Here is a 72,089-nt window from a genome sequence, read left to right as displayed (position 1 = left end):
GTCGTGAAGTGGCGAGCTTATTTGAGGTATCTTTTCCAAACTGTTGGGTTCCTCGCAATGCAAGGATTGGCTTTTAGGGGCGATTCCGAAACAAGAGAAAAGTTGACGGAATCTAATGAAGACAATCGAGGAAACTTCTTGGAGCTTTTGCCCCTGCGTTCACACGATAATCATATTCTCAAAGATAAACTGGAGGCTGAAGTCAAAAAATTTGGTTCAGCTGGGGCAGGTTTTGCCAAATGGACTTTACCTGACATCCAAAATGAGCTGATAAAGATTATAGCATCCAAAGTGGCGGAAAATATAACTGAATATGTCAGGACTTGTGCCGGCGATGATGACTACTGGTTCTCTGTGTTTGTTGATGACACATCAGATATGTCAACCACGGAGCAGTTCAGTCTGTCACTGGGATATCTGACGAGTGAAGGCATCAAGAAAGAGAGCTTCCTCAAGTTTGTAAAAGTTACCCAGACTGACGGCAAATATTTGTTTGAGAAGCTTCACGAGGCAGTCAAGGATCTCGGCCTTAACCCCGCCTGCACTGTCTCCCTGGCTGTGGATGGTGCCTCCAACATATCCGGCATCAAGAAGGGTCTTGCCGCCAGGTGGAAGGAAGCAGCCCCACTGTGTGTCTTCATCCACTGCTACGACCATGTCCTTAATCTTGTAGTCAAGGATCTTTTCTCAGATATAACCCTGTTGAGAAATACAATGGGGACAGTACAAATTTTATACAACTTCATTGAAGGGTCACCAAAGGTCAGCAATCTACAAGTCGGTGAAGATAACAAGTAAAGATGAGGAGCATGCCAAGGTGATGACTCTGAAGAACCAGTCTGCTACCCACTGGAGTCTCCGCTACGATGCTGTACACGCTGTATCTCTAGGGATGGTCAGAATCATGAAGACCCTCATAATAATGAGAAAAGATAAAGATACATTGTCGAGTTCAACAGCAACTTCTCTACTCAACAGCATCTTTAGTCACGTATTTTTTTTCCGGCATTGAACTGTTGAAGACACTCCTCAGACACACATCTAGCTTGTCAGATGAACTTCAAGGCAGAAAGGTTGACCTAACAAAGGCCCGGAAACACGTCAACCTAGTGATTAGGACTCTTGAAGATCTTAAGAATGACAAAATCTTTGAATCAATCTGGAAACTTGCTGAGTTGAAGTCGTCTGAGATGAAATCAGTATTTGACCAGGAGGACTCAATGATTTGGAATTCAAGGAGGCGAAGATTCCAAGGAGAATAAAGTGGAAAGGAACAACTGAATCCTACTTCTGTGAAACACATTTCGATGTTACAATCAATAAGATTGTATTAGAGATTGAGAGCAGATTTTCCACCGACGATACAAACATCACAATGGATCTCATTTCAATGACAGTGAAGTGGAGACCTGTGTCATTGAGCGTGTCTCCAAGCACTACAGACTTGAACTCGAGCAGCTCCAGTCAGACCATGCAATCTTCCAACAATTCAAGGTTAATATTATAATGTTTCATTTTGCATTATATGTTTAATATTTATGTTTCTCTAGGCAGATATTGACACAGAAGACATGGTTTCATCACAAATTGCTGCGGAGTTAATAAGCTCGGGAGTGTTCCGCCTGATGCCGGAGCTATACAAGGTGATCGTTATCCTGCCTCAATGCCCATCAGCAGCTGTGAGGCGGAGCGGTCATTCTCCTGTCTCAGAAGTCTCAAGAACCACATGAGGACCACCATGGACCAGGACAGGCTCTCCTCCCTCACCCTCTTGAACATGGACAGGGTGATGGTGGACAAGGTGCTCCATGAAGACATGGACAGTTTGATTGACACCTTTGCGTCAAGGAAAGAAAGGAAAAACTTCTTCTTCTAATCATGATAAAGAACACATGCATTTTTTTCTTCATTTTTTTCAAACACATCCCCACGTATACATGCGAGTTAAGAACATCAAGACTTGTGAACATAATTTATTTTCTGTCGATGTAACCGTTTCATGGTATATTATAATCTCGTTCATTTTCTTCATCCGTTATTATTTTAAAAATATTTAAGGAGGTTTAAATTGTTTTACTTAATTGTATAGTTCCAAAATTTTTCTCTCATTCTTGCACCGTACATTTTATACTCCATTATACTCCTTCCTTTATGAATAGGTCGGCATTGACTTTCCGTCTAGAGTTTTTCCTTTTCATTTTATTTTTCCCGATGTTTGCCTGAAGAAAATAATGGTCAGACAGTCCATTGGACGATATTCTTGCAAGATTTAATCTATGCTGTAGCATTTGCCCTGTTTAAATATCCCACGTTCACCACTGAAAATCAACCGTTCACCCTTGTAAAGGGGACCGAAAAATCTTCCTGACATACGGCACTGGTCATAAGTTACATATATATAATAGATTTTAATAATTAATTATGACTTAATTCATCTATATTTACATACCTATATGATTGGTGGACGGTTGAGTAAGGTTTTTTTTTTTTGGTCCGCTGAAGCGGGCATAGCGCAATACTGGCGTATGGCCCTGCTCTAAAGTGTAGGGTCTTAGAGATGTATGGCAGTGCTAGTGAGAATTTCAAGATGTTTCGCCAACAATACAAGATTTATGTGGTTGCCACAGGATTGGACAAGGGGTCCAAAGAAAGAAGAAGTGATATCCTCTTAAACCTAGTAGGTGAGGAGGCTCTTCGGATTTATAATGGATTTGTGTATGCATCCGCGGCAGGAACTGTAGGAGAGGCAGGACATGTCCCAGAGAAGGACAAGAACGACCCAGAGATTATTCTAGTAAAATTTCAAGAATTCTGCACTCCAAAGACGAATGTAACGTATGAGAGATATAAGTTCAATCATTGCATACAAGAGAAGGGAGAAAATTTTGATAATTTTCTATCCAATATTAATACACTTGTGAATACATGTTCTTATGGAGATATGAGGGACGAGTTTATCAAAGATAAAATTGTACTTGGAATAAAGAGCGACAAGGTGAGATCAAGGCTCTTAAGGGATGGTGATCTTACACTGGAAAAGGCCGTTCATGAATGCAGAGCGGAAGAATGTTTAAGGAGATGGGCTCTTGAAATTAAAAATGAGTCAAAGGTTCAGGTTCAGGCGATTGGAACCCGAAGATTTAAGAAAGATAAAAGACATCAGGATAAAGTGAAGCACCAGAACTTCAAACCTCAAGGATCAATGAGAAGGTCTTGCCAGTGGTGTGGAAAAGAGGTACACCCAAGAGACAAATGTCCAGTAAATGGCAGTAAATGCAACAAATGTAAGGGAACTGAACACTGGGGTAAAGTCTGCAGAAATCAGCAAAGGATGGTTCAAGAGGTTGTGGAGGAATTACCTGGTTCACCGGACTATTTCATGCGAAAGTTTTAAGATAAAGCAATAGCAAACAAGAATAGTAATTGCGCTTGGAGTACTGAAGTGTTTGTGTGAGGCAAACGCCTTTATTTCAATATAGATACTTGGGCCGATGTAACGGTCGTACCCAAAAGCGTTTAAGATCTTCATTTCAATAAATATATATTAAAAAACCCTACAAAATTACTGAATGGACCGGATGATAAGAAGTTACCTGTGATTTGTGTGTTCATAGGAGAGATTAAAAAAAAAAGACAGGAAGATTGAGGAAGAAATATATGTTCTTTCTTCTGGTTCTCTTTTACTTGGAAGAGAGGCCAGTAGTGCCTAAGGAGTGGTCAAGTTTATCCAGTAAGTAACAACGGATCCGATTTGTTCTCCGGAATTCAAATCTATTCTTCATGGACTTGGGAGGTTGGAAGGTGAATACAAAATCAAAATGGAATCGAATGTGGAGCCTTACAGTGTCATGACTCCAAGGAGGATATCAATTCCACTTCTACCTCTAGTAAAACAAGAATTGGAAAAGCTCGTAAAATTAGATGTCATTGAGGCTTGTTTGGAGCCATGGGACTGGTGTTCTCCTATGGTAGTGGTTCAGCGTCAGAATTTGTGTAGATCTAACCAAATTGAATTTAGTAGTGAAAAGGAACGACTTATGCTTCCTACAGTGGATTATACTATTTCTTTAATGGGAGGAGCCAACATTTTTTCAAAATTGGATGCCAATGCAGGATTTCATTAGGTGGGTTTGGAAGAAGAATCCAGGAAGCTTACTACTTTTATAACTCTGTTCGGGAGGTTCGGGTACAAAAGGATACCCTTCGGAATAAAATCAGGCCCTGAGAAGTTTCAGAGTGAAATCTATAGGATTTTGGGAAGTCAGCAAGGAGCCGTTTGTCTTATGGAGGACATTGTTGTGTTCAGGAAGACAAAAGTGGAGCACGATGAACGACTGGTACAACCCTTAAGGAAGTTGAAAGATGCTGGAGTCACTTTAAATAAGGAAAAGTGTCACTTTGCTCAAAGCCAAATAGATTTCTTGGGTCAAATTGTCGGAGCAAATGGTGTGGAAAGCTCAAAAGAGAAAGTTGAGGCGATCATGAAGATGAGAGCTCCAGAAAATGTTAGTGAGGTTAGAGGGTTTATGGGAACTGTCAATCAGCTCATGAAATTCTTGCCAGACTTAGCTACCAGGACACAACCCATACGTGGACTTCTGAAATCTACTAGTGGATGGTATTGGGGCCCAGAGCAGGAGAAGACCTTGGAGGATATAAAGAATGAGGATGAAGCTAATGCAATATTCTTTTACGCCAATACATGTTCCTGGTAAAAATTTGAATACAGCTGATACACTTTCACGATCCCCAATGGATAACAAGGAAGAATATACTTTTTACGAAGAATTGGAATTATATCCAAATCATACACTAGAGGAAATACCTATTACCAATAGCAAGTTGGAAGAAATTATACATCATCAGCAAGAAGATGAAGTTTGTAGACAAATTATGATCTATGCATCAGAAGGATGGCCTGATAAGCATCTTGTTAAAGGACTTGTTGGACTATATTACGCTTATCGAGCAGAAATGACAGTTGTAGGAGGGTTGTTAATGATGGGAACTAGGGTAGTGATTCCCTCTGCAATGAAATTGGATGTGTTAGATCAAATACATGAAGGACATCAAGGTATTGTGAAATGTAAAGCTTTGGCTCGGAACACGGTATGGTGGCCGGGATTAATGAAAAATATTGAAGAACTTATTGAAAATTGCCGGAGATGTCAAGCCAACAGGAAAAATCATCCGGAGCCGTTAATGCCAACAAAGCTTCCTCAAAAGCCGTGGCAATATATCGCTACGGATGTTTATGAAGTAAATGGGAAACAGTATATTGTTCTTGTGGACTATTATTCAAGATGGATTGAGGTGGCTACTTTACAAACGACAACATCGAATGAAGTCATTGATAGGATGAAATGTGTATTTTCTAGATTTGGAATCCCAGATCAAGTTAGGTCTGATAACGCCAGTTATTATAAATCAAAAGAGTTCAAACTATTTACCAATGAATATGGTTTCCGTCATCTTACAAGCGGTCCTGGACATTCATCAGGAAATGGAGAAGCAGAGAGAGCAGTCCAAACTGTTAAAATACTTTTATCAGGCAGCAAGGACCCTTATTTAGTTTTATAAAATTATAGAGCTACGACTCTCTCCAATGGATATTCTCCAGCTGAGCTAATGAGGGGAAGAAGGTTAAACACAAAAGTTCCTGTAGCTGCATGCTAGTTTTCTCCCATAGTAGTACCTAGTCAGGCTCTTCATCAGTTAGAGGAAAATAAAAAGACGGCACAGAAGATTAATTTTGATCGAAGACACGCAGCAAAACCTTTGATTACTCTTCAGAAAGGAGATGAAGTTGTAATACCAGATAGAAGACAGTGTGGGATTGTTATAGGAAATTCCACACCACTTTCCTATATCATTGAAACGGATACTGGCTTGTATATAAGAAATCGGGTCCATTTAAATAAGATGCCATCTCCTCGCCTAGAAAATTCTAAATCTACAGAAATTAATCAGGACGCAAAAGATCTAGGTCCATCAGTTCTAAAAGAAACTGTTACTAAGTCGGGACGGGTGTCTAAGCCCCCAGCGATCTGCAATGATTATATTTAAGGTTGAATTCATTCATAGAAAGGGAGATGTGGAATTTGCCATGTTTATTAGCCTCATTATATATTATATGTTATGTATGTATTTATTTATGTCTGTTTATGTTCTTGTTATTTGTTTATCGGCGTCTCTAATGTTTGTAATACACGTGTAAATGATAGAATAAAGTTAGTTAGTATTAAGTAATACAAGACTTCACAGTGATACAATTGTATCTTAGTTCCAAATAGCTAAAGGCTTCCTATGGATATAGAAAAGTTGTTTTAGGCATCAGAAGGTGGGGTAGATTTTGGATCTAGGTCCACTTCTAAGTTTGGGTTTCCCAAACTTTATTATACCGTGGACCCCGTACACTAATACCTTTTTAACTGACGTATCCTTTATAAGAATCATAGCCGCTATGGATGTGTAGATTGAAAGCAATCCTTAATTATCCATCTTCCTGCGACACCCCCCTCTATTCTCCGCCCGTGGCCCCAAATTTGAAAACCATTGTCTTAAGTAACCTTTATTTTTGGGGCCTCTTCTGGAACTTGGGGGAATACACACTCTGCGTAAAAGGTAGGTAAAGCCCTGTTTGTATCTAATATCATTTCTGGGGCCCAAATGTTCTAGCGATGGCCCTTTTATAAGTGTCTTTTACCAAACTGAGCCTGTATAAAAAGAACCAAGACTAATCAGGCTGAACCGAGACCGAAAACATGGAAATGAAAGAGCCAATACCAGGAGCGGTAGAACCGCTGAATCAGGCACAACCTTACAAACCTCAATGTATTTCATTATTTTGCAATCCCTGTAAGGATTGTATAAAATTTTCGAACTGTTGTGCATGCTTTTGTCGAGTGCCTTGGGTTTCCTTTTTCTTAATGTGGAGGGGGGAAACGTTAATTCCTTCCAAGTAAACATATTGTTCTACTTGCCGAAAAAGCAAAAGACGAAAAAGCTCTGAAAATTGGGTAACAGATTTCTCTGTTATGAGTCCCAAAACTTTTATTGGCAATAAATTGAAATGTGGAGATCCAATTCTAGAGAAAACTAGAGAGCAATAGTTTTGTCTTCTGCAGCTATATATGGTGTTTTTTCTTTAAAAAATACCAAGAATGGATGGTGATTCCTGGGATCATGCTATGGGCATTGTCAAATACAAACTGTCATATTCAGCTAGATACATGACTAGTTTAAAAAAAGTTGTTCGGAGATATGAAAGCTTTAATCATCGAGGGAGACCAATGGATGGATTACTATGTTTTAATCCATTTAATGTTTGATTATTTTATATAATTTTGTCCTTGTTGGAATATTTGATTGTTTTTAGGTGTTGGTCTTGTCTAGGAGATCTAATTTTAAGCTCAAATGCTTATTCATGTTAATGTAACGCAATACTTCCAAGAATTTTTTTATTATTTTGCTTTGTATATATATTCGAATGCGGTCTGAAAAGTTTCCGACCTCAACATGAAGATGGCAGCACTTGTAAATAAAAACAAGTTTTGACGTAACAAATTTTCAGCCATTTTGCACTTACAGTTGTTATATAACTATCGTTTAAGTGAGTTGATGTCTATGTTTTTAAAAATATGGACAAAATCGAGTATTGCGCTGTTAATATTTTTTTTTTTTTGAAAATGTAACCTTTCAATAGATTAAAACAATAGCAGACATAAAAAGCCTTGTTGTGCTCAAATTTGACGCGTCTAAGCCGATCCAACTCGGAGTAATTGAGTCAATAAAAAAAAGAGTATTTTTCTATATTGCAGAGAAAAACGCCGAGTAAGGAGACTATGTTAAAAAATGTCTTGTATATTTGTTAGGTTTGAAACTTTTCAGACAACCCACATATACCATAAATCTACATGTATGTATGCTCATGAAAAACTAAATCTAATTAACTTAAATCATTTATTTATCTTGATAACGCCCTGTTTAAAATATATTCGTATATTTAGCAAACTTTCAATCGAGGTCAAGTGAATTTAATAAACTTTTTTTCTAATAGGTTTGTTTTTCATTTTGACCTCTTGGATTTTACTTCTTTTTTTTTCAATGTGAAGACTGAGGCGTACAACTGTAGCTACAAATATATAATATTTTATCTGGGTCATACTAATTGAATTCTCAATGTTCACAAAAAGTTAATAATATATTTTATAGAATTGTTTTTGTTTTTAAATGCTTATCCATAATATCTCTTTCAAATATTGTCTATCATTTTATAATTATAAAGGATTGAACCTTTGAATATACGATTTGATTCGTTTATTTTTCATAAAAATGAATAGTTGTTTTTTTTAAAACTAAACTCCGACATGTAGGTGACATGAAAATAATAGATTGCAGCCAGGATTATTAGAAATACTTTTAACATTGATTCCATCCAGTAACGTTAAACATAATATCTAACTCAAATATCCACTCAATGTAAAGTACTTTAAATCCATACGAAAAATGATGTGTGTGTCTTTGTTTTTTATTTTTGGCTGTAATGTACATACTTTTGAAATCATTAAGAGTGTGATAATGTGTTTCAATGAATAAAAGATTAATTAAATTATTACTGCTTAAAAGAGACATAAATAATAGTCAAGTACATTTTAGAGTGGATTATTGCAGCAAATAGGGATTTAAAAAGTAATTTATTATCAGAAATAAGATAATCAAAACTTGAGAATATAATCCTCTATCTTTACTGTCGATGTAACCTTTTCATAGTCTATTATAATCTCGTTCATTAACTTCATCCCTTAATATTATTTTTCAAATATTTAAGGAGGTTTAAATTGTTTGACTTGATTTTATAATTCAGAACGTTTGCTTTCATTCTCGCCCCGTGCATTTTATACTCCGTTATACTCCCTCCTGTCTTTATAAATCTCCATTGACTTTCATTTTAGAGTGTTTCCTTTTGATTTGATTTTTCTCAATGTTTGCCTGAAGAAAATAATGGTCAGACAGTCCTTTGTAGGATATTCTTGCAAGATATCTTTTATCCTGTTTAAATATCCTACGTTCACCTTTGTGAAGCAGACCACAAAATCCTCCTGACATACGGCACTGGCGATGCTTAATTACTCCGGATTTCCTATAACACGGAATTTTCTTTTTCCTAGAAACCTCAATCAGCGGGAATCCCCGGTAAATTTACAATATTTTTGGAGTAGGTGGGGAGTGGCTTGACTGGAAATTCAAAATTATTTTTTCTAGATTCCTAAGAATATGCTCTAAAATTAGGGCTAAAATTGAAATTGAATTTAACAACCCACTACCCCCAACACACGGAGCAATCAATGGTTCACTTCATAAGCATATCAAGTTTAAATGAAGCCATCCTTCAAGCACGCAAGTTTTTGTTCATAAGGACTGTATCATAGATGTCCCTGATTTCTGCACAAACTATGAATAAAACGCTTTTAAGTAACGTCCATTTAAAAATTTAACTCAAGAGTATCTTCAATTATACTACCTGTTATACTTTTCTTTAGTATTCATTGAAGTTGAGATTACTGCGAATGTATTTTACCACAGAAAACAAATTAAGAAGATATTGTCAATCTTAATAAAATTATATCCATCATAGAAGAGGAAAAGTTGTATTGTATTGTATTGTTTCTGGCTATGAGCTAAATCGCAGTCATAGAGACTGAAATGCACTTGCGCTAGGAGTATTATGTGCCTACAAAAGGTGTTTTCTCTACAACTAAAAAGAAAACTATTCAAGGATTAAACTACGTCGTGTCACCTTTATTACATCTCACGACCTCTCCTCCAAAAATAAATGGAATAATTCCCCAAAATTAGTTGATAATACTTAACTTTCGTGTTCTAGTCGCGAGTCTATCATTGTTTGCTAATTATGAGTCACAAGTCTATAAAATATGCACTCGATTGCAAGTAAAGTCGTAAGTCTCGAGTTCCAGTCATCATCCATACCTGTTAGCACGCATCAATGTACAATAATAACTCTATCCCTTACTAATTCATCAGCATCAGAGAATCAATAAGAAGTCAGATGCTTCTGGCCTGTCAAAAAGCGATAGATTAAAAATTGTTGACCCGCTTTGTCTAGAGAGGATCTATGAAATTATTTAATGACTATACCTTATCTGTATCTAAATATAAAATAGAGTTTGTGTGTGTATGTCTCACTATCTAGATACATTTTTATTTTTCATTTCATTTTCTACAAATTATAATATTCCATTTTTTTTAGTTATGTTTTTAATACTTCGGGAAGTTATATTATAATGAATATTTAATCAAACCTATTTATAAGGATGTCAGATTTATATACATATTTGATTTAGTATATATTCATGGGCCATGTCAAATTTAGGTATGTATATATACTAACATATACAGATATATAAGAGGTAAAACATTCCGCTAGCCCACCTAAAAAAATCCCCTATATGAGATATCATCATATATTAGTTCACTTAGGATGATAACTCTTCCTTGAAAACCTCAGCTTGCTTGATTATTAAGATATCGTAGATATGTTGTAGTGACTTGCATATTCTTTAGTCATCTCTCATAGTATGTAAGCTAAGAAGACCCGTGTCCTAATTATGTTGGAATCAAAAAATCCCATTCCAATTAATGAGGGACCAGTTCGATGTTTTCCATCTTCCTCTCATGAAAGAGGGGGGTATTTTCCTCCATTACAAGGAAATACACTTTTCAGTGCACAATTCGACATTTTGAATCCAATATGACAACAATGACGTAGATACTTATCTGCTTCGTGAATGGCATTTTTAAAAGTGCAAAGCATCACAACAGTATAAATATTTACCTTTTATTAACTAAATAAAAAATGTGAGTTACAGAGGTTTTGTAGATAGTAATCATCCATATACTATAGTAATTTGTCCTCCATTTTGGGAATAGCTCTAAGCTAAAATACAAAACAAATTCACCTTTTTGTTAAAAAACAAATAGGATATTATGCAGTTAAATTTAAGTAATTTATTAATTAATGTGGGATTAATTTTGAGCAGTAATATAACTAAATTACTTTTCTAGTAGATTTAATTTTTTAACTAAGTATTAATTATATTGCAGTATTATATTTTATAGGTACTGTATTTTTTTAGATATGTTAAATCTTGAGATCCAGGGGATCCTAGCTCCACCAAATCAAGAACCTCCGACTTTGCTGTAAGGATGCTTTAAGGGTCAAACAAATATATAAATATATTCTCGGACTTAAAACTAAGTGTTATGTTGTTATATTATGTAATTAATGACTGTTGTTACCAGTTATATGGCTAAAGTTGTTTAAAATATGTGTGACCTTAATGTGTGTGAGAGTTGATAATCTGAGCAGTATTTCTTATATTTTTCGAAGCTGGTCTCATTATTCTTTAATTTTGGCTGCAACACTCTTCAGATGGACAATAAGGTTGGGTGATAACATAGGGTTTTTTTAAATCTTGAGTGTCATCTATATTTCTGGCCTACTCCTGAACAGGATACTAAGCAGGGAACTCATCACAAAGGATGTAGTCTCTTCTTTATCTTTCCAGAACAATCCTCATCTCTGGCATAAGGAAAATGCATAGAGAAAGGTATTCACTCATATATTGTGATGCCATGTTAACTACAGCTTGGATTACTTGCTCTGAATAATTTTTCTTTACTTCAGAGAAACCAGGGCTCCTTGAAGTTGAAGAAATCAACAGTGATAGGTTTTGTCATCTGATAATGCATGTTTCTATAAAAAAAAAAACTTTTAGTTTTGAGTGTGTGGTTTCTTTTGATATTGTTACAGCATAAAGTGGATCAACCAGGCGAACTCCAAAGGCTGGCTTTAAGTATTCTAGATCCTGAAATCCTCGTACAATGCAAGCCAGTCTATTTGTAATATTTTAATTGACGTTTAAAAAATCTTCTAGCCAAGGGAAAAGATAAATTATCACTGCAGCCCCCCTCGACAAACAACCAAAGCGATGGTCTTTATTTGAAAAAAGCACTTGTTCAAGACCATTATTTTTCAGATACAGAAGGAATTCATTATAATAGCTCCAATGTTTGTGATTATATTTTGGAGCCACTAAACGAAGTATACAGTCCAATGCTTATCCTGCAACAGTTCCATGCATGGAATCAAAATCCAGATCTACCATAAAGTTCTTACAGAGATCGCTTCTAAATCCATGTCTCTCTCAATCATGGAGAGTCTTATATTCATGGCTGAACTGAATCCCAGTGTGGTGTGAGTACTGGAGAATAATTGACCAGCTTGAGTTTGAATATCAAACATGTCTGACAGTATAGCGGCAAAACCTTTAGTGTGAAGTGTTGAATCGGTCATGTGGGCATCAACCATTTTATATGCATACTTCCTTCGTATCTTCACCTATAACAGTGCCTAAAATTTGAAAAAATCAACTTGCACTGGTCAGCTATACCCTCCTTTGATTCTCCTTCTACTCTTATCAAAGCAACGGAAAAGGAACATTTTGACCAATGTGTATGCCTGCAACAGAAAACTTCCCAACACCCCCTTCTTTGTTGTACTGTCTGTGGCATGAGTTATCATTGAACCAGATTCAGACGCAAATTGTATTCTCTATGCTATCAAGGCAAGACTCTATCAATTCATTGACATGTCTCAGATTCCTAGGATTAGGTAGTGTATCAGGATCAAAACTTTGTTCATTTTCTTCAAGTAATTTACATTTTCTATTAAATAAAGAGTTATTCACTTTCACAAGAGCTTGAGAAGCTTCAGATATAGAGAAACCTTGTCCTTTCAAATCAGCCAAAGACTCATATATCTTATCTGTTACTTTTCTTTCTGACACTCGCGCACGCTGCATGGAAAGTAGAATAATATCTTGGGATGATTTACTATTATTAGTGTGTCTTCTTCTTAGCTGTTAAAAGTATTTTTACATTGGTTTGTTGTACGTTTTCATCATTGAACTGAGTTTCAATGACTCATTTATTCTGTCAGGATCAGTTGCAGCTATATCAAATATCTTATCTCTCTTCTCTCTAAGCCCTGTATAATGTTCTATTGCCTTTCCAGATTTTCTTCCTGCTTGCCACCTTTTCTTGCCTTCCAATAAAAAAACAATCTTTGCCAATCTTCTTCCAAATACCAGCGGAAGTTATGCAGTATGTAGTGTCATGAAACCATTTACAATAGACCAGATTTTTTACATCATTTACAGCCTTTTTGTTAGGTTGGTTGGCCTTTCCACTTTCAATCAGATGCCTCGAAACACTTATGATATCAGCATTTTTTTCTAATTCACAACCTTAGACACACTCAACAACTGAGTCTAGATGGGAGATATTTATAATTATTAGTTAAATTTATTAACTAGTTAATAATTAAGTACTCCCTACTAGGGAAGCAATTTTAATGGATTTATATCAAAACATTTAGTCTATTATTTGTGAAGTAGCTTGGTAGTGGGAAATTTTTTTTTCAATGACTATGTAAAATACATTTTTGGAAATGTTTTTGGAGTAGTACAGGATGGCATTGGAACAAGCTTGTTTTTTACAAGTTGAATTTTATCATCCCATGCTATGGACAACTAGAATAAAATCTAACACGCGTTAAGGTCACTCATATTTTACATGAATTTGACATTTTGATACAAAGTTCAAATTTAAATCGTAAATTTAGTTCAATTAAATCAGGAATAAGAACTAAACCTAGCGTTAGGTTACCCATGAATAGAGTATCTGGTTCACTGTAACATGAATATGGTAAAAAGGTTATGGTCAAAAATGTTGGTGTTATATCGTTGCGTACATTATCATTCTGAGACGATATGGGTAGTATCATCGTGAAGCAATATCATTTTAGACAATACGATAATGATTAATTTCATTGCAAGACAATATTATCATATGCAATTTTGTTGTAATTTATATTCTATTCGGAGGATAAAACTATTGAATGATGAAGAAACATACCAGGACAGAAACCCTTTCTGGGATGCTAAAATACACCCTGGCCTCTAAGCTGTGTAGGTGAACTGCTGGTCCCAAGAAAGCTAAATTTATCTGCCACCGCTTCCTTGAGCATCAAGGACCCCTTCTAGTATCCCCTAATACCCCCCGCCCCTCAGTGCTAGACCCAAGGTAGTTTAAACTCCACTGCCCCTGTATCTCTAAGAAACAAGGAACAAGTAAACTATAATGTACCTCAGCCCACAGCTCACCTACATAACCTGTGGGCCAGGGTGTACTTGAAGATATTACAAGGGTGCCGGATCATGGAAGCCCTCTTTCAGGATACCGATCTCCCTTTTTTTATTACCTAGATTGGGCATCCCATCTATTTCCCCATGGTGGAAGCACACCCTACTATGAGTATGCATTGCTTTTGACGCTCAAATTCTAACTGTTTACATATTATTCAAGCGTTGAACATACATTGTAGAATAAACAATATACCTATATATATTCTTTAAAATATTTCTTTTTCTATTTATTATTGAGAAAAATTAATCTTTTCTCAAGAAAAACAAGTGGAGAGGACTTATAAATACAAATATATATTATAAAACAACAAGCAAGTCAAAATGCTCTAAAACATCATCTGAAGATGATGTGGAAAATGCAGAAACATTAATGATAGGTGATGAATGAAAAGATAATACCTACGCCAACATACCTATTACTTTTGTAGTTGTAGAGAATGAAAATGAAAACAAGGTTTGTTACGATTTTAACAGAAGTATCCATCTTATTCATTAAGACTCTTACAACAACCATCCATTTTAAGCTCCGTGTCTCCGGCTATTGATAATTTAGTAACTCTGAATACCTGGAGCTAAACATTTTTTTTCAAAAATATTCGAATCCAATTCCACACCTCTGACTAAGTCATCTAGCATTTTTGATTTTTTTTTTTCGGATCATAAAACGTGTTATAATTAGGCGGTTTTGTAACAGGATTGTAGTACAAACTAATAAAAAAAGCATTTAAAAATCAAATTATTTTATTAATAAACAAAACTGCATTCGAGTACAAAAAAGTAAATAAAAATCCATAACATACGACAAAAAAATGCAAAAATCAATACAATTTCCGAATAGGAGTCCAATGTAAACGATTCATTCTGTTGAATTCCTATAATTCAATCACATTTTTTTCAAACAATGTAATCGATTACAATCCCGTATATATTTATTTGTTATAATATCATCAGCTAATTAATTAGAAATGAGTGCATATGTTTGAATGTGAATATTTTCGAACTTTTAAAAAATGACAACCTTAAGTCTGAGATTTATAAAAAGGGAAACTTACTACAGAATTTGACATTACTCAATGTATCTAAAATAGTGTGTGTCAGTTGTCGATGTCTATCTCACAGTAGAGATTAAAAATCTAGTAGAATCGTTGATTCTCCTAATAGAAATTATAATCCTAGTCTCTCCTGGGACAAATTACAATTTTACTTAAGGAGATTGAATATTTGAAGAGGTTGCGTGTTTTCGAAAATATGACGTCAATTCATAACTAGAAGAAAACTTAAAGATGCTATATCATTAATGATTATTTATGGGATATGGAATATTTAAGGAATGTTGAACTGAGGTCAACTAAAGTCAGCTTGTATTCCTTAATACCAATTTGGATTAAAATTAATTTGATCCAAATGAATGCAGCAATGTAATAATAAATGATTCACCATATTTTTTAAATGTATATTTTATATATATTAAATAAATTTATATCTAATACGTTACAATTTAATCTTTAAGAATCGGTTATTTGATTTAATACAGGTTTTTTTAAATATCAGTTTGAATCATGCCTCTTTCTGGATATTGAGAATTGAATAAAAAATCAAGTAGAATCAATAAATGATTCTGAACCATGCCCCAAGTTTTATATTTTATATAGTTGTTTATATTGAACGATTAACTTCTAATGATTTCATACAGCTTCTTTTAATAGAAGTAAAGGTTAAATATATCACAATTTACTGTATTATAAAATAGAAGGGGGTTTCTGACAGCCTATCCTTGTATTTATATAATGCACCTACACAAATACTTATTTGATTCGATTTGGAGCTCAGTACAGTGTTTGTGATGGCTTATGGATCTGAAATAGTTCTTTGTGCAACAATTTGTTTTTTCTCAAAATGGAAATTGAGGATTATATTTTCTCTACGACTTACGGAAGGAACTTTAATGAAACTTTTAAAATTCAGCATTATAACTTTAAAATTAAAACATCCCAATCCCTTAACTAATAGTATAGTCAATTTGACAAATATCATTTTCAAATGGCTAGATAGGTCACAGAAATGGTTTTTGAAGACTTAAATTTTTCAAGCATCTTTTTTTTTTTTCATCTATACACAACAGATCATTCAAAATATGTAATAACCTAGTAAACATGTTATGATAATTATAGTTCATATAAAATCTTGACTTTAAGTATATTTTTTTCATTTATATTTACAAAAACAAGAATTAATATAATCAATTTCGATTTGCTCTTTAAGAAGGAAGTTCCTTATAATTTCATAGTTCACGATGTCCAATGTTCTATCCTAGGCATGGACTTTCTGAGTTTGAAATTTAATGTTAAATAAAAATTATAGTTATTATTATCTTAGTATATGATATTTAAACCTTAACCCGGAAACTGAAGATCTTATCCTATTCAATCCTCAAAGCTCGACAACTCAACAGATCCATCGGCTTTTTGTATTTATCAACCATATGTTTTATTTCAGAAGTGTCTTGAAACCATGTTTTTACTTCCATTCGTTAGGATCCAAAATCATCTGAGTAATATGAAGATGGTTAATTGCTACAAAGAATTGACTTGTTTCTTAAGGCACAGTGAGGGAAGCACATGTAAAGGTCGAAGAGAGCACAGCACAATCTATGATTGTGATAAGTTAATGATATATTTAGATTTATTTAATATGATATATCATATTCAGAGATCTATACAGACTTTTATAGACGAGGTCTCTATCTGGATCTAGTTCTATAACTCTAGTACAATCCTCTCCATGGCCTCTTGATGAAAAAATGGACTGCGTATGAATGTCAATGATTCTTCGTAACGGACCATAGTAGTAGTATGCCGTGATTCCTTCAAAATACTTTAAACCCCACGTATTGAAGTTTGAACAGTTGTGATTAGATGTGAAGTAGATGGATTATATATTCTAGAAATCTATTATGAATTCCAGCATGATCCTATGAATGATGATGATTGTTGTAACTTGTAGGATTCTATCCATAGTTGTGCTTAAAGCAGGGGAGAGTAAGTGATCCTAGAGAAGAAATTAGGGCCCCGAGAAATTTTCTTATAATTATTGTTTACGTCTGAGATCTAATAAAGAGGGATGAAACACGCCTCACACTCTAAAATTGCTGTGGGGAAAGAAGAAATTATTTTGTTCTTTGATTTTTCCTTATTTGAATAATAATACTTAATAGAATATCCCTCCAAAGAGAAGGTGAGTTTTACTTTTAGGATTTATAAGCTGTTATTATAAAAATAAATGTATAATTTAAGATAAATGGTCAATTATTGACAGAGGTGGGAACTTGGACACGAAACTTGCGACTCGAGTTGGACGTGAGTCCAAAGTTTGAAGACGACCTCACAATCAAAGACTCGAGACTTGACTTGTACCCGATAGCTAAGTCCTTTGACTAGTCTTGGACTCCAAAGCTAGTATTTTGCAGACTCAGGAGAAGTGTTGACACTATGGACCCTATATTATAGTAATGGACTTGAAATGAGCTTGAATGACATCTGAGGACTTAACGAAAATATTGAAGGACATTGCCATAGCTTAAGATTCGACGTGGACTTGCAGTATGAGGGTTTCCCTACTCAGATTAAGGATTTATCGTTAGCTGCAGGAATGGAACCGACACTCTTAAATCTTTGGAGGCTATAGATTAAAGATATCTGTAGAAAGGATTAGATACCTACTATAATTCAGTGTGGAATCATTAGATTTTTAAATTAGGACTTTGAAGACGACCTTTCGGAAAACAAACCCTTCCGTTCTACATGCCATGGCCTATTAAAAAGAAGCAAACTAAAAAATAGAGTTCCACCTATTTTTGTAGTTAAAACACACTCTTTAATCTTACACAAGGTGAAATACGAATTTGGCATCTTCTGAAGCAAGGTGCAATAAATAAATGGAATTATTAAATGAAAAAACAGACACGTTCACTCCTCCACTTTTTTGACAGAGCATTTAAAAAAATCATATGTATATTGTTATTGTTCCCTAGCTTGTCTCCAAATCATGCCAAATATCAAAGATTTATTTATTGAAGGTTTCCCCTCAGCAAAAACAAGGTTGTGTGATTTCAATCTCTGTGCTTCATCCCTCTTCATTATATCCCAGTTTACGTAGATTAGAATTGAAAAAGTGGAAGGGAAGGGAAAGAGGATAATGAAATGGATGACTGTCGATGGATGGTAAAGAGTAGAAGACGATGAAGAAGAGGAAGAGCAATTACGGGAATACCTTGTATCTCCTAAGAAGAAAAAAAATATCAACGGATTGGGATTCAAATTTCTATTCACTATCAAAGTTAATAGAAATACAAGGTATACCATAACGAATCTACGACATATGTTTGACTTCCACCACGCTTTTAAGATTGACGTCATAGTAGATGAGTGCTTGGGTGTTTTGTCAATATCTGTTTTTCCTGCCCAGCAGCCGATACAATAGATTAAATTGAAAATTCTAGCAATAGTGACTTCATAGACTATAAGTGGTTGCAATTTTTGGCAAAATCTGCCTGTCTTGCCCTTTGTCGGTACAATACATCAGATTGAAAATTCTAGCAAGCCCGATTATATGATGGTCTAATCCAGGGTTAATAGAAATTGTATTTCTATTAACCTTGCTCACTATTAAAGATTTATCATGACGTCATTTCTAGTCCTTGAACACAATAAATCATTCGTATACGTCGCCCATCCATCACTCATCTCCAGTGCCGACTGCCCACTGTCAAGCCTTCCCCCTACAGCCCTACACAAAAACTACTAAATAGTGTTGAAACATAAACCGTATTACGTCACTATATATCCTTCTTCAAAATGGGAATGAAATGTACGGGAATGAATTTACTAGGAATGAAATTACTTGCCACGGTACCATATCGGGTATGACTTGGCGTCATATTTTCGAAAACACGCAACCTCTTTAAATATTCATGCTACTTTCTCCCTCAGTAAAATTGTAATTCGTCCTAGGAGGGAATAGGATTGTAATTTCTAATAGTAGAATTATTGATTCAAATACAGACTACTTAAAATGGCTGTTTGAAGCAAACAACTAACTCATAAAGGATTATAATGTAGTTCAAAACCTTAATAATATGCCTTGTAATAGTTTAGTGCCGCATAGAGACTACTCCTAGATAGATACTATCAAAAGAGTAGGTGTTCAATTTTTTAGCGATTTAACCTGTACAGTTTTATAAGAAACACATCAAAGATAATTGATCTTGATACGATCATTCACCAAAGTGTGTTGCATTAATTTATTTTTCTAAAAGTGGGTTTCATAGAAGAGCTCCAATGAAAAGTACCTCCAAAATTACGTCCTTTTTTAAACGAAAAAAGAAAACAATTAAGATTTCATAATTACAATTAAGATTGTTAAAGGGCTGATGAAGACAAATTCGAAGTGAGTTTCATTCACAAAAGTAATTATGATTCAACCTTATCTTCTCGATGTAAAGCTCCTAATATCAAACCCCATCGTTTAATCAACCTTGCAGAGGATAAATAAAGTATTTTGAATATACTTGATTTTAAAAGTGATGACCATGAAGATAACAATTCTAAGAACACAAATTTACTTTCATTTTACCATTCAAAAGGTTCTGTACCTGTAGAATTGATTGAAGAATCTTTTACACAATTTTTTAGATGTAGCAAATTATTTACGGGAAACCTTAAATGATAATAGTAGGGAATTATTATTGAAAAATGACATTACGCCAAAATCTTCCTACATATTTTCCACGCATGAAATGGATCTCAAAATAGGAGATTCAATTTCAACTGGCTCATAGAGTTTCATTGGCTTGTTTATTCTTAAACAACGAATAGAGGATTTTTTCTACCATCCTTTCTATTTGCAAATGAAAACCTCATAATATCTGGAAAGATAATCAGAAGTTTTGGACAATTAGTTGAGAGCCCATTTGTTGATATCAAGTAAAAGAAGGTTTACATGGAAATCATGAGCGAACTGATTATCATTAAAGCTGAATACTATATCTTTCTTTATTTCAGCAACCAGGAGCAAGAATTGATATAACCTTGCAAAATATAAAGGATGAACAATTCAAAAAGAGTAAAAAATTGTTCCAAAGTTTTTAGCCACAATCTTCTTCCGTTGTAGACAAGGCATCCGTGGTCTTTTAAGTTGTTACAATTCCAAAGAATATTTTTCTAATTTGGGAAATTTTAAAGATTTTCTGTAGTTTCGATTGGAAAATGATGTAAAACAACAAAATTGTATTAAAAGTTGTCTAATGAATGCAAACTACACCAGTGCTCAACTACAAAATGAATTGATCGATATCATTGGGGACTAAGGTCAACCATGAATGAAACCAGACTAACATCTTTGCCACTCATGAATATCCATAAGGAACCTTTTGAGGTGGTTTGTAAATTCACTACGCAATACTCAAGAAGACTATTTTCGTAGATTTATGAATCTGATTAAATAATTTTAAGCATTGTAACTTGTGATTGTTCCATTTATGTGTATTTACAAGGAATTGGAAAATAAAATATTATTTAAAAGGAAACAAATAGACAAGTATTCAAATATAGGATACAATGGATGACACTGAACTTTAAAAAAATATTTTGATCAATCCCCTTCCACCCCACAAAAAAAACCTAGAGGTGCCCCTGCTACATAGACAGAAGCATTTAAAAATATAACTAATTATAAGTAATAATCCTAGTATACGACTGAGTCTCTTCAATAAAAAAATAGAGAGTGCATCACTGACTCCAAATCGAATATTATTTTTATAATTAGTATAAACTATCCATTCATAAGTTATAATATATGTAAAATTTAATCATACTCAAATGTTTGAAATAATTATATGTAATCCTTTCAAACTTTTATATATAAATTAAAAAGTTATCAATTAGTTGATTTCGTATTATATGTACCTATATAATACTCATTCTAAGAAGTGAACATATATTTAAGAACCAAACATCCAACGTCATTTCCCTAAATACCAAAGAAAACTTCAGACATTTACCCGTTTGATAAAACAGAAATGAATCAACAACTTGAACTTCCTGAGCCCGAAGCGAAAAAGCGCAAAGTCCAAAAGAGAAGTCAATCTCAGTCAAAAGGTCGTGGAAAAGGTAACACTGCTGCTTCAAAAGGTAGAGGTAGAGGCAAAGGAGCTTCTGCATCAAGAGGAAGATCGGCTTCAAAAAGTAGAGGTAGAGGCAAAGGAGCTTCTACGTCAAGAGGAAGATCAGCTTCCAAAGGAAGGGGTCGCGGTAGAGGAGCTTCAAGAGGAAGAGGTCGTGGACGAGGTGGTAGAGGCAAGGCCACCACCTCTACTAAATCCCGTACTTCTACAACTAATCGCGGCACAAAAAGCAAAATAGGCGGAAGAGGCAAAAAATCTTAACATCTTAATCGGAGATTTCAACTCTTGAATCAATCAATATTTTGAATAAAATAATTTATAGTAAAAAATGTAATTGGCAAGTTGGCCAATGGTCAATGATTAAGCTAAATTAGAATATGACACAGTTATCTGAAGAATCAAAAATTATTTAATAAATGTACAATTCAATTGTTAAAAAATAATAATTTTATTGTTAGTATGTATTTAGGTTGTGTCCCAAGGTATATAAAATAAAATACTATTTCTTCAAAATCTGACATGAAAATATGTTTCCCTCTGTTTTATTTCCATTTGTTCCGTTTTTTATCTCAGCTACACAAATATGAAACATAGGTTTCCAACTTATTTGATGAGACATAAATATTATTTCAAGGAATTGATTACTTACTACAATATCACTTATAATTTGCATCAGATATTGTCAGAAGTATAATGTAATGGCTTCCCTTATAATAAAAAAGTTAAACCAGGAATAGTAAGTTCTTGGATCACAGTTTGCTTGTCGTCTATTTAAATCAATGCATACAAAATTAATTTTTCTTTAAATGAATAGACTTAAGTATCAAGGAAATTAGGAAAATTCGAATGCTGGTAAAAATCTGGGATAATTTGGAATCATTCTTCCTCAGGCGATGTTTCGCATATCTAATCATGTTAATTAGTATAATTAACATGATTAATCCTACAACTGGATCTCCCAAAGCGCATCACATGTCACATTTGATTAAAAAAAAATTGCAGTAGTTCTGTATATTCAAAAGTTGAAGGACCTAGATGAATTTGTGATACCGACAAAAAATTATTCATATAGTGAATCCACTTTTTAAGATTACAGTTTTGATGACGTCATTGAAACGACTTTTGGTCATAAATACTACATAAAAAATAATTTGACATTACATTTAAAAAATATCGCTTATGAAATATCGAGCAACCAATTTTATGATAAAGATAACTTTTATTTAAATATTTACTTTTTAAAATTAACTGACAACAAAAATACCAAAGTGACTATATATAAGGCATGCCGATAAGAAATGTACAGCAGAGTCTGGTTGAGGTTAGCTGACAACTTTTTTTGATGACATCACAATGGAGCCAAGTTCAGTGTTAATGACTAGTGTTAGATATTAAATCATATTATCCCAGGAATTATGTATTCTTCTATGTGTATTTGCGCTGTGGTAGCCTGTACAAATCCATCAGATGTCCTCTATTCGGTATATTTATTTGAAAATTTATGTTCTGACCTATTTTAGGGTTTAATAGTTATCCATTCTGATTAGCTTAAAATTAGAAGCTGCTACATGTTCCTCCAGCTAGGCACACAGCCAGTGGGGGAGGGGGAGTGAAGGAGTGAGTCCCCTTCATAATGAAAAGAAAAGAATAAGGGCTACTACGTCAGGATATGTTTCGAACGTAGTCTTCCTTGTTTTTAGATTTAGGTTTTTCCCCCCTTGACCGCTCTTTCCCTCGAGTCCTTTAGATATTATGGATTAAAATTTGTATTAATTTCCCTCTTTCCCTTCGTTATTTGTAGGTAATCTTATAAAACGGCATGACGGCAAAAATGTTCTTCTTCCACAAAAATTATCCAAATTGTCGTGATTAATTGACAAAAATTATTGATTTTTTTCTAGATTAATATTTATTATGGTATACAATTACTAGGATGTACCCAAATTATCTATTTTATTTGGAATTATTTTATTAATACATACTAAGACGACTCACTAATCATCTTCCTAATTTCTTTTTTTAATTCTTATTTAATATTTGTACGTTCTATCTTTTTTTTTTTTTTTTTTTTGATTTTTAATTTTTTTGATCATTTTCCAATCTACAACCTATACTTTTAAAAAAAAACTTTGAAACAAGGAGAATAGATCTTGTTTTATCACAAAAAGAACCAAATTATTAGCGAAAAAAACTTGCACTCGAAAGCCCAGGAATCTGGTCTGATCAGAATAAAAAATAGTAATAGGTACGTAACTTAGAATTCTGAAGAACTTATATTTTATGTCTAAAGTCTGTATTTGTCGCTGTTTTTGAAATAAATACACTATGTTTTTTATCGGCAGACAAACGTGCATCTACTAAATATAATATTATATTATAGTAGGTGTTGGTATGTCCGCGGATTAGTAAGTTTGTCTTCGTATTCTTAGTGTGTGTATAATAAAATAATTCGTAATAAAATGAAAGAAGAGGATTAGCAAGTTTGTTTTAGTATTTTGAGTATGTGCATTATAAAATAATTTGTAATAAAATATATAATTTTTGTACCTCCTCGTCTACTATAATATTATATTATAGTAGACTAGGATGTACCTGTATAATATATTTTATTACGAACTTTTATTTTCTTGTCCAATAGGCGTATCTATATTTCAAATTTTAAAATTAAAACATCACAAACTGTTTGTATCTGATTGTTTTTCCTCAGTGCAGAAGCAGTCATAGATGTTAATTGAAATCGATAAGGCACCGCAGGGCTCGGAACCTTTACGAACTTACCAAAAATTACTCCGAAACATTTAAAAGCAATTTTTTTTAATTTGGCTAGTTGAGCCATAAGTTTCGGCAGCAAAATCGACAATAATGTTCGCAACTCCAATGTCGTAAATGGAATCTCTGGTTGGAAATTCCGACTTAAGAGACTTTTCATGTAATTTAAGTATTTTCCAAACACTCTGTGAGAGTACTTGAATCCTATCTGAAAAAGGAAGACTGACGATGGGTCTCCTTAGCGAATACCTCTTATGTTGTGGAACTTAGCACTTTGACTTCCATAGCCTTTTTGATACAATGTTTGGATTATAAATTTGTTGGATAGCGTGTCATATGCTTTGGTAAAATAAACTGTCTGACGCCTGTAGGACTTGCACCTTAAGTCCTCCTTCACACAAGCCCTCACGGTCCACTCGGCCACACCCATGTCCCTCACCATGGCTCCCATGGAACGCTGGGGGTCCTCGTCGATGATGTCCCTGACCTTGTTGATAAAGGTGACGTCCTGGACAATCCTGGTTCTCTTCTCCTCTTTCTTCTTCATGTCAATAACGTCCATCGGGTCTGATGACTCCTCCGACTGCTTCCTGAGACTTCTGACCGTTCTAACTGGCATTGACAGAAGGCCAAAGATGTCAGCATTGCTTAATTTCATGTGATCACTACGCATAATCTGAATAGCAGCGCACCTACGATCTCTCTCATTGAACATAATGACTTTTCTTGGGCACTTAAAATGATGCTATAACTACAAGTGGTAAACAATAAGTGAAGCCTATAACCGGGGGAAAAAAACAGACGGATCAGACATCAGCTGATGGAGTAATGTCGTCTTTAAAATGCTGTAGATTTTGTCCACACACCTTGTATCAAATCAACAAAAGGTTTTCCAATCGTCAGGGTTTTAGAATGTCAGTATCATAGTTATATTTGAAAAAGTTACAGAAAAATGTGGCTGGATTTGGCCTACTGAGGCCAAAGTATAACAATTGCTAAAACTTGAGGAAAAAAGATTTAAAAAGTTCATAGTTAATAATTGCAAGCCCCGATTATTTTGAATTCCATCAATTTTCAATCTGATGTATTGTACCGACTGATGGGCATGACATGTATATTTTGACAAACTAGGTAACCACTCTTAGTCTATGACGTCACTAATGATAGAATTTTCAATTTAATGTATCGTACCAACTTCGGGGCAAGAAAGACAGATTTCGACAAAACACGCCACCATTCATGTACTATGACCTCAATATTAAGTGTGGTGGAAGTCAAAAGTCAAACATCAGTGGTACACACGTTATGGTATAACCTTGGATTTCTATTAACCTTGATGTTAAGTAATCCATGACTCATACTTAGTATTGATTTGACTATTATTTTTTTCTTTATAGAATGTGATTATTTAATACATATATGATAGCATCCAAATGGTTTTTTTAAATTTATTTTTCTATATTGACATCCGTTTTGACTTATTGATTTAGCTTATATCTTTTTCATTAAGTTAGAGTTGTAATTATTTATTTTAGAATCCATGGATTGTGGCTAATTTCAAATTTATTCAATCACTTGTTTGAATATTATCTAAGTTGGGGGAGAATGATATCGACGTTACTTTTGATTTCCATACTATGCATACAGTTTCATAATTAAGGAAGATGAAGTGCATCAGAAAATTGATGGTGAGGATTACAACAGTTTTTCCACTATTTTATTAGAAATAGATAGGGCCATTTTCGGAACTAAAATTGAGAGTGACAATGATAATTTAAATGATAACAATCTTTAAATGATTATCAATATTATTTTCCTAAGTCAAAAATACAACTTTTCTTCGTTCATCTGTATATATGCATATGATATATAGGTATAAATACTAATAACGTGTCCGCTCATTTGAGCAACATTAATTACAGTGAGTGTCATCTTAGCACCATTCATTTGAGCAAGTATTTATTTTGGGAAGCTTCATTTCAGCGTTGGTCATTTCAGTGGCATTTGTCATTTTTCGCATAAATTACGTAATTATTAAAAGTCATCAGTCATCGACCATCAGAGCGGTGTTCAAGATCAAATGAGAGAAGTCTGGAATCTCTGAGTCTCTTATCCGATTTCGTCCCAACTCCGTAAGTTAAATGGAGGAATGATTTTATGAGGGGTATGGAATTCAAACACTACTCCTTTTGGAGTTGGATCCCTTAAAAAAGGATGTGCATTGACCGATCATTTTCGTTGACCAATATAATGACAGTAAGTCTTTGACTCATGAGCCATTTTTGACTTGATTCAAAACTATATGTGTTGTATATTGTTTGATTTAGGAGAATGATTCACGGGAGTTGGGACAGACTCTTTAGTCACTCTGGTAGCTCCATTGAATTAAGAAATATTCACCATTCTTAAAGGAATAAATAAACTACAATAAGACATTAAGTAATCCATGCCTAGAAGTTGAAATAAACAAATAAATAGTTTTTATCATTTTGTTACAAAATGTACTTTGCCCTTATGTTGTGATTTTATGTCTCAAGTGTCTGCAACATGGAATACTAGATAGCAGAGGTTGAAGTCATCATACTACATGTCCAAGTTGAGTCTTAAGTCCAAATAATGTTAGGGTCCTTGAATATTTCCTTCGAATCCAGTTCAAGTTCTCAAATTTCATTTCAAGCCCATAAAAATCCATCTCGAATTGAGTTTTCCCCTATAAAAAATACTTGAAGGAGTACTTTAAAAAAAAAATTGAAACAAAATACGAGGAAATTTGTTAAGAATGTTATGAAATCCAATAAGGTATCATGTCTAAGTTAAGTCAAGTTTTAAAACTTCAAAATATGTCATCTAGTCCAAGTTTCTGCCACATAGTAGATTCATGGAAGTATCTCCTTTTTTATTTAAAATATTACAGTACATATTTATAAGTAATAATAGATTAATTTAAGAATATAGTATATAACTTCTAAATAAAGTATATCGAAGAAAGTTATATATCGATGAGTTAATAATTAGCCCTCCCCCCCTTGCCAAAAACAAAACAAAAAAAATCCAGCTTAAAAATTAAGGAGCATCACTTTTCACATTTATTAATATCTTTTTTTTTTCATTACACTTTAACAACTATATTTTTTAATTTTAAAAATTATTGAAAATTGAAATTTGTTCCATATTATGTTCCTATATTATGTTTAGAGATCTGGAAAAAAAATCCTTACCTGTGAAAGTGGATCACTCCAAAATCATGTTATGCTTAAAAAAAAAAAAACTTCAAGCTTATTTTATAATATTTATTAATAAAATAAAAACGAAAATCTTTATTAGGATATAGAGCAGCTATCTATTCAATGTAGCCGCCGACTGCGGTCAAACCCCGCACAATGCGGCTACGTAAACTGAGTACAGGCATTTTGGATCTGCGCTGCTTCTATACAACTGAATTTCTCCTTGATGCAGGTGATGAGAGACTGCTTGGTGTTATGGGAGGAACGGTTGGTCATGTTCTCCATGTAGGACCAGACAAAGTAGTCCAACGGGTTCAAATCCGGTGATGAGGGAGGCTAAGAGGAGAAGGGTACGAACGCAAAAGCATTGCTTTTCAGTCATTCTTGCGTCCGCTTAGCTTTGTGGGCCGGAGCCGAGTCCTGCTGCCACATCCACGGCCTGTCGCTGACAAAAGACTTGCCATGGCTCTCATGGAACGCTGAGGGTCCTCGTCAATTATGTCCCTGACCTTGTTGATGAAGGTGACGTCCATGACAATCCTGATGCTCTTCTCCTCCTTCTTCTTCCTGCCAACAACGTACATCGGGTCCAATGACTCCTCCAGCTGCTTCCTGAGACTTCTGACTGTTCTAACTGGCATTGATAAAAGGCCAAGCATTGCTAAATTTCATGTGATCACTACGCATAATCTGAATAGCAGCGCACCTACGATCTCTCTCATTGAATATAATGACTTTTCTTGGGCACTTAAAATGATGTCATCGCTACAACTACTAAACATTAACTGAAGCCTATGACCCGGGAAAATTTTTAACATAAAAACAGACGGATCAGACATCAGCTGATGGAGTAATGTTGTCTTTAAAATTTTTGTTCACGCACCCTGTATATTACTTTATTTTTTTATAGCTGTGGTAGCTTTTTCTTAATTTTCATAGAAAATACATGATGTATTTTATAAATATGTTTTATAATCACAAATTAGTTAAAATATTGCCTAAAACTATATTCTTTGCGTTGAAAAAATGACGCATATATCAACGGGTAGAACAATAAACTCAAACAAATTTCTTCTATAGACCAAGTACAACTCGTGAATGAGCTATGACAAAATCTCCTGCATCGTTCCCTGCTCAAATGGACTGCAACCTTCTTGAATATGGGGTCTGGGGTACCATTGAGAGGAAAGCCTGTGCCACCTCCCATGTGAATGTGGATGATCTTAGCTGAGATGACGGAGAAATACGCAAAGAAGACATGCAGGGCCTTAGGATCGAGGCCATGGTGGAAGCCAATGGTGGCCTATTTGATATTTAATTGCTTACATCAATTCTCATTGTCTTCCTACTTGTACTTTTTGAGAATCTTGATAAAGTTGGGTTCGCAAAAATTTGTTCACAATTTGCAGTAACACACTTTTCTTTTCTTTTTAGAGAATTTTCTGAGAATTAAGTATGCACACTCGTTACTACACAGGGTTTTTTTTGCAGGAAAAGCTAGAAAATCTCCCTAAAATCTGTTTGTATTGATTAAATCTACATAGTCTCAGGCAAGGTATATAGAATATGATTGATCTGGAACCCGAGAAAAACGAGTCAAGGATTGATTAGGAAGAATGTGAGGATGTTTCTTTATTAGCAAATGAATTAGCTTTGCACCCAGATTACATTGTCGGATATTTGACTAAGAAATTCACGTTTAAATATCCTGAATTTAGATGCAAGACATTGGAGTACCGATGTAAAGATTACGCTAATACTCCATGGATATCAACCTTTTCAAGAGGAGGCCTAACTAAGCCAACAGAGTCCTTTATAAAACAAATTAGAAAGTTTGAGATGATTCTTGAGGCCTTTCATTGTCCGGAAATATCACGCCAGCCTCAAATTATTAAATCCTTGATATCTGTACTTCAAACATCAGCTCCCCACTTTCCTTTTGAGGTCATTAAAAAGTATTGTCGATTAAGGACATTCATAAGAATTAAGGAGTTAAATGTACAAATTGATTTTCTTTTTAAATACAGAAATCGCAAGAAAATTCAAAAAGTTGTCACATAATTTATAGTTTTTCGAAAATGTTTATTAATTTATTAAAAATCATATTAAGCCTTCTGAAAAAGAATTTCTTTAGTTACTGTATAAAATTTATTATATAAAAATATGACATTAATAATAATTATTATAATTTGAATGTTATTAGGTAAGTTTTAATAAAGATTTATTCTGTAAAGACATTGAGCAAAACAATTAGGCTATTGAAATCAAATCCAACAATCTGTACACAGCTAATGAAGAAAGTTTGGGAAAAGAAATAATTTATTTTACCCTTTTTTCTCAATGGTCAATCGCAATTCCACATTACAAAGATGTCATAAGTCGTACTGGGCAGCGAACTCTCTTGACACGCTTGGACAGTCCTGAAGCACATACCTTCTATTCTATGTAGCTTGGCTGGGCCCATAGCAGTCTTGCGGTTCTATCGGTTCCAGTTCTTGAACCGCTTGAACCGGAACCGACAAAGTTGATCCCATATCGCTATATATTGCTTATCGGCCTCGGTTCGTGTGCTTTTGTCCCTATACAGAATATATGAAGAAAAGAAAATATATATTATAAAAAATAAATTGGCCTTAAGCAATAACTCAATTACAATTACAGCGTCTTCCAATGATATTTTTACGTTGCCAGGGCCATACAGATTTATCTGAGTTCCAAATAGCTAAGGACTTTTTATGGATCTGGAAAGGTAGTTTTAGGCACCAGACAGTGTAAATACAAGAGGGAAGGGGTGGGGTAGATTATGGATCCAGGTCCGTTACTAAGCTTGTCGGGGCTCCGTAATATGGTATTTATCATATTTCTTAACCCAGGTTTCCCAAACTTCACTATGCCCAACTCCCCCTACACTTATACATTTTAAACTGAGGCCCTCTTTATACGAGTTTTGAGGTCCCGGCTAGAACATGGAGCACTACACGCTCTGTGTATAAGGTAGATTTGGCCCTGTTTGTATCTAATATCCTTTCCTGGGTCCGAATTTTCTTACGACGCCCCTTGTTTTAAGTGCCTGTTACCAAACTGAGCCTGTATAAAAAGAACCGAGACCAGAACCAAAACTGATAAAGATGAACCGAGACCCAACCCGTTGAAATGAAAGAACTGAAACCGGGACTGATATAACTGCTGGACCTGAACCGGGCACAACCTTGGACTGAAAAGATTTGAATATACTTTCCCCAGTTGGGATAACAGATAGTATATCGATGAAGTTCGATTTCTGTATTTGTTCATAAAAGATAGTTTTAGACTTTTACTAAATGGTAAAATATTGTGCTGCTTACGTGTCCTCCAATTTGGACAAAGGTTCTTCAATTTGACTTAGTTTCTATAGATTTACTAGGGATCTAGGTAGAGCTTAGATTGTATAATAATGCTTAATTCAATTTTAAGTTTTGTTTTCTCGTATAATAATAATCAATAGAGATTCGGTATAAATGGATAAAAGCTATCCTTCGAAAGGGCTTCCTGTCGTCCTTTTAATCTATAAAATGCTCTGATTACATACACTGAAGACTATTTAAGCACCCGAAAATTCAGTGAGAATAGTAAAAAAAAATTATAATTCAACGCTGTTCCTAGCAAATTTAATTTAATCTCTCACAAAATTTAGCAAAATGCAAGTCAAAGCAATCAAATTGATGCAGTACAATTTGACCAAAACAAATAATAGATATGAAATCCCTAAAAAAGAAGCACCAATCCTAATGTGCTCTTTGACATATCATACTTAGAGTCCAGGTCTATGATAAAATGACTCCAGTACCACTATTCTGGTAGTATTCAACTTCATAGAAATACATGGACACGATACTATCCTATAACAATATAGTCATAACATCAATTTCAAAACACAAAACAGAGGCCATAATTATCTCCTTATTCACTTAATATATATACGAATTGACCTCTTACAATGCATGTAACACTTCATTCTTGTCATCGTAGTCCCAAAGAAATCCTTAAATATCCATAACATATACTTTTTCTGAGTCCAAATCATCATGCTCCGAGTCCGAGATGAGTCCAAGTCATGATGTCTCTAAACTAAGACGCCGCCGAATCCGATATAATTTCAAGCCCTCATGCTTCGAGACAAGTCCATTAAATATATAAAATTATGAATAAAGTGGGACGTTATTTCTTTTAACGTACCCCTTTTGTCAGCTGCAGTGATTATATATAGTCACCTTGACCTTTTGCACACCTTGTTGCCTCCAAAGCCCTATAAGAAGAGTTACGACACAAAGCAAGATGCTTGAAATCAGCTGACAATCATCTGAAATAAATTTGTGGCCTTATTCAAATATTATTAACTGTGAAGACAAAGTAATTTTTCCAATAAACCGACCTGAAATCCCAAAATTAGAGTAGAAATGCCTTCGTGTAGGGCTGTGAAATGCTCGAGCAAATCTGGAGCCAAAGATGCCACGCTTTTTTCCTTTCCAAATGATAAGAGTATATCAAAGAAATGGCTACTACGAATGGAGAGGGTCAATTTGAAGCCTTCCTCTCATTCTTTGTTCTGCTCAAAGCACTTCGAAAGAAGTCAATTCCAAAGATTAGACCACTCCAAACGGATAAGGAAGCTTTGTTTTGGGCCTACTCCAACCCTATTTAGCCACGTGAACCCTATTGTGCAAAGATAAATACGGAGTTCTAAAAAATCAGAAAAGGAAGGAGAAGGAAAATTAACATAAGAAAAATTGTATTTGTAATACTTTTTTGGGTTATTAGAGATAGGCAACATAAAATTGGGTTCCCATGATCGTACATATGGTGATGATCCTCATTTGGAAGACTCTGCAGTAGATAATTACAAAGGATATTATCTCTCTAGAAAATTTATCAACTATTGAACTATTGAGGAGGAACATTTTGATCTTGAACAACATCAAAGTAGGATTTCTTATTACTTAAAAAATGTAAATAGGATCGTTTTTCTGTACTTAGGACTAAATAATTTGGAATGATCAAGATCATCTATATAGTACTGATCATCCCTTAGAAAGCTCTCCATTGGAGAATATAATGGATTTTTCTTTGGGTACAAAATCTGATGAAAGTTTTCCACTATATTCTCAGGAATATATTGATATTAAAAAATATAAAGGTAGGTAGGATTATATATTTCTTGACTACGTTATCTATTAGACTATTGGTAAAGATTATTTTATTACATCTATTATAGAGCTTTTGCAAAAATTGAAAAAGGTAAAAGACATGAATTACTCTCTTCAAATTCAACCAGAAGTTCGAAAGGAGAAGATTGTTGAGCTGAAGAAAAAAATTCATCAAAGAGATACTAAGGTCCGTAATTACGAAGATAAATATGTTTATCAGAAAAATTCCCTCATAAATATTTTCAACTCAGACCAGATAAATCTATTGAGTCAGATCTCAAAAGTGAGGGCATGGTCAGACAAGACGATTAAGAAATCTCTCCAATTGAGGTTAGTTTGTGGGACAAGTGGCTATCAAATGTTAACTAGTCATGGGTATCTACTTCCAAGCAATCGGACAGCGAAACTTGAAGTGCATTGATTTTCAACCAGGAATCCTCCATACTGTAATGAGCCTGCTCCAACTGAAGACCCACACCATGGAAGATAGCAACAAGTATTGTGGTATTGTGATGGACGAAATGTCGATTAAAGCAACTCTCGAATATGATGTCGGTGACCAATTAGTAAGAGGTTACAATACCCTTAAGCCGTCAAGTGATGGGCTGGCCACACATGCTCTAATATTTGCATTAGTTGGAGTCAAAACTCGTTGGAAGCAGGTCGTTGCCTACCATTTTACTGGATCGAGTTGCAATAAAAAGATGTCGCCTGGGCTTTAAAGGAAATTCCAAATGCTGCTCATAAGTCCGAGTTGAATTTTAATCAATAGGAAAAACTCATGAATAAAATTCCTAATCCCGTCTCTTCCTTGAAGAATCTTTTCATTTTTACTGATGTTCCTCATCTCTTTAAAAAAAAATGCGTAACCATCTTACTAATGGCCAAGATATCACACTGGCAGCAGACATAGTCTCTACGTATAGACTCCCCTCATCTACGATATCATTACAGCCCTTCCAAGATTTAATACTATTCCAAAGAGATCGGGAACTCAAACTCCAGGCTCGTCTTCCTCCCAAAAGTATTAATCTTGGAAATTTTGGAAAGATGAAAGTTTTATTTGCTTCAGACCTTCTTAGTCATGCAACTGGAAGTGTAATAAATTTTTTGGTAGATAAATCTGATTATCCAGAATCTTATTTAACGGCTACTTGGTTTTGTGAGCAAGTTGGTCACTAGTTTGATTTAATGACATCAAGAAACTTGGGAACGGGCTAAGTAAGATTAACATAAAAAAGGTTGATTCCGCAGGGATTGTTGCAACTCTTATTATACGACTCAAGTTGCCTGTATGTATTTCTTTCTCTATACGTAATACATATGTTATACAATCAAAGTTGTGTCCAGGTTCAGCGGCTCTTTCATTTTAACGGTTTCGGTCTCGGTTCAGCTTTATCGGTATTGGTTCTTTTTATGCAGGCTCAGTTTGGTAACATGCACATAGTGGGCATCACTAGAAAATTCAGGCCCAGGAAATTATATATTACAGATAAACAGAGCCTCAGCTACCTTATACGCAGAGTGCATAGTGCCCCAAGTTCCAGCAGGGTCTTGAAAACTAAGGTTGCTTAAGACAATGGTTTTCAAAGTGGGACCTGAGGGGAGGCGAGGAAGGGGGCGCAGGAAGATGGAGAATTGAGGATTGCTTTCAGTCTACACATAAATAGTATACAATATATATATAACAATGGATATTGGTTATGAGTATTATATCAGTTTAAAAGAATCTAGTCATTTTTTCCACTTATACACGTTTCCTTTTTTTCTTTGACGTTTTTTCCATTGTCATTTTTCCCTATCACCACAATATATACATAATTTTTATTCATTATTTATGTGTGATGTATGGTTAGGTTTATTGTGTTAAGTCCCTTGTACAATTTCTCCATTCTCGAAGTTTTAAAGATTTTGGACTCTACGATGGCATTTTTTTCTTCAACTTTCATATTCGATTCCCTCGCTTAAAACATCCACTCCCATTGCCCGAATTTTTTTTCTAAATTACCCCATTTGGAGTAACTTACCCATGTTCCCCGGCCACTGCTTTATATTTATGTCGTCGTTGATTTTTTGTCTATCCGTTCTTTCTCTTTAGTCCTTTACTAACTACAAGCTAGAGAAGGGATTGAGACTAAATTGAGTTACCCATTAACTAAAGTCCTTTGATTTCATTATTCATTATTTGAGACGCTATGAAAGGGATATAATTCAGTTATAATTAATATTAAAATTTAAAAGTGTTCCTTAACGTAAAGACGAGTTGGACAACGGAAGAAGTTAATTTCAAGAATCTAGTCTTTTCTTTTTCTAAATGATCTATTCTATTTTATTCTCTCTTAATCGTAATTTACATGTTGAATCAAAAAATTTTAGTTTGTGAGGCAGATCTGTTTCGTAAGCTGTCATTTGGGAATGGCTGGTATATACAATTTTTTGTAAAAATTAAAAATATATACTTCATTATAACACCGAGTTGGTTAACTATATATTTTTTTTAAATATACATGGAAAAGTGAAATGCAAAAAAAAAAAAAAATGTACCTCATTAATAAATATATATTTTAATAAGAATAATTAAACAGGCACTCAGTCACAATATCATGATTGGATATGCAAAGTAATTAAATAACAAATGAGTAACATAGAATGTAGCATAGAAAATTTTTATAAAGTGTGCATGGTTTTTTAAGCACATAACAATGGCATCCTAATAAGTATTAAATAACAACTGGTAAAGAATATATAAATATTATGAAATAAAAAATGTTCAAAAAGAATGGAACATCAATTTTCAGGAAGATGACAAGTAGATCATATTGACAAAATATTATAAACTTTAATATGCATAAATACTAGAGAAGACAACAAGTTGAGCATTCAACATAGTTTCTTGGTTGTCTTGCATTATTTCAGTGATTGTAAAAGTTGTAAATAGTCTCTTAAACCAAAAAATAATGCAATTTGCAATATGATCAAGGAACCATGACAAAAAAGAAATTATATATTTAAAGAGTATTGGTTCAGTTTTGAACTGAGTAACAATAATTTAGCACTTAGGATCTAGCGATAGAGACTCTAACTTATCGACAGTCGAATCAGGAGTAAAGTAGAATGATGTGTCGTTATTAGAACTGGATTTAGTATCTAAAATATCAACAGTTTGGAGTGTGTCAGATAATTCTGACTTTTCTAAGAGGTTTTCTTCGTCCTCTACTTCTTCAATCTCCTCACATTCTTCTTCTTCCTCGTCAAGATCAACAATTTCTAAATTTATATCTGACATGAAAGTTTTCTGCATTTGAGCATTAGGATTATTTTCTATTTGTAATGAAGAGTCATAAGATACTCCGGAGAAGAAATTTAGTCTTGGCTCAGCGTTTGGAAGATTTAGGACACGTTTGACCTCTAGTTCTTGAACTTGCTTTTCGTAGCTTTTTTGAAGTCTCGCTGAAAAAAAAAATATATATATTGATTTTTAAAATTATAAGAAGACCCTAAATATATAATGAAAAGCAGGTCCCTCACTCGATAAGTCATTGTATTCAGTCTGACGTCGCTCTTGATAAATGGCAATTTGAAACCTTTGATCCAATTGTTTTTCTTGTAGTTTTCTTGTTTCAATAGTATCTTCCAGGGCGAATAAGGCCACTTCAACATCGGTAAAAGATGATTCTAGATTTCCCAAACTGTCCATAATGACACGGATTTCCTTATTGATGGCAGGTATGTGGCTCACAAGACCTTGGAGAAGGGAAATGTTGTTCCACTGGGAATGGAAAGACTCTTTTAATTTAAGGATGAATGTGTCAGTCTCTAAGGCAAGGCGAATGTTTTTTTCATTGGCCTCATGGATATCGGCCCAATCATCCTGGTAACGGGCCAATAAATTACAACCAGCTTCTAGATCCACTCCATTTGGTATATATTTGGGATCATCATTCACAGGGCCTTGGGATAAACTTTTCACAATTTCCTCTTGGAGGGATGCAAGACGGACCTTGAGGTGTCCCAACATTTGATAAGAATTATTTTGATTATTTAGGTAACTATATCTTATATTTTTATACCAAGTTTATAGTTTTTATTGTGAATTAAATGGGAAAGAAGCTTCAAATTGAAAATGATCACGGAATTTAAGTCAATGAAAGCTGATATGAGTGTAAGAGAAAAAATATAGAGACGTGACAAGGTATGAAAAACACTGTTCCATTTTGTTCAGCTGGTAACTTTGGTATGCTTAATAGATATTAATATGCCAAAACAGCCATAATAGGCTGATTTTTTCCTCTGGATTTCAATAGCCACATAATATAAAACTACAAATAGACCCAAGATAACAGCTGCTTTTAAACTTCTCAATATCAGAATATTTCTTGTGTCTATGCCTAACTAAGCCAAGCACCTAAGTTAAAGTCCTTGTCACTTCTATATTTTCCTTTCTATATTTATATATATGGGTGAGAGCAAGAAAAGTAAAGAAAGAGAGAAAAGAGGTTTCGTTGGCTATAAAACTTGCGTGAAAACGCATCGACTTCATGCATTACACAATTAATTTATATTTACTACTACTTCTAAAGTTGTATATTACTATTACAACCTTTTCCTCTTCTCTCTACTCAAGTCATTCACTTTTTTGTATACAGCCAAACTTTCTTCTACTTTCCAAGTCACGTAGCTAGGCATACGATTCGACGAACCTTCTTTTAGTTTCTATTTTGATAATCAACTATGGCTTAAATAAAACTTCAACTATTTCATCTCTGATTCATTTTTCGTAATGTAAGTTTCAAATAAGTTATTAAATATATAAAAATACACCAATTGCATTGCTGTTGTTTTTTGCCAAGTATTAAAATTTAAACTCAGTCTCAAATGTAAAGGAATTACAACTAGAAGAAGTGTCTTGAGATACGGACAAAAAGAAAGGAATAATTCCAAATCCGTTTCAATCAATGAATCACATAGATTGATTCAATTTATGATATAAATCAATAATACGTATCATTACATTTTTTTTTTTTTTGTGATCGAATTTTTCTCTAAAAATATTGTTTTATGCTTAAATAAGTAATGAATGTTGTTCAAAATAGCGAAACCTTGGTTACCTTAGTTAGTTTTGTAAATATCCCTAGTCGCAATAGGTTTGTAACAAATCTTTGATATTTTTAATCTTTTTATTATTATTTTTTGGATGTAACTTAAATCTTTAATTCAGTTATACATTGTATCATGCGGTCAATTATTCCATAAGCTATATATGAAATCATCTTTTGAGGCAGCAATGTTTTTTTGTATTTCTCCTGAACGATTAATAAATATTAAAATCAAATTATGATACTTTAAAAAATATTTCTTAATTTCCACTTGTGGTTATATGGTTTTATTTAACATATTTTGATACGTTTAACCTAGAAGAAAAATATATATTGTTTTATGATTGATGAACCCTAAGGATTCAAGGATTTTTATATATTTATTTAAGGAATCAAAACTCTAAACAAAAGAATGCGCTTGAAGGTTTATGGATAACAAGTTCCAATTACCTAAACTCATGGTTCATATTCGATTTTTCAAGATGATGTATTGAGAGAAAAAATATTTGGGTAAACGAATTCCGAGGAGAACTTTTATATGTATGTATGTATTTTTCTTGTAGTCCCAATATGAGTGTGTTTTCAACTTTCCGTCAGCCTCTGCCTTGGAATATTAAGACAAGATAATTCCATTCATTTTTTAAAAATATGTACATATATTATAAAATACTCTGGGTAGGATATCAATTTATGTAGTCTATGAAAAGTATATTCCATAATGTATATCGGATACATTACGTAATTAGTAAATTATTACTCTTTTAGAATTTTAAGAATGGTTTGGTGTTATCCCTTATGGAATTCAAAATGGTCCAACAGATCAGTCTGAAATTGAGCAAATAGATATATAACATAATCAAGCATGCTCCTATGATATTTTTTGGGCCTCTGAGATCTTTAAAATCCTGTTTTAGACCGAAAAATTACTTCCTTTTCCCTCTCTCTGTAATGTATCTTTCTACGGCCTTCCCTCAATCTCTTTTCTTGTACCTTCGTTCTTTGTTTCCATTCCCCTATATTCAGGCAATCAACGTAGGCGCATTCTGCTAGAATATACGAGGCTGGTTTCAAAAGCTTACCAGCTCAACGTGAAGATAGCAAAACTCTTAAATAAAAGCTAGTCACAATTATCTAGCATCTGTTGACAGTTACTGTGCAAAGTTTCAGCCATTTCAAAGACAGCTCGGTACTCGATTTTGTCCATTTTCACAAAAACACTCATATCAACTCACTCAAAAGACTTTTACATAGCAACTGGACGTTCAAAATAACTGTTACTTTTGTGAGTAACTGTATACAGATGCAAAATAATTGTCACTAGTTTATACTTACGAGTGCTACCATCTTCACGTTTAGGTCGGAAACTTTTCAGACCGCCCTCGTATATGAATGAACCTATTTATTTTACATAAGGAAAACTAATAACTATAAAACAGTTTTATCTTTCATTCAATACAAGAATTCAGTATTTGTGTGTGGAAGTTTGTATCTTCATATCTACTCCTTTAATGGTTAAATGCGTTTATCCATTTGCGTTAGATACTCAATTATTTTTTTTTTCTTTCAAGGATTTATAGGCGGAGTATTTTTTTAAAATAAGGTAACGTCCTCAACAACACACACACTCCAAGGGAACAAAGAATTTTTTTAAACTACCCTGAGTTTTTCGGATCGTTGACCTTAAAGCTTAGGGTCCATTTTGTTGGCTGTGGGATTGTTTTGTTTTGTTTTGATGAGTTTGTGTCTATTCCTCGTTTGAGTATTCAACAGCCAGCCTTTCGATATATTAACTTTTCTTGGTGTAAATATCTATGTCAATGTACTTTTTACAGACATTGTTTTGTTTTTTTCATTTTTTTTTTCATACACTTGATAATAAATTTAAATCTTTGGCAGTTATATGCATATGTTAACGATTAGCAGTAAGAGTGGAGATTGAAAATCGGATTTAAATTTGTTTTTTCTAAATTATTAGAACGTAGAAACTCCGTCAAATAGATTTATTTTTAAACGAAAACTTTTTACGTGATTTGCTTGCAATTTTAAGGCCTATGAAGATATTTACAAGGCTTATAAAATTGCATCTTCAGTTTTCAAAATGGTCTAAATAAGTTCATACTTCCTAATCAAAAATAGATTTAAGATTGATCTTTAAATATGAAGAGAGCTGAGGTGTGCGATCGAGTCAAGGTTGCAAATCGAGTGAAGCAATTTGATTGTGGTGACTCAAGTCATCTCGAGTCAAATAAACAATTACAATTTTCTAGTCACTCAGAATTGATTTGTGTTATGCAATCAAAAATTATTTTGCCTTGAGTTTCACATCTCTGCAGAATAGTCAAAAAGTATCAAACAGAGATGCAAATTATATTGCTGAAGGGACATAAATATTATAGAACTTAACTTTTTCATCTTAAAAAGGGCATACATTATTGATTTAGTACTATTGGATGGGCTTATGATCCCTCTTCCTTAGTTTATATTTTATTATCCTTAATATGTTTCTACATATGTGTATTGAGCATTTTCATATGATCTCACAATTTGGATGTCGTCCGTTTTGGGCCCCTAAACAACTAAGTTTGATTACAATAACCCTTTTTTATTAATATTAAGGAAAGTAGCTAACTATTGGATGTCAAAATGTGACCATCAAATAGAAGGACATAAACCTAAAAAAATGATATGCCTTTATTGCCTAGTTTTATAATATATATAACCCTAAAATTTATTAAAAATATAAAATTACAATACAATCTTATTTTCGTGTTCTAGATAAAAATTAACTATTATAATGGAAATAAATATATATTTTTTCCCCCTAAACTATTTATATTGTTATAACTGTGGGCATTTGAAATTGATAACGTGCAACATAATAATTATATTACAGTGATTTGTATTCAAATAGTCAAAAATGACATAATTAATGTATGGAATATTCAAGTATTGCGTTATCCTCACTCCAAGTATTGGAAATCCTTCACTTAAAATTATTCATCTCATTTTTTGGTTGCAACTTGTACATTTGTTTTTACAAGTTCCACCATGTTGTGTCAGTCCTTATTTATTCAGTCCAGTCCATTCTTAGGACCAGCCCTATTAGTCCTTCGGACCCGTACTTCGGACTGTCTGTTCTAGAACTAATTAAAAAAGAAAAAAGATAGTTGAGTGACATTAAAAAGGACCGAACTTTAAAATTGTTAGTAATGATACGCAGTACTATACCAGGGAAGTCCGCAGGATGACATATATATATTTTATTTTTTTTTGGTGGGGGGGAGCTTGGTTTTTAGAATTTTGTTTAAAAAAAATCCAAAAATTATTTTTTTTTGAAAAAATTTGCTAAAATCCCCAGTGGTTTACAAAAAATTAGAAAATTAAAATTTTTTTCAAAAAAATTTCAAAAATTCACAGTCATTTATTAAAAATTAATTTTTTTGGAAAAAAAATTTAAATAAATTTTTGGAGAAATATTTTAAAAATTTATAACTATTTGCAGAAAATTAATTTTTTTTCAAAAATTAAGGTAAATTTTTTGGAAAACAAATATATAAAATCCCCAGCTGTTAACAAAAAAATTAAATATTTTTGTGGAAAAATTCAAATATTAAATTTTCTAGTAAAAAGCAAAAAATATTTTATTTGGGAGGGGGCTAAAGTCCTCTAGCCCACCGCCTGCAGACGCCCCTGTATACTGGACTGGGCAGAGACTGAACTAGACAGGACTTGAGTGCTAAATAAGGACACACTAGTACATAATCTTATTATATTCGTTGTTTGTATTAGCATATTCCTAAATTGTTACACGTATGTTGATATGACACATTATATCAATATTCACAAGTTTATATATAACTTGTTTTGGACTTTATTCCAGTTTATTTTCCCATTAGAATTTCTAAAAACATTGTTTTGTTTTGTACATATCTTTAGCTTAGTTAATTAACATACTAAAGTATATATAGTCCCTATTTTTTATAAGGCTTCTTTTCATTACTTGCTTTATAAATCAATTTGAGCATACCAATTTATAAGCATTCTCCTAATGAAATAATGATTTAATAATAAAAAATAAAGTTTTAACAATTATTCTTTGAAATCTTATCTCTGACTTATATTGACAATCATATTCATAATTCCTATTTTATATGTCAAAATTAATCCTGTGTGTGTATGTTTGTTTATTCATTTATCTTTCATTTCTCAATAAATACATTTCTTAATCTTAACTAATATAGCTTTGTTTAAATTATTATCTAGGGAAATTTATAATTTTTTTAATCCTTTTTTATATTTTATGAATAAAAAGTGACCATAAATCAATGATTTGTTGGAGTATTCATAATAAATCGATATTATCATTTTTAATTTGCAAAATAATAATTATTAAAGATTACGCTGATTACGATGACGTTGTAAATTATATCACTCCCATATTGCACCATGAATATTATGTAGAGAGATTTTATTGACGTCACAAATTAGTTGATATTTTTACTAGATAAAATGGACAAATTTCCATTAAATCGTGATGACACTTCATCAAATGGGTTTAAGAATTTAAAAAAAAAGGATTTATTACTTTAATTTAATACAAATGTCATAGGCATAAGTAGTATTCAATGCAAGTATTAATTATTATGTACTGAAGATCCCTATGAAAATTGTGACGTCACGTGAAAACGCTTTATAGAGTGATATATTCTTTATAGACATTAAAGTTTAAATCATTTTATTTCTCTGTCTCATTTTAATATCCAATGGTTCTCTATGTAAAAAATTTTTATTCCTTAAAATTTGGTCTTTTAGGGCCCAAAATGGCCAACAGCAATAATACTGACGTCACATCAAAACACTTCGTAGAGACATAGTTTATTATTTTTTTTAAAACAAACTCCACATGAATTGATTATTTTTTGTACATAGTTTCCAAAGTTTCAGTCTCTAAGAGCAATCCAATTTATTTTATGCATTTGAAGGAGTGATAATTTCATAGTATTCTGTGCTCGGAAGTATTTTTTTCTCTCCTAATACTTTTTATTATAATGTTTCAGGAAAAAGATACTCAAAACTTGTTTTTGTACTTATAAATAGAAGGTACGACTTTGATTTGAATTAATTTGATTTTGACATAGTTATGAATATAAGTACGTTCGAATATATGCTACTACTACATACTTATTCCACGTTTATTTTGTTGCAATATTTAATTCCTCAGAATGTCAAGTTATCTGTTCATCAAAAAAATAATTATCAATGTAATCAGTACCGGTGAAAGGATTATTATATATTTATTTATATATATATATTTATTTTTTTTGTGTGAGGGGTGTGATGAAATATTTTTTTCAAATTTTTCGATTGGCATCTCATTTTTTCCCTCGACTCTAATATGAGAAGACTTTAAAAATATGTAATTAGGGTTTTCTTTTATTTGTTTATGACCTTTTTTGAGTCCTTTTTCCTATACAGTGTCAATATATTTAGTTTCATGACCTTTTTTTTAGAAAGTGATGTTATTTTTATCTCTTTCTAAAAAAGTCCTTGTTATAGAAAAATATTTCATTTTTTCAAAGGGCCTTCGTTTCAATTTTTTTATAGTCAAATAATCAAAAATTTCCGACTGCCATCCCATTTGCTCCGACTCCAATACTCCATGGGGGTGTCACACACCTCATGTTATTGACTTATACATATATACACTAATAGCAATTCAAGTATAGTTTAATTTATTATATTTTATTTGTGATGCGATTTGTAGATTGAAAGGGAATTTTGTGCTCTGAAATTAAATGGATTAAATTTGTGTGTATTTATTTTTTGTAACTTTTTTATAATTCATTTTTTGAGAGACACGCAGCAACTTCTTTTTGATATTTGATCCATTTTTAAAGATACATTCGAGTGAAAAAAAAACCCCTCAATGTTTGACCATCAAATGAGTCTTGTTCACGATCACTATTTCATAAATCATATCATATATTTTTAAGCAATTTCTTGCACGATTGTAATGCGTTACTAGGAACCTTCTAATATAATTAATGCCCGCGTTTCTTTACATTCATATATTGAGGTGTTTTTTTTTGGTGGATATGCACTCTTGAGTGCAGTTTTCTAATAGAACAAGGAAGTAAATTCACTTATTAGTTCACAAATTATGCAGTGCCTTTAAATTTGGTAGGGAATATCAGTATATACCTACAATGGTCATATCGTGGGTGTGAAAACTAGGTTATCGTTAAAGATTCACGTCGGATTCGATATTTAACATATTATCGCTAATATGTTAAATAACTATGTACATATGAATTGGCGACGACACAAGGGAGTAGAGATAATGATGAGAATGATCTTCAAGACTTTTTATATTGATCGATGGCAAATGAGTGTGCTGATATGTAGATCTATGTGCATACAAGACGGATTTGATATTTATGCTGCTACGAAGGAACACTTATAAAAAGTGATTCTCTTCTACTTACATAGTGTACAGTTTTATAATCATCCTTCAAGCAAACTTAAGAGCTATTATACACCCTTTAACAACGTCTTTTGCATTACGGGCACATCTCCCTCTAATAACTGGCATATAAAACAAATTATAATAGATTTTGGTCGGATGATTAGATTATGATTAGTTATGTTTCCCCCACATTTTTATTTAAATGAATTCATATTCTTAAAAGGTTATTTTCTTTCCTTGTATGTACTACCATATAAGAGATTTTGGATTTAAAATAAATCAATTTTGGTGTGTGACACTAACAATAAGTGGAATTGATACTTTTGACATCATGTTTTTGTCTTAACTGATAAACCTACATGACAAATATAGACTTAACTGAGAGGGCGGAAAAGTTTCCTTCCATGTACCTTTTCATATTAATAATATGATATTATATGTAATATAGATACCTCAGTCTATGATATTTTACCTTCGAAGTCATGTTGAATGATGCAGGCCTGCTTTATATCAATAGCGCTTTATCCAATACGTATTTTAGAGTAATCATAATTGTTAGTATTGTCAGTTCAAAAGTACATCTCATAGACTCAAGTCCAATTGCTTTCATCACTTCTCTTTTAAGTTGTAAGGTTAGTGTTGGTATTGTTTTGATCCAATTATTTTCTTTGTATGTTATTTTGAATATCCTATGTGTATTTATTTTTCTTCAATTTGTACCTGAACCTTAAAGATAAAGTTCCCTCTACTATGTTTTTTGTTCATATTCATGTGTTAAAAAGTTATTGTTATTTGAAGAGTATCAGTTGTGGAAAAAATTAAAAATAGTCTTAATTAGAGTTTCATTGTTGGAGAAAATGTATCTAAACACTTGTTGTTAACTTCTGGCAGAATGAGTCTCCGTTTCATCCTTTCATGTCTATAAATCAAATTGATTCATACTGTAATAGGAGTAGCGTTTTATATACATATATGTGCATAAAAACACATTAAAGGTGGTCTTTAAAATTGGGTTTTCAAGGATAAAATTATTTCTTTGTCTGAGTGTGAATGTCAAAAATGATGATTGACTTTAATACACTTGTCAAATATATCCTTAAATGTCGTATTATTTATTTTTGTATGTTTCTTCCTCACTTTTATGAATGGTACTCACTCATAGCTAGTTATTTGTTTATTCTATCAAAATAGTAGCACCTGAAATAGGAAGTGAAAACTTATCCATTTACATATATCTTTTTGCCAAGATGGTGTGTTGTTGTTCAAGGTTTTCCAGTATGGATAGACCCACAAGGAAATGTATAGATTAGTGTCTACTTCTGTACCTACATACGTGTAGGTATGCATGTATACCTATATATATCAATAAAAAAGGCAGTTAGATGACTAGTTATCATAAAGTATTGGTACTCCAATCACCACTTTTAATGTATATACATAGATACATAGTTCAATTTCATTCCTTACACGTGTTATATCAATTATTACTTGTTCTCAAATCATTGAAATTGATTTATACTTCAGCATAGTACTAGGTTAAGCACAGTTATTGGTACTCTAAGGGGAATTTACGCATGACTACTAGTAGTAATAACTCTTGAGTTTTACCTCATTTTATTTATAATAATAAGTATTATTAATATAATGCAATATTTTATATTAAAGCAATATAGAATTTTCATCGAATCAATATCAAATTACATTTTAACACTAATGTATAAGTAGACATTTATTAGTGAGATCATTAACTTGTGGAACCATTTTGCTGTTTTTTTAGGTGTAAAAATACGAATAATATTTTTCTTGGGATACTCTCTAGAGAACCCTAACTGTATTTGTGTTGGTTGTTATTTATGCTATTATTGTTATTATCTTTCTTCTAATATCCTAAGGGCTTCAAAAAAATTATTTGATCACTATATAAATGATTGGTAGTTATGGAAAGATATTCATTTGCTGAACTATCGTTGAGCTCTTATCACCTCTCTCTTACTCACTCTCCGTTATCTACTCTTTACTCTTTTGAGGATTACTTCAATCTTTACCCAATGTCTGTTTTTATATTCTTTTTTTTTAAAATGAAAATCATACATATAAAGTATATTGATTCCATTTTTATTGTTTTAGCTAAACCATGTGCGGAATCTTTGCTTACTTGAATTACTTGACCCCAAAAACTCGTGCTGAAGTCCTGGGCTTCCTTATTAAAGGCTTGAGACGTCAAGAATATCGTGGCTATGACAGTGCTGGTAATTTATAATGCTGTATTTTTTGTTTGTTTTTTAATGTAAACCTTGACTCCGTTTTCAAAAATGATTTTTTATAGGAGTTGGGATCATAGGGGACGATGGAAGTATTGAATTGATCAAGAAACGTGGAAAGGTTGCTGATCTGGAAAATGAAATTGCATCAAGAGCTAGTGAATTGGGAATGGGATCCATCTTGAATGTTCATGTTGGTATTGCTCACACCCGTTGGGCTACTCATGGTGTTCCATCTTGTGTTAACTCCCATCCTCACCGCTCTGATGACCAAAACGAATTTGTTGTTGTGCATAATGGAATCATCACCAACTATAAGGACATCAAACAGTTCTTAATGGCTAGAGGACATGTCTTTGAATCTGAAACAGATACTGAGGCTATTGCTAAGTTGGTCAAACACATTTATCATCAAAACCCATCCGATGGATTCCGACAAGTTGTAGAGAAATGTGCCAAGCAATTGGAAGGAGCATTTGCCTTGTGTTTTACTTCTGTTCATTTCCCTGGAGAAATAGTTGCTGCTCGTCGTGGAAGTCCTCTCTTGATTGGAATAAAGACATCCACCATTCTTCAATCGGATTCTATCCCTGTTCAATATAGGTAAATTGACGGATACACTTTCTCTCACATATCATCTTATTGTATATTATTTTGAAGCGTTGAAGATGAAGCAAGTCGTCACAACCACTCCGGGAGTGAGGTAGCCAAGAATTTAGCATCACCTTTGAGCATGAGGAAACCATGCCATACAAGATTCCGAATGGACTCTGCCTCTGATACAGAAGAAATTGCTCCTGCAGATCCTCATGAGGCTATGGAATATTTCTTTGCCAGTGACGCAAGTGCCATTATTGAACATACAAATAGAGTTATATATCTTGAGGATGATGACATTGCTGCTGTTAAGGATGGAATTCTCTCTATTCATAGAGTTAATCAAATGATTAACGAAAAAACACAAAGGTAACTAAATTTATTAATTCAACTTTTAATATCTAACCACTTGAGCTTTATCCTTATCAAAATCAAATTTTTATTTCAATACGTAATAAATTGACTTGAAAATGAATCATTTGAAGACAAACCCGTTAGAATAGAAGAAGCAGGGTGAGCATTTAATATATATATATATATATATATATATATTTGCTTAAACTATATATTCATTTAAGCAAATTGCCCTTCAAGGTTTTAGACCTTCCGACTCTCCTGGAAATTTTTTTAATCTTTATTTTTGGAATTCATTTAATTTTAATATACATCATAACACAATTATATAAAAATAGACATATAAAAAAAAGCTCCAAAAATATGTAAGAAGGTTGATCGTTTATTTTCTCTAGAAAAAAGTTAATTTCAAGATGATTAATTTTTGGTTCAAGGTATTTGTGTGTGTTACGAAATTTTTATCAAAATCATAAAATAGCTTATTTATAGCACATATTACGAAATTTATTTTTATAAATATGAATTGTATATACATTATTTATGGTCCTGTGGTTTCTCATACTTGATATAATCATGATTAATTTTAATGATTATTAGAATATGAAATTGAAAAATAAGTCTAACAAATTCTTACTTTTATTTAATTTTAGGGACATTACCACATTGAAAATGGAGATTCAAGAAATCATGAAAGGAAATTTTGCTTCCTTCATGCAAAAGGAAATTTTTGAACAACCAGAGTCTATCGTAAATACTATGAGAGGTAGAATTAACTTTGAAACAAACACAATCACTTTGGGTGGTATCAAGGATTATATCCCTGAGATTAAGCGTTGTCGTCGTCTATTGATGATTGCTTGTGGAACGTCCTACTATTCTGCTATTGCAACTCGTCAATTGTTGGAAGAATTGACGGAATTGCCCGTAATGATTGATTTAGCTTCTGATTTTATTGATCGAAACACTCCCATCTTTAGAGATGATGTTTGTTTCTTTGTGTCTCAGTCTGGAGAAACAGCAGATACTCTTCAAGCTCTTCGTTATTGCAAGAAGAAAGGTGCACTTATTGTTGGAATCACAAATACTGTTGGATCTAGCATTTCAAGAGAATCTCACTGTGGAGTTCATATCAATGCTGGACCAGAAATTGGTGTTGCATCTACAAAGGCGTACACATCTCAAATCATTTCATTGGTTATGTTTGCAATTGTTATGGCTCAGGATCGTATTTCCCTTCTTGGAAGATGTCAAACCATCATTCAAGGATTGAAAAGCCTTCCTCAACTCATCTACAAAGTCCTTGAACAGGACAGCAAAATCAAAGAAATCGCTGATATGCTACACGAAAAGAAATCCTTGTTGATTATGGCTAGAGGCTACAACTACGCCACTTGTTTGGAAGGTGCTCTTAAAGTTAAGGAACTTACATACATGCATTCTGAGGGTATTCAATGTGGAGAATTAAAGCATGGTCCTTTGGCCATGGTTGATGCAAACATTCCAATCATTTGCATTGCACTAAGAGATAATGTATACACAAAATGCATGAACTCCATTCAACAAGTAACTGCACGAGAGGGCAGGCCTATTTTAATCTGCACAGAAGGAGATAAGGAAACACAAAAATTCTCTGAGACTTTCATTGAGATCCCAGAAACAGTTGATGCTCTTCAAGGCATTCTAAGCGTTATTCCCATGCAATTGTTATCCCTTCATATTGCCGTTAAAAAGGGATGCAATGTGGACTGTCCAAGAAATTTAGCCAAATCTGTCACGGTAGAGTAATTGGTTGAATTAACTTATTGTTATTTTTTCAGTATCATTACCAATTTTATTATTTCTCTCTCTCATTCCTCCTCCAAGATTTGTAAAATAAATCTACATAATATATTACAAACGTTAATATACAATTCCATGTACATAATGCATATGATATTTAGTATTTGTACATTTTTGTAAATAATTTGTATTAAAGCTTTTTATTTTTATAATTGTTTTACGTTTCCATTGTTACTTTTTTATATTAATTTTTTTTTTAAACCACTGAATGTCATTGTATGAAGTTCAGTTTGTGTGTATATAAATTTATATATAACGTTAATTAATAAAGGTAAAAAACCTAATTATATTGTTTTTTTCAAATTTTTCCTTTCCCCTACATATTGATTATCTATTCTCTCAATTCGTCTATTCTACTACGCCATATTAAATTTGTCATGATTTCATTAAAAAAAAATCATAAGTAGATAACGCGGATCCTTCATTAAGTCGTCTTTTTGTATGTGGAGAGATAATAAATCAAGGTTTATCATTTTTATTATATAGCCAAATGTAGCGTATTTAAAACAAATTAATAATAGTCATTATTATTATTATTGGAGGGAAAATCAAACACAACCGTAAAAATTTAAGTATATCCTCAGATTCTGAACATGAATAAGATGAGCTATTCAAATCATATTTGAATTGAAATAGTCATGTGAAGACTGAAATATTAGGAATTAGTGATAAACTAAAGCTTCTTTTATATAATATTCTATGAAAATTAACAGTTGTTATAAAAGTCATATATATGACTACTTTAATCAAGATTTGGTTAGTTTTTATTTTTCCAAACATATGTCTAAAACAGCCTTACACATTGTTTAAATACATATGATATGTAATCAATTCTTCCATCTTTGATATAAGAAATCATTGCGGTTACATCACCTTTACTGGTGCGTAAGTTAATACCAATTAGTATACCTCTGTATTTTCAAATCTTAAGAAAATTAGTCTTCCTTGTAAATTTTTTCTTAACCTTATTCAAACCCATAGAGATGTATTTCTTTCTCTATGCTCAAAACTTGATAGTCTTATATATGTACAGGGAAACCTGGTCTAACGGCCACATGTTTTAAGCGTGTTCTCGCTCTAAGTGGCCATATCCAGTTTATAATTGTTACAAAATAGGAAACCTCTTTTAAGAGGTCACCTGAAGTGTTGTGTCGATACTTATTTAGGACTACAGTCCCGTCCAGTTCAGTCCTAGAACTTGTAAAGTTCGCTCCTTGATGACGTCTTTATTTCTTCTTCTTTATCAGTTTTAGTACGAAGGTACTTTAGTACTAAGACTAGATTGGACTGAATATATAAGGACTGATACAACACTTATCACCTTTAATAAGTAGTTGCTTGCTCGCTTAATATGAGTTATTCATTCTTTTTTTTTTTTATAAGATGATCTTAGTTATTCTTATAAGGAGTCAAATTTGCAATGCTCAATTATATACAAGTGTCCAAATAAAAAGATTTCAGATATATTTTAATAAACCTTAATTTATTTTACAGGCATACAGTTTAACGCTTGGTCTATTAAATAATTATAATGCCCTCAGTTGTTGAACATAGTATAAATATATCTTCCTAAAATCATACTTGTACTAGTAAAATTGTTTGAAGTTAAAACATAAATTAAGAAAATCAGATTGAAACCAACGTACATGTACATAAATATTTAGATTGCTCCACACTCACCTCTTGTCTCATGGGTAAACCATATAAATATAATACACTATTAACTATCTATATGGGTAAACTTATGCCACTATTTCAAACAAGAAATACATAATATAATGTAATATTAAATTTATGTGATTCATGAAGCATGGCAATATACCCATATGAATTGAGTATTTATGAACCGTTTAGGAATAAGTTGGTGCAATGAATGGAACTCAATTTTTATTGTGCCTTAATATTCTGTGGAAAAGTAGAGATTATGATAGGGTAGGATCTAGATCTAATGGGTGTATTTTTGTGCTGTAAAGCTTGTCCCAAGAAATTGGATACTCATTTCAAATTTTTCCTCTTTACATATTAACATTACATGTCTAAACTATCAATTTCACATAGGCAGCATGAATTTATAATTGAAAAATAATTTCAATAAAAGAAAAAAAGTCAGGTATATTATTATCAATGAACAAGAATTAGCCAGTAAAATCAGTATAGGGTTACCTAAAAGCTAATAATTAGAATTTATTTTAGATTTGACGAGTATGGCTTATGGTTGAAATAGCACAAGCCATCGATTTTTTTTAATTCTCTTAAAAATCGATTTATATTACACAGATTAGCGGCAAATGTAAAGGTTGAGTTGATTACTAGTTTTATGCGTGTAATTGGCAATCTGTGTTACATAGTGAGGTCTTATGTAAATCTTGAAGTTGTGTCAGCCAGTACTCAAGAGGGGTTATATAAAGAAATATAACTGGGAGACAGATTAGAGAAATTCTTATTTTTCTTTGTACCAGAAATCCGACTTATGAGATAAAATATATAATAAAAGTTATTTGAACGGATAATAAATAAAAATTTGTGTGGCAGGGGGAAGGCAATGATGTTTTTCGAAAATCCCGGATTTTTGTATATTTGACATTAGTGGGGGTCGTGAGATCATGGGGGCTTGAATGAGTTACGCGTCTGAGATGGAGGATTCCCCTGGGGGGCTACGTCTAGGTGGATGGGACAAGGTATAAAGCCAGTATAAGTGAGTTGGGGGGGGGGGCTCTGGGCTGAAGTTTTCTTAGAAATCTGAGACCTCTGATAATATTAAGTATAACGCAAATATTATTATCAATGAACAAGAATTAGCCAGTAAAATCAGTGAGCTTATATTAAATAAAGAGTAATAAAATATCAATTCTTTTAATATATATACTTTTATGCAACCTCCCTATACATCTAACAACCAAATTTGATAAAACCAACCCCCTCAATATCATACACTCTTCACTCAAATTTATAACTAAGTATAGAGGTAAAACCTTTTTATAGAGTTATTAAATTATAGTCAGCAATTTCACCTTCTATTTACTACTAAATCCAGACTTCATAAATGAAAAGGGATAACCCTAACTTTAATAGACTCCCCACTAACATTAAAGAACCTAAATAACAAAAGATCCCCCAGACTAACAACAAAGACCTAAACCCTTGAATTAAGAAATACTTTATTACCCTCAATTCAGACCCTTTTCTGCCTTCTAGTCACAATATAACAATAAATAGGATAGTATTTAATTCTAATATTCCCCAAAAGATAATACCCTTGCACTTAATCCTCTAATTAAAATCAACTTATTATGAATAAACTTGTAGTTTTATACTTATTTTTGACCTTCTACAGCCCCAAATTACTTAATTCAACATCGAGGTCAGTAATATTCTTTAAATACGGCCTCTAAAGATATTTCACGCTGTTATCCCTAGGGTACCTATATGTAGCAAAAAAATCGGTTAAAAATCACTAAAAACTTTTTATTCTAATTAATGAGCTATCCCAGCCAAATTTGGTAAAGGTCTTATTGTCTTCATGGGGTATATTAGCATTTTTACTAATAGCTAAGGTCCAACTTACAAAAAATAAATATTATTATCCAATGCTACTCAAATGGGTATACCTGACTTGTTTATGCTTAACTTAAAACATTGATACCCTTTCAAAAAAATATATATACCTATCTCATCTTGATTTAAAGACTCTTATCTACACTTGGATAAAAATATTAATCATGTATAAGCCAAATTTTTTTATAAAATTCCATTAAAAAAAAAAGAATTGGTTATAGTCAATTACATAATATGGAGAATTTACTGTAATTTATTTTATATTGAAGAAAAAAGTAAATTCAGGGAGGGAGAGTAGTAGTAGGCGGAGGAAGGAGATCATGGCCGTCTCGAGTTAGAGATGTCCATGAAAAAGATGGAAAATAGACCATCGACAATCTCTATTTCATATGGGAAGAGGACTTTCACTGAAGTCATAAGTAAGATATACAAGAAAAGTAAGATACTTAATAATTAATTAATATTTACGTAAATATCCTTTCATTGAATGAATTATTAATATATGTATACCTAATAAAAAGCAAGACAAAATATCTAATTAATATCAACAAAGTAAAATTCCCATCAACTACTAAGTATGCATTTATTTAAAATGTTAATTCAATTAATTATTTTGCGAATATATACAAAATTAGTTTTGACCTTTTTCTCTTAGTAATTATGAATAATTATAATACAAACGATTGAAATACATTAGAAAAATATTCGTTTATGAAGGGTTTATGCTAATAGTGGAAACAAATTAATTGAATGAAACAAACCAATGTTTTTTTATTCTTTTTTTTAAAAGGTAATGTCTAAAATAAATCAAAATATATATATATATAAGTATTTTGTTTTGATTTCCGTTTCCAATAGTACTCAACACACTAATTAAGAACTATAAATATTTTTTTGTAAATTAAATCATTTTTTTTAGTATTTTAAATTTTAATTTGGGTATAATTTTAACGTTTTTAACACATTTGAGGGTTTAGTCAAATTTTGAGCAAAAATAAAAAAAAAAAATAGAAACCTACGTCAAAATATAATGTTAATTATGTCAACTCCACTTCGTCTCCAATTCCAAGAAAATTATTTTATTGATTCTAGTCCTTCAGTGTTCTTGATGTAAAAACCAATAAATCACTATCTCTATTTCACTGATATCCATTCAATTTATAAAACTGAGTTCGTGCTTTTTGATATATAGTCTATATGAATAATTATGGATCCTGGACTAGATACTTCAAGTCTCCCTCCTGACTCAATTATTCCTTTTAAATATCTCGCCATTGAAAAAAGTGTAAGACTATCCTGGACTCTCAAAGATCATGTGAACCTCTTTTCTTGATATGTACAAGCTTATTCTGCTATTATATTCATATGTTATAGTTGATGGGAACTGTTACGTGATTATATGAGAGAGTAAATATAAGTCACTTATCAATTTCAATAGAATTCCCTAGAAAAATATGAATAACATTACAATTTCAAAACTTGCTGAGTCAGGAATCTTCTACTGAATTACTAAATTGGTTGTCTCTAATTTGGAATATTCCACCCTTGTGAGGAAATTGTATCTTCACACAAATAAATTATTCACACATTATAATTAAATGTTTCCCATAAGTTTTTAGAGTATATTATAAGTTCTTTTATTGAAGAAAATAATTAAAATATATCAAAATAATACGATTAATTTAGTATTTATTTGACAAAATATAATCACTTTAGAAGATTAAAAATATTATATATGCATTCTCCGTCTAGTTTGTTTTCTAGACTTTATTTTACGGTTTTTGTGTTTTTTTATTATTGTGGTTGTATCTTTTAGTGATTGAAAGAAGATAAGTTTTATTATTAATTGTTTAGATATTATTGATTGAATTATTATGCAAGTATTTAATGTGGGGCAAATATAATACATTCAATAAAATTAATAAAATCCTTACTCTATGCTGAGTATATATATATAGACTTATGATGAAGTATTAATTAATTAATCATATTTATGAATTGAAGAAACTGTATGCCCCTATACTAGAAATAGTAGAAATGATGATATAATCAAAATCATGTTTGAATTGAAAAAGTTATGAGAATACTGAATCAGAAATAAAAGATTAATACTATGTAATTCTTATAAAGAGAGCAACATATTTATCTACATGGATACTTTTTTGAATTTGATACTCTATCAAATTAGCAATTACTCAAAACAATAACTACTTAAGTTTAATTAATCTTGAGAAACAATCTGAAAATTTTATAGAATAATATTGAAAGAAAAAATAGGCATCGCAACTTAAAGAAAATCATTCTCACTCAACCTTTATTACTATTTTATAGTTAAGAACTTATTAAAATTGCATTATTATAATTTATCATGTTAAGAACGGATCAAAATTGCATTATTATAATTTATCGTGTTAAGAAAATTCACAGTGAGGAACATTTGCAGGAGTTTTTTTCCAAATCCTTACATTTTAAAAACCTTACTATTGATAAGTTACACTATTCAACAAAGTCATACTTATTTTATGCACTAGAACTGCATACGCTCAACTTTGTAGAGTTTGATCCCTAAATGGTATTAAAAGTTAATTAAATTAAAGTTATATAAAAGCCATAATTCTTTTGTTATTTTTGTCTATTTTTAAGGTTCAAAGCTGTTTTAAGCTTCAGTGTTGAAGATAGGGATAAATTAGGTTAATATATATTTTAAAGCTGAATGTTAAATTATTTTGAAACCTTTTTTAAAATGTCTGCATGATGCTTATAACTGGAGTTATCTTTATTTAAAGTGGAATATAGGTGTTTTTTATTCAGATGCTTATAACTTCAAGACGAATATATTCAATAAGTTTAAAAGTTTCTCATTTGATATCTGAAAGTCTAAACTTTAATTTTTTTTAAAAGAGATTTGCCAAAAACGCTTTATATCGTTCTCAATATGAGATAAGACCACGAAAATATTTCAAGGATTAAATTCATCTTTGAATTGATCTCATAAGAATAGACCATATTTATTGGAATGCTCCAGCTAGAAGAGATAGAAACAAAGAGGGATAAGAAAAAAAAGGAGGGGGAGAAATTAAAAATGTGAAATGCAATCCCTTCTGAGAGTAGAATACTGAATTTGTGATCGCTGTTCATTTATGGAGAAGAGTGCATGTGTGGGGAAGGAACCCTCGCAACAAAATACATGCTGAACTCTCCCTGGCCTGTAGGATTTTCTCCGAAGACTCCCTTGAATGTTTAATATCAAGTGCAAAATGGGAAAACTGTTTGGCCTGGCCTATAAAAGAACAAAATTCAGTCAAATTTTTTGGTTTTAGAAAATTCTTGATAGTATTAACTTAAGTTTAATCATGTCTTGTACCCTGAGGCGAAAGAATATATGCAGCAAATGTCACGGTTTCACCAAGTTGAAACTTATATTTTGATGGTGTGATGTCCCAAATTTCGCATCGTGTTAAAACATCACAAATCCTTGTAAGAAGTTCATATTAGTCTCTTCCAAATATGATAATGTCATCAACTAATTTTTTGGCACCAAGAATGCCTGATAGTGCTTTATCAGTTCTACGACAGAATTCATCACCAATACTGGGGAACTCATAGGAGCTCGATTATAGCGATACCTGCCAAATTCAGTTATACAAGTAGCATTCTTCATCTAGGGGAATTGACAATGTTCATGTTAACAGTCGAATACAGCAGAACACTTTGTTTCAGAAGGAATAGATGTAATTAGGTCCTTGGGAGCGGAGAACGGAGTATAGGACGAACTACATATTTGTTAAGTTCAACTAGGTCTCTATCACATTCCTTACCTTACCGTTATTTTTTGGAACGAAGGTTATAGAAGAACACTACTCCGAGACATTATAGAATTTCTCCAAGACCTTCATCTCCTTCAAACTTACTCTTTGTAGCATCTTGAAATGCATATAGAGTTTTGCGGGCATGGTAAACGTGTAATGGTTTGATTGGACCCGGTTTCAGAAGAATTTTCATGGGACCACCTTTCATGACCTTGAGTTGTCATTTAATTTCATATTCAAACACAATTTTAAAAACATCAATGGCTTTGCAGATTCTCTCTCTAGGTGGGAGATGTTTTGTAGAGGTTATAACAACTTTATCAACTCCAGTAGCTTTAACAAAAAAATTGGGATGCACGAAAAACACTGTCATGAAAAGGATAACGACAACAAAAAAGAGGGTTACATGGGAGAAATATTTTCGAAGCTTCTCTAAACATCCACCATTTCCTAAAATCGATAATTCATCGGTGATATCATCTCTTGTTTAAAGATCACTAATCAAATTAGGCTCAATGAAATTGTTAAAAAGTTATCCTTTCACCACAGCATTCTGTCCAGAAAGATGCTTCTCATTATTATTATAATAAGCAATAAATTTGTTTTTCCACGAATTGAATTCTTCCAGAGTGAACGACCTCTGAAAAATCTCCTTTGGCTTTCATGTATCGTCCATACAAGACTTTTTATCTGGTGTTGCTTCTTCATGAGGTATTGAATAACCTTTTTTCCATATGAAATTTATCTATTTTCTCGCAGAAATAATTTTTGGTAATTTTATGAAGCAAATCTAACTTATCGAAGACCTCACTTATGATCCTCCATCGATAATTTATCCGTCCAAGCAGTATTCAACCACTTAAGCCAGAAATCTTCTGTCTTCTCATTGTATTTCTTCTTTTCGAGTCATTGAAATTAGTTTAAAGGTATCCATAAACTTGACATCATCCCCAAGCTTGTTGTCGAAGTGACACCTGAACATATTCATCGATTTGCTCGGATCAGAAGGCATTATGTTCAGTTTCAGAGAATGAGTAAAAAAGCAAAGATATGAGAATGAGAAAATATAAGGTTATGTGAAAGCTAATTTAAAAAGTTGCGTTTAAAAACTTAGTACAATGCTCCATAATAAAATATTTTTACTCCAGATATCCCTCGTGATTACAAATAGTGACATCAAATCCATCACATATCTAATCAACCGACTTGATGGACGACTGCGCCATAAACTATTCCGTAGTTAATGAAATGGATTTATTAGGAGTCGATATGTAGTTTTTTTTATATAAAAGACATAAGTGAGTGTAATTCTCTATAAGACAATTAATTCATATCATATTAAAGTTTAAATGAAAAAATAAGGAGATCCCATCACCTATGAATCGAAGATATCAACAAAGGAGACCCTCAACAAACCAATTGCATACTGTGATTAGTTATTATTATAAAAATCTGCCCTTTGAGTATGATTAGGTATGCTAAATAGTTTTTAATGTAGAATGTTAATTCTTTTATTTTATGAGGTCAATGTACACAAAAAAATTATCTTTGTTGTCTCATTAAAATTTTTTCTTCCAATACTATAATTTTTATGACCAAAAAAAAACAAAAAAAATACTTCATTGGGGGTGGGAGAGGGGATTGGGCTGTGAACGCCCCTGACGAATGATTATTTATCAGGGTTGTAGGAAAAGTATTTCACCTCTTAACTCATCAGCTGGAAAAAAAAATGCTACCTTGATTACATCATCTCAGTAATTTCAAGAAAGACTTCAGAGAAAGATTGCACCTAATATTTTCTTTTATTAGAGAGGCAAAGAATATAAACAATTGTATACCATATTACTTTATCTAGCTTTCTAAAATAAATTGGAATAATTTTTATTATAAAAATATTTAATGACACATTCAGATACATGATATATCAAAAAATATCTTAATCCTAAAATAGTGAAAAAGTTCTAAAATCTAATATTCGACTTGCAAAAGATTCTTCCCAAAAAATATCCTTTCATAAAGGTTCAAATATTGAGGGGCTGTGCTACAGGGATGGTATGGCCTCCCCACTTTTTTAGAATTTAAGATTATGATATACCAGAGATTTTTTTTTTGAATTACAGTTAATGGCTCATTGATCTTCCACTTTCAAAAAACGGCACACGGAGCCTGATATTATAATCTGTAAAGAAATTAAGGGATATAAATACTATCTGATTTTAATTTAGTTTTAGATACAAACAGGTTCTTGACTAATCAGGTGGGAGCAAGCCAATTACCCAGATTTTTATTTTGTTTTTGCCAGGTGACTTTGACAATTTGGACATAATGTTTTTGGACAAATAACAAACAATTAAACAAACATACAAAAATTTTGTTGCCAAATTTGAAATATTTTGTGTAAATTACCACCGAGGTTGTCGAAAAATGGAATCATATTTGATTGTCATGATAAGAAGTAATTCATTGCTGACAAATTAGCGCCTACAAAACTCAAATGTAATTTGTAGAATGTTCTTTTCAATATAATATTTAGCCCTGTGAGTGAAATAAATAAACATAGGTACATCTTAATTCATTACTTTTATTTAATCTACTTTGACTTTTTATTTTATACTAATATGAAATAATGTCGTTTCCATTAATATTGTCTGAATATCGGCATGAATATATTGTCTAATATAAATTTTATAAATAAGGAATTATATTATTTTCATTTATTTAAAAGACCCCATTTTGAAAAAATAAAAGGTAATAAAAAAGAATGGTAAACACATTGAAACATAGATAGTGTGTAAATTTGGATTTGGTGTAAACTTTATACATTTAAACAACATGGATTATATAGATATAGGTGACATAGCTAATATACACTGCTAGCATATGCAAACTTTATAATACGAAACAACTCTTCAAAAGAGTAGCTTTAAAATACTTAAGTAAATAAATCACTTTCCTTTAGTGCAAAATGATAATTCCAAGTAATCAATAACAATATTTTAAAATAAATGTTATAAGATATAATGGAATTATTATTCCTCGTTAAAATAGTTTTACATGTAGATGTATACATACTTATGTATTTTAAGGGGAAATAAAGTAAAAATTTGATAACTATAGGTACATTTCAATATACTTCATGATTGCTATGATCCCTCCTGATATTTTAGTTGTGATCAATCACCTTCATTCTTCTAATATACATTGATACACTTGTATTAGTGCTTCACTTTCTCTCTCAAATCTATAGTTCTTTCCCATGAAAGTCCATCCTTCCCAAAATGACCATATTTGGCAGTTTCTAAATAAATAGGCTTTTTCAAGTCCAAATTGTGTGCAATGATTCCTGGCCTGAGGTCAAAGTTTGACTTGACAATTTCTTGAAGTTCTTCTTGAGTTTTATCACTTGTACTATAGTCAAATATAGCAATGGATATAGGATGAGCTACTCCAATGGCATAAGACACTTGGACTAAGCATCTCTTACATATTCCAGATTTGACTAATGATTTTGCTACTTGTCGAACAGCATAAGCTCCAGAGCGGTCAACTTTTGTATAATCCTTTCCCGAAAAAGCCCCTCCACCATGAGCTCCCCAACCTCCATACGTATCGACAATCATTTTTCTACCCGTTAAGCCAGCCCTACATTGAGGACCCCCAACGACAAATCTTCCACAGGGGTTGATTTTAAGAACAGTGTTATTATTTAGATAACGTTCTGGAACAGTCGACGTAATAACCTTTTTCGTGAGATCGTCTATTATCCTTTCTCTTGGTGTATCAGGGCAATGTTGCACGGAAAGAACTATAGCGGACACACGTAGAGGAACACATGCCCCATCTTTAATAGCATATTCACAAGTAACTTGAGCTTTGGTATCAGGTCTAGCCCAAGGCAATTCTCCTGATCTCCGAAGATCGGCAACTTTTTTATTCAATTTGTGTGCAAGCATTAAAGTTAGAGGCATTGCCTCTTCTGTCTCATCTGTTGCATAACCAAACATAATGCCTTGATCTCCAGCACCAAGATCCTCATCCGTGTGTCCTTTCCAAACACCAGAAGCAATATTTGAAGACTGTGTTTCAAGACAAATTAAAACACAACAAGTTTTAAAATCAAATCCTTTATCTGTGTGATCATAGCCCACATCCCTTACTACATTCCGTACAATCTATGGGATTGAAATACATAGAATAGTATACAGCATATTATAATAAATATGTTAACATGCCCATAAAATAGTCAATTAACTTTGCTCATTATGCTACACCTTTTGATAGTTAATGTCCTTGGCATTGGAAGTGATTTCCCCAAAAACAAAAACCATTCCCGTCTTTGTGACAACTTCACAAGCCACCTTTGCATCCGGATCCTGGGCTAAATGTGCATCCAGAATAGCATCGGATATTTGATCACACATTTTATCGGGATGGCCCTCACCAACCGATTCCGATGTGAAGAAAAAAGTTTCATCATTTGTCTTTGAATTCTTTTCCATACTCGAACTTTTTTCTACTGAATCTGAAAACATGCAACGTGAGATAGACAATATTGAGTAGTAAAAAGTAAGTGACAGAAGAACAAATGGAGAAGAAGGAATACTGTGTTTAACAATAGCAATATGGTAGAAGTTCCCTTTTAGTATAAAATTATGTACTTCTTTATTGGCGTCTCTCATCATTTATATGTTGATACTTCTAACCTGTTAATTTGAAAAACAATTTAAATGTTTAAAATGGTTTTGGCGTCTAATTTTATTGGAGTATTTTATTGAATGATTAGCATTGTTATACAAATGATTATCTATTGTATGTATTTAAACAGGGTATATTCTTAGATATTCACAACCTAACCCCTTCAGCTGGAAATTAGAAAGCTGATACGTGATACTGAAAACACTAATGCGCAATAAATTAAGTGATTGATAGTTAATTAATTAAAATATATTTTATTGATATAAATAGAATTGAATTGGTGTTAAAATGGAGCCATCTTTAATTTTAAATTCGATGTATTTTGCATGCCGAGGGAATTAACCATATTCTGAGCTACTAGGGAATCAAATAATATATCTAATATTAATAATATAGTATATTACTATATATTGAAAAATGTTTAAAGCTAGATAAGGAGAAATTATTGAATTATTCTTTGGGAGTTAGATTGTGGAAAAATTCGAATTTACATATTTATTAGTAGAACGTTTCATCATTACATACTCAGGTCGGAGCCTGAAAATAATGAAATCATGGGGGTGAAATTTTTAGTAAAGATCAATCAGCATGAAACCTTTAGGGAAATATTAAAAAAATATGTTTAAACTATTGCATGTTTTGTGATAGAGCAACGGATAAAGATTTAAAAATGGTATAAATCCTCCTGATTGTAAATCAAAAAGAAAAGTATATGTTGGCAACTTTGATGGACGACATATTATATTTGTACTGGAAAAGATCACTAAATTAAGTGGAGTGGCCCTCCTTGTCCCTTGTTTGAATGTTCAAGATAGGGATAAATATTTAATAAGAGCACTGATATCTTGCATATTACCATCATACTTTTTTAAAATGTAGACTCGCTAGGATTTGGACAATTTTTACATCCATAGTAATGACTAATTAGTCATCATCGAATTAAAGGGGGAAGCGGTCTTTTTACCTCATGCCAAACCAGACATGCATCAATAATCATTTCTTTAAAAAGGACAAGACGAGAAGATTTAGGTAAATTATTTAGACATGGCTCCATGGGTTTAATAGAATTGTTTGGTCCAATTGTTCATTAACTTTCATTCCATAGATATTGTATTAATTCATACGTAAATTGACCCGCCCGCCCCCTCCCCTTCTCTAGTTGTTCATTTCGTTGTACCTAGGTTACTTATTTATCCACCAGACAAGAAGTTGACCCTTTAAAAAGTCGTCAAAGAAGATATAACTCTGGCCAGTGCTGTGGAATGGAGGAGTGTGTGAGAATTCAGAAACGAAATTTTCTTGAGGAAGCAAGTTTAATATTATTTTATTTATTCAATGATGATGTAAATGTAAAATACTAATTGTGGAGGTACACGGAAGAAATGAGCGTGTGGAGATGAAAATGCGTGCGAGTCAAGATCTATCCTTGCTATTGGCTAGGTGGTGAGTGGTGCGTGTATGCAGCTAGCAGCGATGGAAACAAGTAACTATGTTAGTATGTTCTACAGCTTCTAATTTCTATACTACTACCTAAATGCATGCATGGATTCTTACATGTATTTCTTTGTAATGATGAGACTGAGAGATAGACGATAGTTTGTTTAGAAGTGAGCTGAGGGAAGGAAGGAAGGGTGGAGAGAGAGAGCGAGAGACAGAGAGAGAGAGAGCGAGAGAGTGTGAATGATCCCAGAATAGGGATTGGAGTTTTTACTTTTTAGTACTGTAACTTTAGAAATGAAATCTAAAATATTGGTGTGAAAAAGAAAAGAGAGGTTGTGGAGTGTGGAGTGGTGGAGTGGTGGAGTGGTGGACTATCTGATGAGGAATTGGACTTTGAGTGGGGACTGGGTATTGATGGAATAGGATGGGCCAAGATGATGAGCGCAGAGTCGGGAAGACATGACTCGGCTCTTATGGCCTATCCAGGAGGTCTGTACGATCTTCTTATGGATGCACGTCTCACAGAGTTCTTCAATCCCCTCAAGACAGTGCTCAACGTCATGACACTGCATGAGTTGAAGGCGCGTGTGGACGAAGACTTTTTGTCGATCGGGATGTCCAAGCCGGAGATCCGGCGCCTGAAAAGCTCGACCGCCAAGTTTCTTCCCGCCTCGAACGCGAGTCTCTCGAGCAAGTTGAAGCGGTTTTTGAGTGTTGGGGGCGGCCTGAGCGGACATGAGACTCTGCCTCGGAGTCGTAAAGGGAGTTTGGGTGAGGGGCTGCGTGAGAGGAAGGCGTCGTTCCGAGTGCCTTTCCAACATTTGATTCCTTTGGCCTCTGTGCGCGTGCATCAGTCCTTGGGATCCGGAGAGTTTGGAGTGGTGCAACGTGGCGTGTGGACAGATCCCGAGGGCATTGCTCACCAAGTGGCTGTGAAGGCCCTTTCCAAGGAGCACATGCAGAACAATACGATCGTGTTTATGAAGGAGTATGAAGTGATGCAATCCATTGAGCACCCCTCCATTGTCAAGCTCTTTGGTGTTGTGTTGGACGCTCCTCGTATCATGCTCATCACTGAATTAGCAGCCCTTCGATCTCTATTAGAATGTCTTAACGAGCCTTCATCTCGGAGTTCCTTCCATGTCTCTCGATTGTGTGAGTTTTCCCTCCAAATTTGCCAAGGAATGAGTTACTTAGAGGAAAAAAGACTTATTCATCGAGATTTAGCTGCTAGAAATATCCTTGTATTTTCAAAAGAAGTTGTTAAGATATCAGACTTTGGGTTGAGTCGTGCCTTAGGCGTCGGAAAGGACTATTATCAAACAAATTTTAATGCGAATCTCAAACTACCTATTGCATGGTGTGCACCAGAATGTATTAATTTTCTCAAATTCACTTCGGCCTCTGACGTTTGGGCTTTCTCAACAGCTCTCTGGGAAATGTTTTCATATGGGTTTCAACCATGGGCTGGGCTTACTGGCAAACAAATTCTGGATGCCATCGATGAACCTCATTCACGGCGCTTAGAACGCCCACCTTATTGTCCTAAAGATTACTATCGTATAATGATGGAATGTTGGAGTCATGATCCCATCAAGCGCCCTACTTTTGCTAGACTTTATCACTTACTTTTTGATGCCAAACCAGAGCGTGTTAAAGCCATTGCTCTCCCTAACGTACCAGGACATCTTGCCTATTTTGTGGGGGACATTATGACAGTCTTGGATAAAACAGAGGGTGAAAATGCACTTTGGAAGGGATGTACCGATGATGGAAAGGTCGGTTACTTCTCTCCAAATAATACTGTCGCTTATATTGGCAATTTACCCACCTCTAACAGCGTTGTGGCTTTCCAGAGATCCTCTGTTAGAGGTTCTAAAAATGGTATCAAGAAGAAAATTAGTAGGGATATGATAAGTGGACCTAGAGGTCATGTTCAACACACTGGTCATGTGGGAGTGGATGGGGCATACTTCGGAGACGTTAGTGGGTTTCATGGTTCTGTCTCTTCTTCGAAGTCTGCTGAGTTTGTTTCCATGCCTTGTCTAAGTCGAGCAGATTCGGATTTAAGCGAAAGAGCACCACTTATTTCTTCAGTTTCTCAACAGAATCGTCATGATGGAATCTCAAATAGGAATCCTAAAATGGTATTTGCGACGGGATATCTTCGTAAAAGCTCAAATACTACTGAAAAACCTCAACAGAATCACGAATATCAATCTATAAATGAGGACGATGCGGGAGAGTTATTTTCTACTCCTTTGGATCTTGGTCCTAGTTTAATGGATGAAGTATTTAATGAATTGGACTCTAGTCTTGACTCAGCTGAAGCCGAAAAAAACGAGAGGATACGTGAAATCTTGAAAGAAGTTAAGAAATCTCAGCAACCTTTACCTGTTAAAAAATCTGAATTCAAGGAAGACTTTAAAGACTTGGTTATCTCCACATTAGCTCGTCATAAAACTCGATCTAATCACAAGCGACAACAAGCAACTGTGAAGCCTATTAATGCACAAGACGAAAAAACTTTAGAAAGTGCAATAGCCATGGCAAATGCTCTTGCCTCTAAGTCAATGCACGAATTAGATAAAAGAGGTACAGAGGATTTTTATGAGAACTCTCCTATTCCTTCTCCCCTGACTCCAAATTCTCCTTCTAAAAAGTTTTCCTTCTGGTTTCCTAATGTCGGAAAATCTGTTTCTAGTCCTAAGTCGGAGAGACGTCACTTCAGTGAGGAAGTGAAATTTGTGTCCGGTGATATCGAGTCTTCTCTTACTCCTGGAGCAAAAGATGCATATCGCACACTCATTGAAGGCTCCAGTCGTGCATCTCCTACTTCCAATAACTTAAATAACAATTCACAATCATCTTCTCCGTCCAATGATTCACTCCTTCAGCAATACAATCGTCTTAGTCTTCCTCCGTCGGATTTCCATCAGAAAGGAAATCCTCTGCCTTTGCCTCCAAAATCTATAAAAATGAATAATCCACCGCCTAAACGTCATGTTCGGAAAAATCCCTTAATTATAACAGATGAATCAGACGATGGCTTCAGAAGTATTGCCGAAGTAAATCAGGTAAATATTCTTTTTAATGAGTCCTATTTTTAATCATTATTGTTTTTGTGTTTATTTTTCTTGCAGGGCTTGGATAACACTAGTATTTCTCAATTTGGTCGTGTAAATACCCTTCCAAACAATCGTTCCTCATCCTTATACAACTTTAATAATAATAACAATTTTAGTCACTTCTCAATGTTTAATTCCCTCCATCATCATAATAATAATAATGGAGATGACTTCGAAAATGCCATCGCGTGTAGTATGGATGCTTTGGATAATATTGATGAAATACCAAAGTACTCTAGCCCCAAACATTCGTTGGACATTGGAAATAATGGAGACGAAGACTCTTTACCATTAGTTCAATATAATCAAGATCACGTCTCATGTGAGGATTTATTAGATTTTCATCGTCAGAGGCCGGAGGACTGTGATGAAGTTCGTATCATGAAAAAAGTTCTAAAGCGGGATATGATTCAAGATGACGAAGAAGCTGTGTCTGCTTTGTGTGCTACTGGATGGAATGTTCATCACGCCATTAAATTAATTAAGGTTAAAAATTTGATAAAGACTCGGCCTACTAAATTTTCTGATTCAGAATTAATTGAAACTCTCCGATCTTTTGAATGGGACGTTGTCAAAGCCGTAACGGCATTGACAAAAATTTAGATTGAAAATTACATAAATTTAAATTTTGAATATTTATAACTTTTTTGATATTTATTCATTAATCATTTGGCATCTAAAACCTATTTAATTTTGGTTGAATCCTTCCACTCCATCTCAAAAATACAATTATCAGTGCTCTTATAATGTGCCATAATTAATTTGGAATCTAAAAATATGTGAGGATATCAATTTTTATATATTTATATGTCATTGTTTTTTCAGATATTTCTATTACATATTTTTTATTTAATGTTTGTGCATTTGAATTCATTATCCATAGTCTGTCAAAGGGCCAGTCCCAGTGTTCTTTTGTATTTTTGTCGAGTCCATTCTTCTTCAACATTATCATATCCTCATCAAAGTAGTAGATTTTATTTTTGTTATAAAAGTATCAGTAGCCACAAAATATATAATACTCATTCGTGTGTCTTATTAAGTTAGATAAATAAATAAATATATGTGATTACATATATATTTATATACATACATATATATATATATATTTCGACTATATCTAGTTCAATGTATTTAAAAAAAACATGAAATTATAATAAATTACCGGTTCTTATAAAACTTCTTTCGAGTTTTTTTATATCTACGAAACTTTCCATCTCATGAATTGAAACATTTTAGAATGATGGTATATGCATTCCAACATATTCGTAACTCTATCATTTGACCACACTGAATACCAGCAAGTTGACTTGCATTCTTCTTTTAAACTTTAAAGATTCAAAATGATCCTTAATATGACTCACTGTTAATTTTGTCTTCTTTTGCGACATTTCGTTCCGTCTTTATATTGCCAAGAAAAGAAAGGATTTGGTTTAGTTAAACGAAACATTAAAGAAGTTAATAATGTATTACTAAGTAAATTCTAGGGTATGCTTAATTTGTAGTATAATTGAAGGAAACTCAGTAATACCTCGGATTACGAGTTTAATCAATCAAAGGAGTACTCGTAATATTAAAATGATTCACAAAGACCAAGAACTTTCTTCTTTAAACCAGATAAATGTCTGGTAGCAAACAGAGTTTAGCTTGTAGCATGTATCAAGACTTGTTAGTGTTGATGAATGAAGTTGGTAATTCGAATTTTCCCTCGTATTCTAAAACAAAAAAACACTCACATGTAAATTAAGTTGTGTTCTCACAACTCGAGGATTTACTGTATTTTAAATATTCTTGACAAATGACAATCATTATTATTTTAAGAATAGCAGTGGCCTATATACCTTGTTATTAAGAGTAGATACATACATCCGTGCATAATAAATGCAATTCAAGGAGCTACTTATTTAATAAGTCTAAGTTAATACGTATCAAACCCTTCAAAAATGCATAAACATCTAACTAGGATGGGAATTGGGATGTAGTTGATAAATTAAAGTCTGGTAAACCTACTAAGGCTTCTCTCTGATGATTCTGTTTAACCGGGATATATTTTACAAGATATAATGTATGTTTGGTACCTACAAAAAGGAAATATTATGAAGTAGGAATCAACCAAAAAAAAATAACACATTATTAAATTATTTTTAAACTCTTCCATATCTCCACAAGTTTGAATATAATATGTGTTTTTCAAGCTGTATATGAGATGGGACATTTAGGGTGTTCCATATTTTTATTAAAAAAATGTTACATACCTTCATAATATATCCTAATGATGCGTGAGTAAACTATTATTCCGCGGATCGGGTTGTATATTTAACAGTTATACAACCCTCAGCTCCACCAAAAAAATGAGGTCGTTCATCATTATTCAAGTTTTTAGTTGTGGGTTACGGAATTCCAAGCTGCCGGATTTGCAAGCTATATTAGTGATAATGATAGAATGAGAATATAAGGGTAAGACTAGCTAATTTTTTATTATTTCTTCCGAAAGTATAGAAATAAATACTTAATGTAACTTTATTTAATATTTACTAATAGGATCCCGTTGTTTCCCGGGATCCTGAAATTTAAAAAAATATTTTTTAGGGGAATGAGAAACCCTAATAACTACTGTATGTAATTGAACTGTTCTATCTCTAAAACTGGTTAGTCCAACAGTCCAAGATTAGCCTAAATGTCTGGCTTGATGTCATCTAAATTATTATTAATAAAATAATTTATAATATGCTACTTGATGACTACTTTAGTTTTATTCTATTTTTTTATACATAATATGTACATTTGTATCTTTCTATCAATGAAAATATAAAATAGATGTTGTTTATTTAAATTCATTTGTATTTTAACTTTCTTATGGCAACCACCCCAAGTTGGTTTTTCGTGAAGGTCGCCCTCTTTTTCTTATTAAATCCTTGTTTTCTCTCATATTCGAGTTTAGATATTAACCTTTTCAGGATGTAGAAAATGGATAAAATTTCTTCTAACAATATGTACCTTAGTTTTCTTATCGGAAAGAGATGCCAAATTATATACCTATTTTTTTAAATCCTTTTCCCTCTAGCTAACTCGATTTAAAGTATCATTTAATTACATGTTCTCATCCTTTCTTTTCATTGATCCCATAAAAGATTTGGATTCTAAATTATTTCATTTATAAAGCCTTGAAAAAGCTAAATTATTTTATAAAGCCAAAAAGAAAAAGGAATGCTTGTAAAATATGGAATACTCTAGGTAGTGACTATGACTTTTCTTTGGAGGTGTGCGGTTAACTAGTTCAGAAGTTGTTTTTTATCTAGATAACATTTTTTTAAATTGGGATGTATTTTTTTGTTTTAAACAAAATTTGATACTTGTGGCTATAATTCGACATTTTTTATGTTAGAGGCAAAAACGTTTGGATGACGTTTTTCATAAGAGACATAATTTTTGTTCCTTTAAAAAAAAATATTTGACAACATTAATTTCCCTATTGGACATTTTTTGTCCATATAATTCGAGCTTTGATCTGTTATTAAATATTAAAATTTTTGAGAGCTACCCAGACTTGTACACAGGCACGACAAGACCCCACCAAAAATCAATTGGTGCTTCCTCCTCCCCCAGAAAAAAATCAAACTTTCATTTGTTCTTAATTGCTTAAAGGAAGAATTTTTACATTCGCATTGGAAGTTGAACGGAGGTTATGCTTTTGCCTCTGATTATTTGTCTGTTGGTCACGAGGATTAATTAAAAAGTTAAAGATCAATTTTGGTGTAACTTTTTAAGGAGATTATATATGGTCACTGTAAGAGGCCATTAAATGCAGAGAGACCAAGGTAGCACAAAACGTTAAAAATACATAATAGACAATAACTTTGAAATATATTGAGGTACACAGAGCTCGAATCCGTGACATTGTGTGGATTTAATAAAAATTCTTCATTTAACAAACAATTCAATGTTAAGATTAAAGGTCAAAGTTACAACAAAGGTCAAAACCTCATATTGAACCATTACATTTGAACAAATTGAGATACAGAGCTGAAATCATCATCACTTTGTGGCACAAATAACATATTGATATATAACAAGTAATAACGACTGAATGCAATAGATATTAAGTTCAGCATGTTCAACATTGTACATTTTTAACTTTAACAATGATCATGCCCATTCGAGTTAAAATTCACCGGATGTTCGAAATACCCAGCCAATGCTATGATGCTCGGTGTCAGTGGTTCAGATAATAAGGTGTTTCCACCGGTGTGCATAAAAGGGACCTTGAAGGCCAATGAATATAAAATTATCTTGGCAAAGAAGGTGTTTCCCACCCTCAATGCACCTATGGCATTATAAATTGGTTATGGACACAGTTCCAGTTCTACACTTCCAAGATCACCCAAACGTATTTCAACTACAAATTATGGGCGAATTGATTTTAGTACACGAAGATGTAGCCGTCCAACTTCCCCAGCCTGACCCCAGTTGACTACTACGTGCGGAGCGCCGTAGAGAGGAAGGCCAACACCCACTATCACAGCAGCGTGTAGTTCATGAAGGCCAAGGTAGAGGAGGAATGAACCAATATTCCGGTATTCATCCTCAGGAAAGTCTTTTGTAAGTCTGGAGCTCTGTATTACGGCAGAGGGTGGAATTTTTGAAAAATAATAAAAATTAAATTATCCTTCATCTCCTTATTAATATTTTTTTTTGGATCATTAATACTAGTATGATCCTGTCCGTTCCTCGGACGTATGAGGGGGGATTTGGACAACAAATTCTGGTGGTGTATAGTCCATGTTTTTGTCTGTCAAATAGTTGAAAAATTCAAATGAATAATGTCATTTATAATTTATGTTTGTCTTTTTAAATCAAATGTAAAAGTACCTAATTTATTCCAGAACCACAATTTAAAATACCCAAATATATTTATCAATAAAACCCAAAAAATAAGGGAGCCCCCAGTTAAAATATTTGCGTGGTAGCCTCTTGGGTTTGATAAAAAAAGTTTAAGCTCCTCAGAATGACTTCTGAACGGTGAAACTCTTACAGTTACGTCTGCTTTGAAGATGACCGAACAAATTTGCACTCACACGTGAACCACTTTAAAAGTGGAAATGCACACATACAAATGTCTGAAGTTTGCTACATCAAATTGATAGTTACATTAAACAATCAACAGACATGTTTAACTCCTTCCTTGTGTTTGTACATTTATCTCTATTGATTCAACAACTAGGAGAATTCGTGGTCGCTCCTCGACTATGCACATGTAGATCACTATATATTTTATTTATGTATTACAATTAATGTTGATTTATAGTTGTAATGTACAATGTACATCAATGAATGAGTATGAACAATTAACATATATGCTAGGGGTTCTCTCTTGGTATCCCGGCATTCCGCTTTCCCAGGATTTATCAGAGTTTACTCCAACGTTAAAATCTCAGGAAATATTAATTTAGAAGGAAATCCTGCAATTAGTTATATACAAATCCCAGTTTCTCAAAATTATCTTCATCACTTACTATTTAATTGTGTCAAAATAGGTCTGTCTTGCCCAGCAGTCGGTACGATACATTAAATTGAAAATTCTAGAAAACCCGATTACATGATGGTCTAACCTTGTATTTCTATTAACCTTGGGAATGACTAACTTGCAATAATTTAATTTCTTCTAAAAAATTTAAAATAAATACTTACATTTCAAAGTATTTATTATTTACCACTCGTAACGGCATTCCCTAATTAAAAAAAAAAGGTTTCCCAGGATCTCGCTCGAGCACAATTTCCTAGGAAATGAGAAGCCTTAATATATACATATGCTTTATTGGAATAGTTACAATCTACACTGGATACAATTCATTAGTTGTGTTCCTACATACATAAAACAATTCGTTATTTAACATTTTTTTAGCCAATATGCGAATGAAAAATTAATTATAAAACGTAGGTTCTTAAGTCATTAGCGGTGACTCCTTGTCCGAGTTAATGACATATTATGTACTTCATAATATATCTTTTTCACATTGTAACCTACATAATTTCAGATTAATCGTCCAAAATATGACCTATTGGCTTAATGTACTCATAAATAAGTATATTCTTTATGGCTATAATTGAATTTTGTACATGGATGAAAGCAGTATGGGTAAAAAAGAATATGTAAAATCAGATAATTAATAGCGGATTGCAAAGTATTTATTTAAAGACTTCATTGAGT

General features: G+C 32.9%; 4 protein-coding genes and 1 long non-coding RNA gene across 13 annotated transcripts; 2 read left to right on the top strand and 3 right to left on the bottom strand.

The window, feature by feature from the left end:
• Positions 1–17,428: 17,428 nt before the first annotated feature.
• LOC139906023 (uncharacterized) lies at positions 17,429–18,825 on the bottom strand. The gene is made up of 3 exons (XR_011781214.1): positions 18,647–18,825; positions 18,172–18,567; positions 17,429–18,116 (listed from the first exon to the last, which is right to left on the bottom strand). It is a non-coding gene; the product is annotated as an uncharacterized lncRNA (long non-coding RNA).
• Positions 18,826–35,185: 16,360 nt separating this feature from the next.
• Positions 35,186–36,808, bottom strand: Dysb (dystrobrevin binding protein dysbindin). The gene is made up of 2 exons (XM_040716833.2): positions 36,173–36,808; positions 35,186–36,094 (listed from the first exon to the last, which is right to left on the bottom strand). The coding sequence occupies exons 1-2, from the start codon at positions 36,660–36,662 to the stop codon at positions 35,694–35,696; spliced, it is 891 nt and encodes a 296-aa protein (XP_040572767.1). The 5' UTR covers positions 36,663–36,808; the 3' UTR covers positions 35,186–35,693.
• Positions 36,809–37,163: 355 nt separating this feature from the next.
• LOC121121250 (glutamine--fructose-6-phosphate aminotransferase [isomerizing] 2) lies at positions 37,164–49,541 on the top strand. Of its 8 annotated transcripts, none has more exons than XM_071890215.1 (6): positions 37,164–37,426; positions 38,130–38,280; positions 46,334–46,455; positions 46,533–47,070; positions 47,128–47,433; positions 48,069–49,541. In XM_071890215.1, the coding sequence occupies exons 3-6, from the start codon at positions 46,341–46,343 to the stop codon at positions 49,201–49,203; spliced, it is 2,094 nt and encodes a 697-aa protein (XP_071746316.1). In that variant the 5' UTR covers positions 37,164–37,426; positions 38,130–38,280; positions 46,334–46,340; the 3' UTR covers positions 49,204–49,541. The 8 variants fall into 8 exon arrangements, with proteins under 8 accessions (XP_071746316.1, XP_071746318.1, XP_071746319.1 ...); XM_071890217.1 differs by having other exon boundaries at positions 38,130–38,284; XM_071890218.1 differs by lacking the exon at positions 37,164–37,426 and adding an exon at positions 37,512–37,788.
• A 9,641-nt stretch (positions 49,542–59,182) lies between these two features.
• LOC121121701 (S-adenosylmethionine synthase) lies at positions 59,183–61,222 on the bottom strand. The gene is made up of 2 exons (XM_040716668.2): positions 60,893–61,222; positions 59,183–60,793 (listed from the first exon to the last, which is right to left on the bottom strand). Exons 1-2 carry the CDS (start codon positions 61,151–61,153, stop codon positions 59,837–59,839), a joined length of 1,218 nt encoding a protein of 405 aa, XP_040572602.1. The 5' UTR covers positions 61,154–61,222; the 3' UTR covers positions 59,183–59,836.
• A 1,666-nt stretch (positions 61,223–62,888) lies between these two features.
• Ack-like (activated Cdc42 kinase-like) lies at positions 62,889–67,060 on the top strand. 2 transcript variants are annotated; one of them, XM_071890209.1, is made up of 3 exons: positions 62,889–65,833; positions 65,900–66,370; positions 66,710–67,060. In XM_071890209.1, exons 1-3 carry the CDS (start codon positions 63,191–63,193, stop codon positions 66,926–66,928), a joined length of 3,333 nt encoding a protein of 1,110 aa, XP_071746310.1. In that variant the 5' UTR covers positions 62,889–63,190; the 3' UTR covers positions 66,929–67,060. The 2 variants fall into 2 exon arrangements, with proteins under 2 accessions (XP_071746310.1, XP_040572011.1); XM_040716077.2 differs by having other exon boundaries at positions 65,900–66,737.
• The last annotated feature ends 5,029 nt before the right edge of the window (positions 67,061–72,089 follow it).

Source organism: Lepeophtheirus salmonis, chromosome 7, assembly GCF_016086655.4.
Source record: "Lepeophtheirus salmonis chromosome 7, UVic_Lsal_1.4, whole genome shotgun sequence".
In the NCBI taxonomy this organism is placed as follows: Eukaryota; Metazoa; Arthropoda; class Copepoda; order Siphonostomatoida; family Caligidae; genus Lepeophtheirus; species Lepeophtheirus salmonis.
This window is presented reverse-complemented; position numbering and strand designations above follow the sequence as displayed.

Bases quoted from the DNA above. Each gene is read 5' to 3' on its own strand.
- Dysb (XM_040716833.2), bottom strand. From the start codon at position 36,662: ATGTTGGGACACCTCAAGGTCCGTCTTGCATCCCTCCAAGAGGAAATT. The intron at 36,095-36,172 runs GTGAGGGACCTG...TTTTTTTTTCAG, and splicing joins TGAATACAATGACTTATCGA to CGAGACTTCAAAAAAGCTAC.
- LOC121121250 (XM_071890215.1), top strand. From the start codon at position 46,341: ATGTGCGGAATCTTTGCTTACTTGAATTACTTGACCCCAAAAACTCGT. The intron at 46,456-46,532 runs GTAATTTATAAT...GATTTTTTATAG, and splicing joins TCGTGGCTATGACAGTGCTG to GAGTTGGGATCATAGGGGAC. The intron at 47,434-48,068 runs GTAACTAAATTT...ATTTAATTTTAG, and splicing joins ATTAACGAAAAAACACAAAG to GGACATTACCACATTGAAAA.
- LOC121121701 (XM_040716668.2), bottom strand. From the start codon at position 61,153: ATGTTTTCAGATTCAGTAGAAAAAAGTTCGAGTATGGAAAAGAATTCA. The intron at 60,794-60,892 runs GTGTAGCATAAT...TCAATCCCATAG, and splicing joins AGGACATTAACTATCAAAAG to ATTGTACGGAATGTAGTAAG.
- Ack-like (XM_071890209.1), top strand. From the start codon at position 63,191: ATGATGAGCGCAGAGTCGGGAAGACATGACTCGGCTCTTATGGCCTAT. The intron at 65,834-65,899 runs GTAAATATTCTT...TTTTTCTTGCAG, and splicing joins GTATTGCCGAAGTAAATCAG to GGCTTGGATAACACTAGTAT. The intron at 66,371-66,709 runs GTTAAAAATTTG...TTGTTTTTTCAG, and splicing joins ACGCCATTAAATTAATTAAG to ATATTTCTATTACATATTTT.